This window comes from Megascapheus bottae, chromosome 17 (genome assembly GCF_031878675.1).
Source record: "Megascapheus bottae isolate mThoBot1 chromosome 17, mThoBot2.hap1, whole genome shotgun sequence".
NCBI lineage: Eukaryota > Metazoa > Chordata > Mammalia > Rodentia > Geomyidae > Megascapheus > Megascapheus bottae.
In genome coordinates, this window is record NC_143525.1 from 524,251 (window position 1) to 577,927 (window position 53,677).

General features: G+C 43.0%; 1 protein-coding gene across 1 annotated transcript; it reads right to left on the reverse strand.

Annotated features, from left to right (window-relative positions):
- Positions 1-14,197: 14,197 nt before the first annotated feature.
- On the reverse strand, positions 14,198-52,308 carry Ncbp3 (nuclear cap binding subunit 3). The gene is made up of 14 exons (XM_090349329.1): positions 52,116-52,308; positions 49,232-49,297; positions 43,882-43,987; positions 37,624-37,749; positions 32,032-32,160; positions 31,742-31,818; positions 30,177-30,285; positions 29,087-29,186; positions 27,594-27,697; positions 23,939-24,233; positions 22,569-22,723; positions 20,246-20,407; positions 18,419-18,578; positions 14,198-17,974 (listed from the first exon to the last, which is right to left on the reverse strand). The coding sequence occupies exons 1-14, from the start codon at positions 52,296-52,298 to the stop codon at positions 17,866-17,868; spliced, it is 1,881 nt and encodes a 626-aa protein (XP_090205455.1). The 5' UTR covers positions 52,299-52,308; the 3' UTR covers positions 14,198-17,865.
- Between the last annotated feature and the right edge of the window lie 1,369 nt (positions 52,309-53,677).

The following is a 53,677-nucleotide window of genomic DNA, read 5'->3' on the forward strand; positions in this document are numbered from 1 at the left end:
TTTGTGCATGCTAGGCAAGCTCTCTACCACTAGGCCAAACTCACAGCCCCATTCTTGGCCCATTTTCTGACACCCTTGCTGTGGTGGTCACGCTTTCTTAGCCCAGAGCTCTGTACCCCCCACCCCACCCTAGACCCTCAGACCTGGTGCTAGTATGTGCCTCTTCGCCCCTAGTTACTCCTACCAGATACCTATTATATCCCTGTACAGCACACACCACACATACCACACACCTCATACACAGCCACAACACGCCATAGACCAGCCACATACTTCATGCCACATCATACCATACACTCACCACACACATCTGTGTGCCCATGCATGCCACCCAGATACCATGTGCATTGCACACCCCTCATACATCGCACACCTGACATTGTACAGCACTTCTGTACCCAAACTGAACACACACACCCATTTACACCCATATGTCCCACATACCTCCATGTACCATGACACTTCCTCCACCCTATAAGTGCCTGTAGACACCCATACATTCTCACACATGATATACACACAGTCATAAACCACACCTCCCCACATCCACCTATGTGTGCCACATCTGTCCCATATGTAACCATAGACCTTATACAAGCCAGTTTCCCAGAAGTTAGAAATATGGGGTTAACTAGCCCACACCCCACCTTCCTGCTCACCCACAAACACCACCTTCTGACATTTCCCCCCAGCTTAGGCTGTCACGTGTGCCTGGGGTGAGCTTTCTGGGCCCCTTTCTAAATCTTACAGCACCCTCCATGGATGCTCTGCTGGGACCAGGGGTTGCTGTGTGAGAGCTGCCTTCTCATTACACAAGGGCCCAGGTAAGAATGGCGCCCTCTGCCGAGGTCCAGCACATTCTGGTCATTGTCCCCCTAGCTGGGTTTCTGCCTTTCCCGTTACCTTGTACAAAAATCCCCTTTGCCAATGCTTGTTGAGGAGATCCTCAATCTCTTACCCTCCCCCTTCCCCCAACATCAGAGGCCCCATTTCCAAGGACCCAGGTGCAGGTTGCTTCCCTGCTGAGCTGGGCCTGCCTTTCCCACTTCCCAGCAGGGCTATTTTGAGTTAGAGTCCTCAACAGCATAGGCTTGAACTCTGAGGTTCCTTTTTTCTTTTGAATCCTGCAGGGTTTCATAAGTTGAGAATCTAGTTCCCTTCCTCATTTAACTGAGGAGGTAGACTCGGGAAGGAGAAGTAAGTTGCTGTGGCCACAGAATGAGTCAGGGATGAAGACTGACCAGGGGTAAGTCACAGGTTTGCACGGTGTGGTGGGGCTGGGAACTGGGATGTGAGTAGCTCCAGGTCTCGTTGTGTCTGTACACTTGTGCCTACTCTTCTAAATTACCTTCAAGAGCAGTTGTTGCCATGTATGTGTGTGTGTATGTGTGTGTAAGTCAGTAATAGGGCTTGAACTCTGGGCCTGGGTGCTGTCCCTGAGTCTTTAGCTCAAGGCTAGCACTCTAACACTGGAGCCACAGCACCACCACTTTCAGTTTTCTGGTGGTTAATTGGAGATAACAGTCTCATGGACTTTTGTGCCTGGGCTGGCTTTGACTCTCAGTCTTGAGATCTCAGCCTCCTGAGTAGTTAAGACTACAGGCGTGAGCCACCAGCACCTGGCTGTTTTCTCTTTCCTTTCTTTCTTCCTTCCTTTCTTCCTTCCTTTCTTCCTTCCTTTCTTTCTTTTTTCTCTTTTTTTCTTTCTTTCTTTTCTTTCCTTCCTTCCTTCCTTCCTTTCTTTTTTCTCTTTTTTTCTTTCTTTCCTTCCTTCCTTTCTTTTCCTTCCTTTCTTTCCTTCCTTTCTTCCTTTCTTTCCTTCCTTCCTTTCTTTCTTTCTTTCTTTCTTTCTTTCTTTCTTTCTTTCTTTCTTTCTTTCTTTCTTTCTTTCTTCTTTCTATCTATCTATCTTTGAACTCTGGGACTGGGAGCTGTCCCTTAGCGCTTCAGCTCAAGGCTAGTGCTCTACCATTTGCACCACTTCCAGTTTTCTGGTGGTTAATTGGAGATAGGAGTCTCTCGGACTTTTGTGCCAGGGCTGGCTTTGAACCATGATCCTCAGATCTCAACCTCCTGAGTAGCTAGGAGGTGCCACCACTCCCAGCTGGGCACGGTAACCTACTCAGGGGGTAGGTTGATAGCCTTAAGCTGAAGAGCTCTGGGACAGCGCCCAGGCCCAGAGGTCAAGCCCCACAACCAACAAAAACAACAACAATTCTTTTGGGGCTGGGAGTTTGGCCAAGTGATAGAGTACTTGCCTAGCATGTACTCTACCACATACACAGAAAAGGCTTGAAGTGATAGTGAGGCTCAAATAGTAGAGAACTAGCCTTGAGAAAGCCCAAGGACAGTGCCCAATTCCTGAGTTCAAGCTCCAGGACTGGCACACACAAAAATTTATCTTTAGTTATAGAAAGGAGTTTCCATTGAACAGAGCACTTGATGAATGTAATGCATCTTGATCAAAGCCACCCCATTCACATTCTCATTCCTGTTTTCCCATAAGTGATGAAAAGAATCATCACTCCAGTGGGGGGTTAGGGGGTGGGGAAGATGGCCGATCAGACCGAGGCCAGGAACAGTTCTGGATTTGCAACCACTCTGGAGGCCCACGCAGGGCCTAGGATATGAGGCACTAGGCCTGTGTTCACAGTCTCAGGTACGTGTGGCAGTGCACACACATGCGCATGTACTGGTATTGGGGCCTGAACTCAGAGCTTGGGTGCTATTCCTTTAGCTTCTCTGCCCCAGGTTAGTACTCTATTACTTAGGCCACAGCTCAACTTCTGGCTTTTTGGTGGTTAATTGCAGGTAAGAGTCTCACAGACTTTCCTTGCCAGGCTGGCTTTAAAACCCCATCCTCAACCTCCTGAGAAGCTAGAACTACAGACATGAGCTGCCAGCACCTGGCCACAATCTGAGTTCTTCACACTCTCCCTTATGTATTTATAGACTCCCCTAGAACCTCAGGACACAGCACATATCACTTTTTCCAGGAAACTCTCAAAAACAGGTTCATCTCCAGGTTCAGGGCCTCACAGCGCAGAGCGGAGCTGCCAGTGTCATTTCTCTTACCCAGACAGAGCTGTGCATGCTCTTGTTCCCCCCCACACCCCAGGCTTTGACCTATATGATTTCAGGGGAAGGCTCCATTGGCCTTGAAATTTAAGTGCCCAGACCTCTGTGGGGTAGACAAATGGCACATGCTGGAAAGGATGCAGAAATGAGGGATGAATGTCTGGAGTGAAACTCCTAGGGTTAGTGTTCCAGGCCATGGAGGATTCTAAGGAAGGGAAGTGGGGCAGAGGCAAGGCTTGGGCCCATCTTCTACTGCCTTGCTCACAACTATGTCAGTTCATGTCTCTCTCTGGACCACAGTCATCTCCTCCAACATTCTGTTGTTCTTTTGTTGTTGTTGTTTTTGTTTTGTGTGGGGGTCATGGGGCTTGAACTTTGGGCCTGCGCGCTGTCCCTGAGCTCTTCAGCTCAAGGCTACCAACCTACCCCTTGAGCAATGGCCCCATTTCCTGTTTTCTAGTAGTTAGAGATAAGATTCTCATGGACTTTAGTGCCCAGGCTGGCTTTTAACCGCAATCCTCAGATCTCAGCCTCCTGAGTGGTTAGGATTACAGGCGTGAGCCACCACACCCGGCTTCTGTTGTTCTGTTGTTGTACTGGGGCTTGATCTAGGTCCTGGGCATAGCCTCCTACTTGTTCTTTCCCAAGGTTAGCACTCTAACACATGAGCCACAGCTCTATTCCTGGCATAGCTAGGATCACAGGTGTGAGCCACCACCAATGGCCAGCTCACCCGCAGACAATTTTTTTTTTTGGTTAGTCCTGGGGCTTGAATTCAGGGCCTAGCCTCTGTCCCTGAGCTTCTTTTGCTTAAGGCTAGCACTTCACCACTTGAGCCACAGCACTACTTCCGGCCTTTTCTGTTTATCTGGTTATAAGGAATCAAACTCAGGGCTTTATGTATGCTAGGCAAGCACGCTACCAGTAAGCCACATTTGCAGTCTGGCAGATATTCTTGATGGAGATACCAAAGCCATAAGCTATTAAGGGTGAGACCAGCTCCACACTCCATATGCAACAAAAATAAAGACAAGTCTTAAATTTTAAAACAAAAACAAATTCTAGGTTTGGTCTTTCTATGACAAGTATTTTGATGCTTTTCCAATATCAAATATCAAAATCTGTCCCCAAACATATGCTTTTCTGCTGCCTAGGCAGGGTGTGGCCTGCCTCTTGGCCATCTGGCCTATGATGGGTGTTTGTCTTCCATCCCATCTCCCTCCCCACCAGCGGATTTGGTTTTCTTATCCTGGTCCTCATGGCTGGTCTAGCCTATCTTTCAGAGACTCTGGCTCCTAGAAGCCTTTACACAGCTATGTCTGTTGCCCACCTCCTTTTCCTGCCAAGGCTCCAAGAGAGTCTGCCTGGATGCCGAGGTGGCTACTCTGAGCAGTCTCCAGGGACACTCATTTGACCATATTCTATCTGGTCCCTGAGGACTCAGGACTTAGCTTACCCAGGATGGTAAGCTATGATTGTCAGAGGGGGATGGCTAAACCCAGAATGAGATGGAACCCCATCTGCCCTTCCCCCCTATGCCACACACAGGAAGCAGCTTCCCCCAATGCCCATTCTCTACCTCGCCCATACTTGCCCCCACAGTCTCTTGCAACTGCCCCCATCTGCCCCAGTCTGTACCTTCATTAGCTGAGCCTCTGCTTTGTAACACAAGGATGCATTGCTAGAGTAAGGCACTATTAAGCCTCCAGATTTGCATAGGTCCAAAAGCCTACCCACGTGAGGGCAGGCTGGCCAGAAAGGAACAGAGTGGCAAAGCTCTGGAGCCTGAGCCACGGACCTTCAGTACTCTCTCTGATCTGTACCACTGAACCCCATCAGACACAAATAATGTCTGTGGATGTCCACAGATATCCAGCCAATGCAGACGGCACAGTGGCCTGAGGCAGTGGGTGAGGTTGACTTACCTGCCAGGCAGAGAAGAATGTGAGAGAGCCACATCCTAGCTGGAGAAGAGAGCAGAGTGAGGAGTCACCGATGGGCCCAGTGGGAGTTCAGCTTCCCCTCCTCAGCTGGAGAGGCCAGGGGGCGGGGACAGAGGCCCATACACAGACAATGGTCCACAGGCAGTGTGTGGCTTTCAAGTGCACAGCCAGCATGCGGCTTCCCTTGCAGATATGAGCTAGGGCCCAGAACCTTGCAGATAGCTGCAGCTCTATCAACTCCGATTTCCAGCACTCAACGAGTCCTGAGTGTCCATGGCAGATGCTAGAAATGCAGAACGATCATTTTCCAGTCCACTGTTTATATCCATGTGAATTCCAGGCCTCCTGTCTTGCTCCAGAATTTCCCACCAGACACCTCAGCTCACCAACGAGTCCAGGTCTCAATTACCTCACTCATGGCAAAGGGGGCCCCTCTCACAAGATGTGCCTCACCACCAGAAACAGGGTTCCTCTTCCTGCTCCTGGGACTGTAAAGGACCAAGTGAGCAGAGTGACCCAATGCATTGGCCTGAAATCATGGCCATGATCCAATCAAGGCTGGATCTTCCTCTAAGTCTGGTTACAAGCATTCAGTTCACTTGAGCTGTGGCTCAAGTGGCAGATCACTAGCCTTGAGAAAGCCCAAGGACAGTGCTTAGGCTCCGATTTCAAGCCCCAGGACTGGCAAAACAAACCAACTAGAGACATAAGACTTCCTGCCCTCCACTGAAGCATATCCGCCTAACAGACATACCCACATTCACAGAGCTGAGCTACAGGCCTAGCGCCAGAGGTCAACTCCCCCGTGCTTTAGCACAACCTTCCAGGCTGCATCCTTGCTAGGGGCTGTCATGTTTACAGGTCAACAGAATTCCCCATCAGTCAGTTTTGCCCATATAACTATCAAGACAGTTGCTCCTCAGGCTGCCACAAATATAAGGAGCTCTGTGGAGCTGGGCACAGTGGCACATGCCTGTAATCACAAAACTCAAGAGGCTGAGATAGACAAGTTCAAAGTCAGCTGGGCCACATAGTAAGACCAAGTCTCCAGAGCAACACAAAAACTGTGGAGATGGGCTATTCCAGATCACACTGTACAATTTGGCCACAAGTGGCTGGTGAGGTCTTAAAATGTCTCTGGCACAATGGACAATCTTATTCTCTGTGTGTGTGTACATCTATACATTTACAATGGACAATCTTAATTGTATTTCATCTTAATTAGGTTCAGAAAAGCAAGTGTTAAATCTCTCCTGGTTAGATGGATATCTGCAGCCTCGGTGCACTCTGAAATGTTAGTGTCAATGTAGTGGAGCACAGTGTTGATTTAAGAATCAATTTTTTATTTTGTGTTTCACGGGGAGTGCCTGCTTGACCAACATTTCTATGAAGATTTCCAACCCTTCAAACATGTTTGCATTATCTGCTTTGGTCTGACAGAATACCTATGAGGAGATTGCAGGCAATTATTGGTAGTAGAGATTTGCAGTTGCTCACTTCCCCTGTACACCAACCCCAGGAAAGCCACACGGCGGAACAAGGCCCGGGTCTGATGGCTTGCCTTTCACATCACCATTCACACTACCCAAAGGCTATTTTGTCTGCATCACAAGCTGCACTGGGAGCTGCGGCCATCTTCCCACCTTTGGGAGACCCAGGGTCTCTTCTCTCCCAATTTGTCCTGAGTTCTAAGGTCAATGGGGAGAGCCACAGAGACCCTCTTCCTAGCAATGACTCAGAAAGGGAATACAGTTCAGTATCCCAAAATATATCCTTAGTAGGGCAGGGTTAGGACCCAGGGTAGAAGATCAAAGGCTTGATCAAGAAGTCAGATGTAGTGTTTGAAATATGAACCTCAGGCTCCTCAGGTGATATCAAGGACCAGAGGCTGGATGGGTGGCACAGTCACTTCCTGTGTCTCTGGAGCCCTCTAGAATGCCATTGACTCCCATCCAGATGCATTCATCCAGGATCGTCAGTGCAGGAACATGCAGAGGGGCCCTTTAAGCCTTCCAGCTTTGTTGTATGATGTTCCTGCCTGACAGTGCCCAGTGCAAGGTTGAAAGTTCAAGAGATACACACTTAAAAGAAACGTGACAGGGCCGGGAGTTTGGCCTAGTGGTTAAAGTGCTTGCCTAGCATGCACAAAGACCCGGGTTCGATTCCTCGGTACCACATACATAGCAAAAAGCCAGAAATGGTGCTGAGGCTCAAGTGGTAGAGCTCTAACCTTGAGAAAATCCAAGGACAGTGCTCAGGCCCTGAGCTCAAGCCCATGACTGGCAAAAAAAAAAAAAAAGAAAAAAAAAAGAAATGTGACAGTAATTTCCTAACTGGTGTTACTTTATTTATTTTTTATTTTTTTGCCAGTCCTGGGCTTGGACTCAGGGCCTGAGCACTGTGCTTTGGTTCTTTTTTTTCTCAAGGTTAGAGCTCTACCACTTGAGCCTCAGCACCATTTCTGGCTTTTTCCTATGTGGTACCAGAGAATTGAACCTGGGTCTTCGTGCATGCTAGGCAAGCACTCTACCACTAGGCCAAATTCCCAGCCCTAGTGTTACTTTAAACAAATGTTAAGAGATCAACTTAAAGGATACCATCAACTGAACTGTGCTCTTCAATGTCAACCAGGTACCAATGCTCATGGCTGTGATCCTAGCTACTTGGAAGGGTGAGACTGAGAGGATCATGTTCTAGACAAAAGAAGTTCACAGAAGGCCTTCCCAAGCAATAGCTGGGCCTGGTGGCATGCACCTGTCACCCTTTCGGGCCAGACCAGGTAGAGAAGTCCACAAGAACTCCATCTTCATGGAAGATAGGCATACAACCAGAAGCAAAACAATAGGATCACAGCTGGGCAAGGTGGCTCACCTCTGTAATCCTAGCTACTCAGAGGCTGAGATCTGAGGATGGAGATTCAAAGCCAGCCAGGGCCTTGTTATCATTGTTAACCACTAGAAACCCAGAAGTAGTGCTGTGGCTCCAGGAGCAGGGCAGTAACGAGCTGCAGAGGGACAGTGTCCAGGCCCAGAGTTCAAACCCCTCCAGCAACCAAAAACAAAAACAAACCAACAAAAACCAGGATCACAGTCTAGGAATGCATCAGGGTAGGAAGACCCCATCTCAAAAGTAAACAATGTGGGGACAGGGAGTGTGGTCTAGTGAGAGTGCTTGCCTAGAATGCAAAGCCCTGGGTTCAATTCCTCAGTACCACATACACAGAAAAAGCCAGAAGTGGTGCTGTAGCTCAAGTGATAGAGCATTAGCCTTGAGAAGAAAGCCTAAGAACAGTGTCTAGGCCCTGAGTTCAAGCCCCGGAACTGGCCAAAAAAAAAAAAAAAAAAAAAAAAAGAGGGCTGGAGGCAGAGCTGGCTCAGCAATACAGTGCCTGTCTAGCAAGCAAAGGCTTCAAATTCAAATCCCAGCACCACCTAAGTAAATAAATGTATGACAGTGTAAACATAAAAGACAAAGGCTGCCCTCTCGCTCCAAATTAAAGGAGACCAAAGAAAGAGTTAAAGGTAGGCCAGTATTTGATGCTGGATTGAATCCTCAACCAGCAAAAATTGCTTTAACTCTTTTCTTTTGGCCAGTCCTGGAGCTTGAACTCAGGGACTGAGAACTGCTCTTGGGTTTTCTCAGGACTAGGGCTCTGAGAAAAAGCACCACCTCCTCCAGCTATTTCTCTGTATGTGGTATAGACGAATTGAACCCAGGGCTTCATGTATGCTAAGCAAGCACTTTATGACTAGGCCATACTCCCAGTCTGCCTGTTGTTATTTTCTAATTTTTCTGCTAGATATTTGGTAGTTTCTAATATAAAAAAAAAGTTAACACATTTCATGTTTTCATTTATTTTTTTATTATCGAGGTAATTTCATGCTTTCATTTATTTGAAAGGACATGTTTATTCTCAGGGAACCAGAATTGTAAGGGTATGAGGTCACCATATGTGCAGATATAATAGTCCGTGGCTCAGCTAGGCAGGGAAGAGCAGGAGTGAGGAGAGGATGCAAAGCATGACCAGTAAAATGTGGCAAAAACGTTCCTGGTTCTACCCTTGACACTGTGGTGTGATTTTTTTTAAAATTATTTCAAAATAAAAGTTTAGAAATGTTCAGGGAGAGAAGTGTGCAGAAAGTGAGTCACAGTACAGGATGTGGCCCTCCAGTGCAGTGGTGTCCTCTAGCTTGCCTCCAGCCACAACAAATAGTTCTAAGTATCCCACCTGCTTTTTAAGTCCCTGAAAGTGGTGACAAATATATTTGAAGAGCAGGGACCACAGGGGAACTGGAGCCAGCCAGAGCAGTGATCTGTACTGAGGGCTCAGTAGGGAGTACAAGACTTGAGGCCTCCATGCAAGACTTCATGTGAGGGCTCTGACCTCACAGGGGAGGATGCTGACTCCAGAAAGACCCCACACCACACGGAGAGGAAAGGGCTGAGTTGAGAACCAGACAGCTAGTAGTTCCTCCGGAATTAGTACTCCAATCCTATACAAACTCTCCTACCTTCAGACCCATAGGTCTGAGCTTTCAAAAAGCACAGCCTTCGTTCTACCAACAGAGACTGACACATTTGTATTACTGGTCAGACTGGAACCACTACTGGACCAAACTGTATTTCCCTCCAAATGATGCACTTTCATCTCTAATCTGTCTGTACGAGAAGATACAACTTTTAGAAGGTCATTCTGTTTAGTTAAGATAGTAAGTGTCCCGTTTAGCTCTAACATCCTAGTGCTGGTGGCAGTGTACGGAGAACCACAGGAATACCTGCAGGTAAGGACCTGATCAGGTTCCTACTGTGATCTGATTTTGATTTCAGAGTTTGAAAATAAATACCTGCTGTTAAGCCAAGTCTGATGTTTTAGCTGGGCTGCCTTTCCAAAAATCTTCCAAGAGGAGGAGAGCAAGACCCAGCGGAAATGCCATCACTAGATGCTTCTGCAGGTTTTGAAGATCACTCCCCACCCCACCTCCAAAAAAAATTGTGTGTGTGATGTAAGTACTGGGGATTGGCAGGAAGAAGGAAAGAGCTGGAAGTGGGAGGGCTGCAGCAGGGCACAGGACCAGGCCTTCTGCTTGTTCTACCTCCTTCCTTGAAGAATACAGTAGGAGTCCCTAAATAGACGTTAACACCAAAAGGAAATTTAGCAGTCATCCTAATTGAGCCCTTCCTTTGAAAGACAGAAAAAAAGGCCCAGAGAGAAGGAACTTGCTCAGTCTTTTTTTTTTTTTGGCCAGTCCTGGGGTTTAGATACTGTTCCTGAGCTTCTTTTGCTTTGGGCTAGCACTCTATCACTTGAGCCACAGTGCCACTTTTGGCTTAATTTTTGTGTGTGTATGTGGTACCAAGGAATCGAACCCAGGGCTTCATGCCTGCTCCAGGCAAGTACTCTACCACTAAGCCACCTCCCCAGCTCTTGCTCCGTTTTTTTTTAATTGAGTGAATAAGGTGTAGTCTCTAGGGCTCTGCTCTAGTCATCTTACTTAACTTTCTCCAACATTATCGAAGCCAAACGTTTTTCCAATTATTCATAACCCCTCTAGAGAACCCTTGCCATGAGCAGAAGTAGAATACATCACAGGGTGGAATACTACAATCACCCTACGAAGAGAAAGATAAGGTCGTGTCTTTTTCCTCTCAGTTATGTGGGCCTCTTACTCTTACTGCTCCAGGGATGGAAATGAAAAAGTCTGACGTAACACCAAACCTAACCTACTTCAGAATCTGGGCATCCAGAAAGGGGCTCTGAAATTCTCAAGCGGGTGAGACTTCTTAGGCTGGGTAATGCCCTACCAAAGGAGCTAAACCACCCAGATCCTAGTTTCACTAACAGCAAAATCCCATCTCAATGCTGCACAACTAAAACAGGCTTCAGGCAGCATTCTCTTTATTGCTCTCAGGAACATTAAAGTTATTTGAAATATGGCTTGAAACTCAGGGCCTGACCACTGTCCTTGGGCTTTCTCAAAGCTAGAGTTCTACCACTTGAGCCACAGCACCACTTCCAGCCTCTTCTATGTATATGGTACTGAGAAATTTAACCCAAGTCTTCGTGCATGCTAGACAAGCACTCTACCACTAGGCCAAACTCCCCGCTCCCCTACTCTTCTTTTATAAACATGTAAAATTAAAGTTCTAGATGTCTGTTGTTGATATACCTTGATGCAAAATGTGCTATTTTCCAGATAACCAAAAGCATTCTCTTTTAGTGCTAACCTTGAAAAGGAAAACTAGCTTTATGTTTTTCCTAACTTCTTGTTATATGAAGTTTAAAAGCAAATAGTCCTGTATCAGACTTATCTGTGTAGTGGTTAAATAATCTGGGAAACTAAAACTTGCTACTGATTCTAGCCAAAGTATTCATCAAAAGCTTGAAGATGGATAGCATGCAAAGGCCTGAAGAATGCTGCTGTACACAGAGTCCCCGCTGGGGCTGAGCTGTTTCCTGTAATCCTGTAATCTTCACTCACTGACAGTACTAGAGACAAGAACGGTCTCACAGGTCCCTCTCTGGGACCTCTTATCTACCTGCCAGCTTTCTTTCCTCTTATCTTGGGGCAAATGAATTTTTTTTGGTAGGTCACAGGGCTTGAACTTGGCCTGGGTGCTGTCCCTGAGCTCCTTCAGCTGAAGGCTACCGCCCTACCCTTGAGCCACTTCCCATTTTCTAGAGGTTAATTGGAGATAAGTCTCAAGTTCTTTTGTGCACGGGCTGACTTTGAACCTTGATCCTCAGATCTCAGCCTCCTGAGTAGCTAGGATTATAGGGGTGAGTCACCACGCCCAGATTTTTCTTTCTTTTTTTTTGGTTTTGGTTTTGGTTTTTGGAACTGGTATTCAACCAGTATCTGATGCTTTTGCTCATTGGCTGGTACTCTACCACCTGAGCCATGCCTCCAACCTTACTGAATACTGTTCTAAAATATATTCAGGCTAGGTGCTAGTGGCTCATGCCTGTAATCCTAGATATTCAAGAGACAGATATAAGAACTACTATCCAAAATCAGCCCAGGCCTAAAAATTTATGACATTCTTATGTCCAACTAACCACCAAAAAGCAGGAAGTGGAACTGTGGCTCAAGTGGTAGAGCACTTGCCTCAAGCAGAAAGAGCTCAGGTACATGACCCAGGCCATCAGTTGAAGCTCCAGTATTGGTAGCAAAATATAAAACAAAAATCCCTGCTAATACTCTGGATTATCTCCATGATCTTGCAAGCAAATTCTTTTTGTAAAGCTTCACTACAGATACATGGTCATTAAAATATGTTTTCCGAGGCCTACTTAATGAATGTCTTTTCACACAATCCATGATATGTGCCATTAAGCAATCTTCCTCTATATACCCGGTGGTCCCATCTAGAATTTGTTTGCAGACAGTGTTGCCAACGGTTGAACGTGGCATTGCTATTCATTCATTTTCTGAGCCGTTCTGAAGCACTACTTACTTCAGGCTGGCCCCATGCAATTGTAAAGAGAAAAGAACAATAAAGTAATTTAAAAAAGAGAAAGAGAAAAACAGCATAAAGATACCTGCTCGTCAAGACATGAGAAAGGGTATCAGTGTATGTGAAGTAATGCACCTTCTATCTGGTGAATATAATGTAACCCTTCTATTAATTACAATAAAAATATATGAAAAAACAAAAAAGATACCTGCTCATTAGGCACTCACAGGAAAGAAGGAAAGTCACAGAGAAAGTGAGGCATTTATCACAGAAGAATGAGGATGGGCCTGTAAGAGTGGGCACATGCTCAGAGAATGAAGCTGCTCATGAGGCTGGGGATCTGCCAATTCCACAAATACTTAAGTTACTTAGTGACCTGAGAGGGGGCCAGTATGATGCTAGGTACTGGGGAAATTGTGATGGAATTACAGTTAGCAAAACAGACAACCTAAGGACTAGGTTTTTACTAGGAAAATACATTCCAAAATATAGATGTACAAGGTTAAGGCTGTAGTGATTTAGAATTAAACATACACTATAGTTAGACATAAAAGGTATTTTAATTTGTTTTGTTTTGAAGGAGGCAGACAGGAACAATGACAAGCAATTGTAAATTGCCTGGGCTAGTCTACCTCCTCCTCCCCTCAGTGGGCCCACAGGGAGGAGAACTCAGGCCAATGTGTACCTCGAAAGCTCCCATGGCCTCCTCAAAAGTGACTTGCTCACTGAATGTAGTTCTATTGTCTAAATGTAAGTAAGTTTTGCACAACATGGTCTTAACTTTAGATCAAGCACTTCACCTGGTACTCAATCAAAGAAACAAGTTTTTTCCCCCACAGTAAGAACTCACTGCAAGAGGCTTTGTAGTCTTCAATATGGCACACATCTTGGGATTTCCAAGAGGAAGTGATAATACTCCACTTTTTCCTTACATACTCTGACTTTACTAAGAACGCAGAGCTGAGCTGGGAAGGTGAAACATTGCTGTGGCTGTACATTGTAAAGCCTGGAAAGCCAGAGAGATCATGATTGATTAGGAACTAATGGACCCATGGCAGGGGAGAATGGGCCAAATATACTGCAAAGGCTAGATTTTGACCAGCTCTGTCAGTCATCAAGGAGTATAAGTGAAGCTCTGGAAAGGTTTCAAGCAATGGAACAACAGAATTATATTCACATTTAAGAAAGTTCATCTTGAAGCACATAAAGAGATGACTACTATCACTGGTCTTTAGGGAAATAAAAATCAAAACTACAATAAGATACCACTTTATGCTGGAAAATAAAAAACGTTGTTGAAGATGTGGCACATTGGAACTCTCAAACAAAACTCATAGCTGCTTGGAGAAACAGCCCAGCAGTTCCTCCAAAGACTAGCCATAGACTTATAATTGATCCAGAAATAAACTCATGAATAATAAAAACACATGCCCATGAAAAAAAGTACATAAATATTCACAGAATTTGATTTACAAAATCCAAAAGTACAAACAACCGAAATGTCCACTAACTGAAGAACAGGTAAAGAAAATGTGGTATATCCATATAATAAAAAATGAAGTACTAATACATGCTACACATGGATGAACCTTGTAAATTTATTGTGAAAAACCCAGTCATTGATATATAGTACGACTCCATTTATGAAATGCTCATAATAGGCACAGCCATAATGACAAGACACCTACATAATGCTGTAAATATCTGAAATCCACTCTGAAATCCACTGTAGTACACATTTATTTTATTTTATTTTGCCAGTTCTGGCGCTTGACTCAGGGCCTGAGGACTGTCCCTGAACACTTTTTGCTCAAGGATAGCACTCTACCACTTGAGCCACAGCACCATTTCTGGCCTTTTCTGTTTATATGGGGACTGAGGAATCAAACCTAGGGCTTTATGCATGCAACACCAGCACACTCTACCACTAGGCCACATTCCTAGCCCGGTACACATTTTAAAAGAGAGAATGGTATACTATATAAATCACAACTCAATTAAATTACCAGCAACAACAAAAATTCACCCTGGCTGCATGGTGCAGAATGAAGGAGAGCAGAGAAGAGGCTTTTGTACAGAAGGAGCAGAACAGAAGTTAACAAGGGGAAGGAGTCATGGGAAAGAGACAAGAGCACCAGGGGTGGAAGGTTTACTTCTTGTGATGGTTCCTCAAGGTCTCCTGGGTACCTCTCCCTCCCAGGCAGGACAACAGGAAACAGAAATGAGGTATCTGCAATTATCATCAAGTAGCAAAACTATAATTAACATCTACTTGCAAAGACTAAACCTGCATATACAGAAAGCACCTGAGGTAAAACAAGCTGCCTGCAGCTGTCCTGTTATTCACTCACCCTAATCACTGAAAACAAGGCTGGGCAGACAGAACATGCTTAAGATATTGGAAGACCTGAGTGGAGGAGCAGGCTAAAGAATGTAAGAGGCTAGGAAGGCCAATAACTTTAAATTTCATGTTTCTCTTTGTGCTTAGGAGGCCTGTGAAGCTGCTAAAGGGCATTTTCCTTGGCTCACATTGGAGTGCACACCACTTTTATAAAGTCTCCCTTGATCTCTACCAGAAGACAGACAAGTGGTGAAAGGCTCTGGACAAACTGGCATGAGATGCTGGTGGAAAGGGTCATGAAGGGAAACAGAGAGAGATGCCTATGAAGGGGCATTTTCTGTAAGCCCCTTGTAGGCCCTGGCAGTTAGAACCACAAGCTGAATGAGTTAAACTCACCAAACCAGAGACTGTAACAGGATGGAGATAAGTCCCTGTCCACACCTCATGCCTATCCTTAGTTGTTTCCTTGACCATACGGTCACCTACATCAGAAAATAGAATAAGACCACTGAGAGGGGCCAAAGAAGCCAGTTTTCTACCACTCTTCATTTGCTACATGGGGAAACCAAAACCCAAACCTACAGGACAGCGCTAATGACTCTCACGTTCTTACAGTTCTTGCTCTAAGCACACCCTGAGCCCTCCTTCTATGAGCCTAACTCTAAAATTGTGTGTTTCCCAGAGCAAGAAGAGCTAAGAACCCTCAGTTTTCAACTAAAGAGGAATAGAGCCAACTCTTTCCTAGCATCCTGAAAAGCTGAAACATGCTCTGGTTACACATGCTCCTCTTCCTACAGGGACGGAGAAAAAAACTTAGTCAATAAATACTAAAGGACATTTTTTCTACAGGCTTTCTTAATACTGTAGGAAAAAATAAAGTATTAAATATTTCAAAATAAAAACCAGAAAAAAGCCGGGTGTGGTGGCTCACGCCTGTAATCCTAGCTACTCAGGAGGCTGAGATCTGAGGATAGAGGTTCAAAGCCAGACCAGGCACTAAAGTCCCTGACACTCTTATCTCCACTTAATCACCAGAAAACTGGAAGTAGTGCTGTGGCTCAAGAGGTAGGTACCTTGAGCTGAAGAGCTCAGGAACAATGCCCATGCCCAGAGTTCAAGCCGCACAACCACCAGAAAAAAAAAAAAAAAACAGGCAGAAAAACAAAATAATCTACCTCCTATTCACAGTAAATTAACCTAAAGCATGGTATAATAGTTTGTAACTCTCCAATCTCACAGGTTTTTACTTTATTAACAACACTATTCTGCAATCATTCATATCAGTATAATCAGACACTAATTTGATATCAGCTCAGCTATGTCAACAACTCTGGAAGCCAGGATCATACCAGGTCTGGAACAATTCAAGCAGGAAAAGAGCTGTGACATCACAAATAGACAAAGACTAATTATTATTTCTTTTTTTTTTTGTCAAAAAAGGGGGGAGGGAGCTGGGCACAGTGGCTCATGCCTACAAATCCTAGCTACTCAGGAGGCTGAGATCTGAGATCTCGGCTCAAAGCCAAACCAGGAACTAAAGTCCCTGAGACTCATATCTCCAATTAAGCAAGCTAAAGAGCTCAGGGACAGCGCCCAGGCCCAGAGTCCAAACACCACGACTGGGCTGGCTTTAAACTGTGATCCTCAGATCTCAGCCTCCTCAGTAGCTAGGATTGTAAACGTGAGGCACCAACGCCCGGCAAGGATTTCTAACTCTCAAGTTCTAATGAACTGAAGGGAAATGCTTTTTTAAGCCTGTAGAAAACTAAAGTATTAAATACTTCAACAAAATAATCTACCTCCCGTTCATGGTAATTAACCTAAAATTTCTTGAAACTATTGTTATGTTTTCTAGGCTTCCTCCCCCCAACCCCCTTTCTTCCCTTCTGTTGACTAGGGGATTCCCCCCCTTTCTCTCTTCTTTCTGTGTATTTGTGTGCACTCATTTGCACATGCACCAGTAATGCAGCTTGAACTTAGGAACTCATGTTCTCACTTGGCTTTTCTTTTCTTTTTTTTTTTTTTTTGCCAGTCCTGGGCTTGAGCTCAGGGCCTGAGCACTGTCCTTGGACTTTCTCAAGGCTCTACCATTTGAGCCTCAGCACTACTTCCAGCTTTTTTCTATGCATGTGGTACCAAGGAATCCAACCCGGGTCTTCATGCATGCTAGGCAAGCACTCTACCCCTAGGCCAAACTCCCGGCCCCTCACTTGGCTTTTCTACTCAAGGCTCTACCACTGAGCCATAGCTCCTACTTCTGGCTTTTTGCTGGTTAACTGGAGATAAGAGTTTCTCGAATTTGTCTGCCTGGGCTGACTTCAAAGCTCCATCCTCAGATTTCAGCTTCCTGAGTAGCTAGGATTACAGGCATGAGCCATCTACTTTTGTTGGGTATGCACTCTTCCGCTTGAGCCATTCCTCAGTTATAATTTGCCAGTTTTGAAGAAGTCTTCAGCCATAACTTGGAGACAGAATAAATTATCACTAGATCACTTTTAAAGTGCTAATTAACTACACATGATCCCATCTCAGATGGACAAATATGGCCACTACAGTGACCAAAAAACAAACAACTCTATATCCAACAGACCATACAATTAGGACCATTTAAAAATAATGAGACTCCTCTCTTTGCCTTCTTCCAAAGTATATAATATATATTTAACAGCACAAAAAAGACGCCACTTAAGCTTCCCCTGTAGTCAATAGGAAGAAATTTCACATATAAAAATTAAAAATTTCAACTTTTAAGTCATTAATATTTTTTAAACATAATAGACTTAAAAATTGTTCAACAGTAACCCATGACCCCACCCCTAGCACATAAATCAATCCCATATCCACAAGTCACAGTTTTTGTTCCTAAAAATCCCACAGTACTGAACTTGATCTTCACGTCAAGCTGGAGCCAATAAGAGGCCCTAACAGAAATCCCCAAGGGAAGAATGGAAGTGCAATCTATCAGAAGCTCAATCGCTGCTGCAACTCTTATCTACCTGGGCGTCAGGTGCACCTCTGAGGTCAGGTCCATGAGATTCGGCCCTCATACTAGGGTCCTGGAAGAGTGAGCTGGCAGCTTCCCTCATCTTCCCCCTCGAAGGCTGTCCAGTAAGCACCTGGGAATTGACTTTTCCTGGGAAAAGGGTGCTGGTAACAGCTGTCAGGGCCAAGGCAATAGTGAGAAGTTCAGTTCTCTGCTCTTTGGATGAACTGTGTAAAACATTTCTTTTAAAAGACAATGTTAAAAATATTAAGAAAAATGTCTACAAAATCTGGAGGGCTTTTTTCCCAGAGGGTAAAGCTTGGTGGGGTGGTGGGAGAACTGAGGGCCCAGAACTATAGCTCTGCAGCAAAAGGTTGAGATGCCCTTCAAAATATGTCACACTCTTAGGATGTCCTGCCGAAGCAGCAAGAGCTGAGGGTGGCTGTAAGAGGAGGAAGGGGCGCAACTCCTGCAGGGGAGGCGCCTACTGTGAGCCTCTGTGTAAGAATGTCAGGCTTAGGACAGCTGCCACAGGCCAGGGACCATCAGGACTCTGCCTCTGAACCAGAGCTGCTTTCCCGACTAACTTCAATCTGGAGAGATGGTAAGTTATCTAACCGGCTCTTCTTTTGGCGAGACTGTTCTTTCTCCTTAATGAGAGCCCCCCATGCCCTCTGAAGCTCAGAGTCATCTTCCTCGGTGCCAGGTGCCCTGTGAATCACTTTCTTCGTATTCTCTTTGGTCTTGGGTGCAGATCCTAAGCGAGTCCACAAGCTACCTGTTTGGGTGAGAAGGCATTTCAGTTTGGCAGCCAACACTGAGTAATGCAGTAGTTCTAAGGAAGCAGGGATACTGCCAGCATCTGATATGCAGAGAACATCTGTAGCCACTTCTGTAAATGGAGGGGATAGGGCCCAATGGGAGAATTTCATTTCTAGTGGGAAGTGCCCCATACCAGGCACAAAATAAATCACCTAAAGGGTGTTTCCTGACCCTCCTACTCCACCCACGAGAGACTCATGTGCCTAATTTTGTTCTGCCAGGAAACTGTCAGTTCTAACATTCTATAAACTACTTTCATATTTCTTGCCAACCACCCATTAATATTTTGTTGTTGTTGTTTTTTGTCTCTTGTGGGGTTAAACTCTGGGCCTGGGCACTGTCTCTGAGCTCTTCAGCTCCAGGCTACCATCGTACCTCTTGAGCCATAGCACCACTTCCAGTTTTCAGTTTAATTGGAGATAAGAGTCTCATGGACTTTTTAGTTCCCGGGCTGGCTTTGAACCTCAATCTTCAGATCTCAGCCTCCTGAGTAGCCCAGCTACCCATTAGTTTTTTGAAGTATATTTTATTAAAAAAAAAAAAATTTAAGCCGCACTAGTGGCTGTAGTCCTAGCTACTCAGGAGGCTACTATGGCACATTTGAAGAGGGTTCTCTCCAAACCACTGGGTAACTACTCAAAGCCTTTTCTGGAGAATATGATCTTTTCCCTAATTGCTGGCGAATATCTGAAAAAAAAAAGTACTACTGCCACCAAGTGGTACTGCGGCCCAAGTGGTGGAGTGCCTTGAAGTGGTAGAATGGTAGCCTTGAGCTGAAGAGCACAGGGACAGCTCCAGGCCTAGAGTTCAAGTCTTACAATCAACAATAACAACCTAATAAATACCAGAGTATGGGGCCGGGAGTTTGGCCTAGTGGTAGAGTGCTTGCCTAGCATGTACGAAGACCTGGGTTCGATTCCTTGGTACCACATACATAGAAAAAAGCCAGATGTGGTGCTGAGGCTCAAGTGGTAGAACTCTAGCCTTGAGAAAGTCCAAGGACAGCGCTCAGGCCCTGAGCTCAAACTCCAGGACTGGCAAAAAATAAAAAAAAAAAATACTAGAGTATGGTACATACTTATAATCCCAAGATTTAGTGGAAAAATGATTACAATAATAACACTACATAAAAAAGACAATGTACAGGGGCCGGGAGTTTGGCCTAGTGGTTAAAGTGCTTGCCTAGCATGCATGAAGACCCGGGTTCGATTCCTCGGTACCACATACATAGAAAAAAGCCGGAAGTGGTGCTGAGGCTCAAGTGGTAGAGCTCTAGCCTTGAGAAAATCCAAGGACAGTGCTCAGGCCCTGAGCTCAAGCCCAGGACTGGCAAAAAAAAAAAAAAAAGTAAAAAAAAAAAAAACAATGTACATATGGACAAAGTCTGGAATACATATACAAAACTGAAAATTATTTGTCTTAAACTGTAGGACTGTGTATTCTTTTCTACTTTCCTATTAGGATGATGATGATGATGATGATGATGATGATGATGATGATAACAATGATCATATAAAAGGAAAAGTCACTTTGATTTACCATATGCTATTTCCTGCCTTTTTTATGCTATCCTTTCTGTCCTCTGCTCTTTCCCATTCCCCAGTCCCATCAGTTTGTACCCACCTGATTTCTTTTCCCGGGTATCAGAGTAGAGGCCTTTAACATCTTGCCTGGCAACCCCTAGTCTACTATGCACATCCGAAGAGGGTTCTCTCCGAACCACTGGGTTATTACTGAAAGACTTTTCTGGAGAATATGGTCTTTTCCCTAACCGCTGACGAATATCTGGAAAAAGAAAAAAGTACTACTGTCACCAAATGTGTATGCTTCACTACCAGTCTTGTCAGTCTGAGAGCTCTCAAAGATCTTGTACCAAATCTGAGTAATGTCCTGAAACAATCAGGCCTCTAAAAATCTTTTATCTTTTTTTACTTTTCTAGTTTGTTTCTTGAGGAAATCTCTGGATTCCGGGAGGAAAACTCAGGAGGTAAGGAATATCTGGAAAAACCCTCATCCGGAGGCTTCTGAAGCAGAATCACTTTTTCTTGTATTATTTAATAAATAAATACTATTAGATTGGTAAAAAGTAAAGGCTCACCAGGCATGGTGGCTCATGCCTACAATCCTAGCTACTCTGGAAGCTAAAATCTGAGGATCAAAGTTCAACACTTTTATCTCCAATTAATCACTAGAAAACCAGAAGTGGCGCTGTAGCTGAAGCGGGAGGGTGGTAGTCTTGAGCTGAAGAGCTCAGGGACAGCACCCCAAGCCGAGAGTTCAAGTTCACCCCCACCCCCACCAAATAAATAAATAAATAAATAAATAAATAAATAAATAAATGCTCAAAACAACACGTCTCAAAACAAATGTATTTTTTTCCCTCCAATTTCTTCAACAAAGCTGCTGGTTCTAAAGTTCCCTCTAGGGAACTCATATCTTTAATCCTTGCTACCAGAGAGTTCACAATTGGAGGGCAGCTAGAGCAAAAAACCTACAAAACCTCCATCTCAACTAATAAAAAGCTATATACAATGGCATGTGCCTGCTACCCTGACTGTGCACACACATAGTATGAAGTGAAGGGTTATAGTCTATGCCAGCCCAAGCAAAAAGTGAGAAAGTGAAAAGAGCTGGGCCATGGCTCGTGTGTAGACTGCTTGTCCAGGGAGCCTGTGGCTGTGGGCTCTAACCCCAGAACTGAAGGAAAAAACAGTAGCAACAGCAGACCCATGTTTATTAGAAGAAGCCTCGTGCTGAGGTTCTTCCCATCTCACATGGCTCTTCTGGAATGGCACCACACCCCTTGATCACCAGTGCTGAGCCTCCTCTATGGTTTCTCTGCCTTTATTCCTCACTTTTCAGTTCCCAGTCTTCATTGCCAAGGTGCCCTGCATCTCATTCTCATCTTTTCTGTCACCACTGTGATTGACCTAGTTATTGAACTCTATCCCAGTCTACCCCAGCACAGAGTTCTCCTTCTTAAGCAACTATAAGATCTGGCTACTTCCCTCCTCAAAAATTAAAGCCAACTGAGATCTTGAGTCCTTTCCCAAGGACTAACTCAAGGTTTTTTTTTTTTTTGGGGGGGGGGGGTTGGTCGTGGGACTTGAACTCTGGGCCTGGGAGCTGTCCCTGAGCTCTTCAGCTCAAGGCTACTGCCCTACCCCTGGAGCCACAGCCCTACTTTCCGTTTTCTAGTGATTAATTAGAGATAAGAGTCTCATGTTCTTTAGTTCCTGGGCTGGCTTTGAACCGAGATCCTCAGATCTCAGCCTTCTGAGTAGCTAGGATTACAGGCGTGAGCCACTGTGCCTGGCTTCTCTAAGAATTCTTCTACCATTCTCTAGTAGATATGTGAAGACTTTCCACAGACTTCCACATGCTAGCTCCCAGACCAGGGTTGGAACACAGGGTACACCCACAGAGCTGGTACATGAGGGTTTGCATGCAAAAATAACCTAGTCCAAACTTTTAGCCGCTTACCAAACCACACAACTAAATTATTATTGCTGTTGTGTATAAAGTATATTCATGAAATTCAGGCTTAATTAATTGCTTTGAAAAAAACACTGAAAGTGAGTTTTGCTGAAGTCTATTTTTCATGTCTCCCCCAATTCCAATTCCTAACCTAAAATTTAGCATTTTAGGCCAGGAGTGTGGCCTAGTCATAGAGTGCCTTGCTAGCATGCAGAAGCGCTGGGTTCAATTCCTAGGTGCCACATACATAGAAAAGGCCCAAAGTGGTGAGCCATAGCTCATGTGGTACAACGTTAGCCTTGAGAAAGCTCAAGGACAGTGCCCAGGCCCTCAGTTCAAGCCCCAAGACTGGCCGGAAAAAAAGAAAAAAACAGCATTTTATTCAAGAACATACATACTCCTCTCCAGTTTGCTCTCCGGAGCTCAGAATAAAGCCCAGGAAAGCCAAATAAATAAATAAGAACAATACCTGATTTAGCACTGCTGATTGGTGGCCGTGGATGTGAGTGCTGACGTTTTTCATCTAAGAGGTGTCGAACATCTGCAAATTTCTCTGGTGGCAATTTATTCCCAATCCGATTTTTTATATTGCTTGTGGACATACTATCAGCCTTCATGGAGTTCCTTTAAAAAGGGAGTGGAGAACCATTAACCAATTTCAACTATGAAACAAGTTCTATTCAATAATTTCACACTTTAGATGAGATTTTAAGCAATGAAGAACCTGATTTAATACAGGCAAAATTCCCTTAGAAATACTACACATGAATAACCTCTTAGGGAACCATAACCAGCATGCTGTGAGACACTGGTGAAGGCAGGCTGAGTTTCCCAGAATGGGACAGTTTGCTTACAATCCCATTTTACTGAAACAAACAAATGTTGAACAATGCCTGCAAAGGGCCTGGGGCTTTCTGTTCTCCAAGGCTGGAGATCTGGCTGAAATCCTGAACTCTATGAGGTCTGTAATCAACTTCTTTTCATTTTTTACATGGTGGAAGACTGAACTCAGGATTTCAAGCCTTCTACCAATTCAGTCATAACCAAGTCCTTTCATTTTCAGATACAGTCTTACTCTCACACTAACTTAACTTGGCTGTAGCAAATCCTCTTATCTCTGTTTTAGCCACAATTCCTTTCTTTAAAGAGAAGACTTAGCTCTGGTAGCTCAAGTAAGGTTATCCTAGCTGTTCGGGAGAATGAGATCTATGGATTATCATCCAAAGTCAGCCTGGACAGAAAAGTCTATGAGACTCTTATCTCCAGTTAACCAGCAAAAAGCCAGAAGTAAAGGTATGGCTCAAGTAATACAGTGCCAGCTTCTAGTGCAAAACCAAAGCAAGAATGTGGGGCCAAATTGAAGCCCCAGTACTAGCAATAAATAAACAAGTAAAAAAGCAAGTAAGACACTTTTCAGCCAATGAGATCAGCTAGGAAGCAGTATAATTCTGCCAATCTTCTCGACTAGAAATTTCTGGAAAAACTAAAGATGAATGAACAAGGCCATACAAACAAATCAGCACAAAAAGCCTTTGGTCCTTCCCAAATCTACCACCAAGAACATCTTAAGGGAAGGCATCCTTGGAATTTAATCGTTGAAGTTTTAGATATACATGGAATCTTCTAGTAACCTAAAAAATGTATCTTAAGATAACTATTTTTTGTTCACTAAATCAGAAAAATTGAGAATATTGAAGGGTGTGGCTCACAGTGGTAGAGTGCTAGCCTTGAGCTGAAGCACTCTGGCACAGCGCCTAGGCCCAGAATTCAAGCCCCATGACCGATTCAAAAAAAATTTTTTAAAGCTAATACTGATTTAAAAAAAAAATAAAAAATCACCTAATATTTTTCAACTGAGATTCCACTTCATCAGCATACATAGTCATTTTCATGCTCTTCTTTGGTGAAGGAGTAGAAATCATTTTCAGTTCCAGATCATAGTCCATTTCATCTGAGTCTGAGCTGCTAGCACTAGACCTCCTAGATGTGTTCCGCTCACAGGTCTGCTTGAGTGCTGGGATCTCCTCATGGTACTCTACCACCACCCTGTCGTCTGCATCCATGTCCTGATCTTCCTCCTCTGCCTCCTCTTCTTCCTCTTCTTCAATGGGTTCCTCAGGAACATTCACTAATCCTGACAAAATTTAACCACAAAAAATATGATTTTCTGTTCTATATCCGTGAAAAAAATCCCATCTTAGATTTCACTGGAACTCTACCTATCCATAACAATGTCAAGCTGGATACCACACTGGTACCTACAACAGAATGGTTGTAGGATGACCCTATTCTAAGAGTATTAAAATGCCACTTAAAATAGAAGTGACTGTTCACAATTCTGCTTTTTATAAAATCAACAATCAAGATACTCTGAAGGTCATTTGTGAAAAAAGCAGAGTAACAAAAATTGTTTCTTCCCAGCTGACATCAAACAAAGTAATATTCTACCTTCTTGTCTCATCTCTCATAGTATGTAAATATCCTTTTCAATCTATTGACTGCCATGATTTTCACATTTTTGTGCTTTTTAATGATGATTTCACTGTTTAAAATGGTTCTCAAATTAAACACTGAAGTGTTGTGTAGTGTTAAGTGTAAGATTGCTGAGGTACAGTTATGCCTTAGAGAGAAAATGCATACATTAGATAAGCTTCTCTCAAGCATGACTTGTTAATTAACCAGTAGCATATATTAAATAAGGTGTCTTTAAAGCAGGAAAAATTGGTACAAAGTTATATATTAATTAGTTGATAAAAAAAGAAGTGTGACCAGAGGCTTTGGATTGCTCATTATTTGCTGATTCATCTTGTACAATGTTGAAGAAAACTAAGTTGATATCCTCATTGTAAAACAGTATGCAGGCTGGGAGTCTGGCCTAGTGGTAACAGTAACTTATCTATCATGCACAAAGACCGGGATTCAATTCCTTGGCACTCCACACATAGAAAAGCCAGAAGTGGTTCTGTGGCTCAAGTGATAGAGGTCTAGCCTTGAGAAAGCCCTAGGACAGTGCTTAGGCCCTGAGTTCAAACCCCAGGACTGACAAAAACAAAAACACAAACAACAACAACAACAACAAAAAAAACTGTGCAATTTTCTATAAAACTGTCATCTGACCCCACTATCCACTATAAGGTGTTCATTTTCCCTCTAGGCAATTCAAATGGATCTGTATAGTTCTTTGTTAATACAACGTTCTCCACAATACCAAGATATGAAAAGAAACTAAGTGTGCAATGACATGAATTAAGCAACTGTGGTACAGATATATATGGAATATTCTTACTCATCTGTAAAATATGAGATTTTCTCATCACCAAAATATGGATGGACCTGAAAAGTGTACACTCAATAAAATAAGTCAGATTTAGAAAAAAATAGGAAAAAAAACCCTGCTAATTCAGTATTTGTATATAAGCATTCAAAATACTGAAAATCAGTATTAATTTTGAAGTTATGGAAAAATACTTATAAGTAGAAAGTACAAATATAAAATATATACTTAAAGAATTATTATATTCATTATGAAATCAGACATGGGAAAAATGTAAAATAAAGTCAGTTCCTATATCTAGAATCAAGAACAGTTTGCCTTTTAATATCTTTAAGTTGAATATAAAAAGTAGATGAGGGCCGAGAGTTTGGCCTAGTGGTAGAGGGCTCTCCTAGCATGCACAAAGACCCAGGTTTGATTCCTAGGTACCACATATACAGGAAAAAAGACAGAAGTGGCGCTGTGGCTCAAGTGGCAGAGCATTAGCCTTGAGCAAAAAGTGTCCAAGTACAGTATCCAGGCCCTGAGTTCAAGCCCTGGGACTGGCAAAAAAAAAAAAATTTCTCAGCCAGGCACAGTGGCTCACACCTGTAATCCTAGCTACTCAGGAGGATGAGATCTGAGGATCAAGGTTCAAAGCCAGCCCGGGCACAAAAGGACCTTATCTGCAATTAACCTCCAGAAAACAGGAAGTGGGGCTTAGCTCCAGGGGTAGGATGGTAGCCTTGATGCAAAGCTCAAAGACAATGCCCAGGCCCAGAGGAGGGCAGTAGCTTTGAGCTGAAGAGTTCAGGGACAGTGCCTAGGCCCAGAGTTCAAGCCTCATGAACCCCCCCCCCCACCTACACACACACAAACAAAGAGTAGATCCAGGCTCACTGGTAATCCTATCAACTCAGGAAATAGAGATCTAAGCATCTAAGCCAATCTGGGCAGCAAAGTCCATGAGATTCTTATCCCCAATTAACCACTGAAAAGTGGAGCTGTGGTTCAAATAATAAAGTGCTAGCCTTGAGCAGAAAAGCTTAGAGACTGCGCCCAGGCTCTGATGGGGGTAGAAGAAAGTGTAGGTGACAGCAGTATCTTAAAGTTAAACAAAATTGGAGGAATGCTAACAGAATAACAAAAATATGCATTACAAATATATATACTTCTGTAACTGACTTTGTTACCTGGCATATTGTATATATGTTTATTTGTTTATTTGAAATAGAAAAGGGAAGGGGAGGGAAACAGGATGATTGGGAGGGAGTGGGAGGAGGATAATGGGGACAAAAACATGAGAAGGGGTATCAATGTGTGAGAAGTAATGCACCTACTACCCCTCTATAAATTACCCCAACAATAAAAAAAATTAAACACACACACATACACATTTCACACAATGTTCTATACACTTTGTTCCTGAAAATATCATCACAATGAAATATGTATGGGCATGTTATTCTGTGTTCTATGTTTTTATAGGCTGGCTTCCTAGTTCTGTAAAACAGGCAGAGATTCCACACATTAAACTCAATGTAAAAAAATTCTTTATAAAACATAATAATTCCTTCACAATAACAAAAGAAAGGAAGCCTATTTCATGATATCCCTCTTTTTATACACAAACGAATAAACCTATAGCAGATACTGTAGCAACTTATTCCCATTATCAGAATAGAAACAATTTACTCAGCCTACTTGTTAGAATAACTAAATTTTTCTTATGCAGTTGTGACATATGTAGAAAAATTAGATTTTCCTTAGTAAAGTTTTTTCCTCCCAGTCCTGGGGCTTAAACTCAGGGCAGAGCCAGGGCACTATCCTTGAGCTTTCTCAAAGCTAGTACTCTACCACTTGAGCCACAGAACCACTTCTGGCTCTTTCTGTGTATGTGGTAGCAAGAAATTGAATCCAGGGCTCCGTGCATGTTAGGCAAGCACTCGACCACTAGGCCACACTCTGAGCCCCTTAGAAAAACTTTATTTTAATTTCTTCTATGTCACATTTGGTCTTTTGTTGTTGTCTGTGAGTACAGCTTTATAAAATCATTTGATCTCTTTGTATGGGCAATTTAAAATTAACAGTGACTTGACTTACTTTCCTATATGTTGGCAGAGGGTGAGGGCAAGGAAGAGAGGATGATAAAGTTTGGAACCTTAAAGGACTGTATTAAGAATAAAAATATGATTTCGAGAGCCAAACATGTGTCTACCCAAAAGTTGAGCAGGCAACTACCGGAATGTCGGTGTTTATACGACGTCAAGCCAACGTCATCCCCAATCATGGCTCTCTTCTTGATTACATCCCTCTGAATGCGACGGGAATGATATCTTCGCTTCCTGCAACATTCCAAAACAAGCACATAGTCAGAAACCAATAGAAAGGATGCCAAAATCCATTCATTAATTTCAACTACACAATGTTAGGTGTTGAAACAGATTTTTTAAAAATGAAACAGAGGCAGCATTTTTATAATTTGCAACAGGTTAAGAATTGTGAATTCTTCCTTCTTATCTTCTTTTCAATGTACATGAGGTTCTGAAGGATTCCACTAAAGAGTGAAAGATTAGGAAAAGCTTAGGACATAGTCTGGAATCCCAGCTACTCAAGAGGCAGAGCCTGAAGGACCAAAAGCTGGAGGCCAATATGGGGAAAGTTAAGTAAAATATAATTTCAAAAACAAAATAAAAAGCCAGACGAGGGCCAGGAGTTTGGCCTAGTGGTAGAGTGCGTGCCTAGCATGCACGAAGACCCAGGTTCGATTCTTCGGTACCACATACATAGGAAAAAAAGCCGGAAATGGTGCTGAGGTTCAAGTGGTAGAGCTCTAGCCTTGAAAAAGTCCAAGGACAGTGCTCAGGCCCTGAGCTCAAGCCCAGAACTGGCAAAAAAAAAAAAAAAAAAAAAGCCAGACGAGGTACCTCACACCTATAATCCTAGAGAAGGCTGAGATCTGAGGATGGCAGTTTAAAGCCAGTCTGGGCACTAACGTCCATGAGACTCTTATCTTTAACCACTAGAAAACCAGAAGTAACACTGTGGTTCAAGGGGTAAGGAGGTATCCTTGAGCTGAAGAGCTCAGGGACAGCGCCCAGGCCCAGAGTTCAGAGTTCAAGTCCCACAACTGACAGAAAAAGAAAAAAAAAAATTAAAAAAAAAAAAAGGGGGGGCCGGGAGTTTGGCCTAGTGGTTAAAGTGCTTGCCTAGCATGCACGAAGACCCGGGTTCAATTCCTTAGTACCACATACATAGAAAAAAGCCGGAAGTGGTGCTGAGGCTCAAGTGGTAGAGCTCTAGCCTTGAGAAAGTCCAAGGACAGTGCTCAGGCCCTGAGCTCAAGCCCAGGACTGGCAAAAAAAAAAAAAAAGGAAGCTGGGCACCAGTGGCCAGGCTCTTTAGGAGGCAAAGTCTGAAGACAAATCTAAGGACTCTTCACTTAACCAAAGCTGGAACTGGAGGCATAGCTCAAGTGCTATACAGCCAGTTCCAAGTGAAAAAGACAAGGGAGAACACAAGGTCCTGAATTTAAAGCCATGGTAGTGGCATAAAAATAGAAAATTAAAATTAAAAGAAGACTGGAGATGAAGTTCAAGTATCAGAGTAGCCTAGTACATGTGAACCTCTGGGTTTAATACCAAACTGCAAAAAAAAAAAAAAGGAAGGAAAGAAAAAACCTTAAGGTACCATTTTAAAAAAATTTTGATTGTATTTTATGGTTTTAGACTTACCACGAATTGCTAAGAATCCCTTTCATGCCTCCATAATTTGGATTCCCATACTTCATATAGTACTGACTTCTTCTGGCTGCCCCAAGTTCCTTTTTGTCATCTAAAAATCAATGTAACAGTTATCTAAAAGTTTCTACAGTATGAAAACAGAATCAAGGGTGTATGCTCATGCACTTGTGCATGTGTGTGTGTATGTGAGAGAGAGAGAGAGAGAAAGAGAGAGAGAAAGAGAGAGAGAAATATTCTATAGCTGAGTAAAATCAATGTAATTGGATAACAAATAGGCAAGAGCCATTATGAACATTCCTCTTAGTGCATACTATGGCAACACAGTATGGAGAAGACAAAAAATACAGAGATAACTGAGGATGATCTATCCAAAAGCTAATGAGCTTAGCAACCGAAATATTAAAAAAAAAAAAAAAAAAAGCAAGCTACTGGGCTCTATGGCTGGGGGTAGCTCAGCAGTCTTATACTGATCTAGCATATCTGAGGCTGTGCCCTGGGTTCCTTCCCATCACCAGGAAGGATAAGTTTCTAAGAAAGATTTGAGTTTTGTTTTGTTTTAAAGAAAAGGTGAAGGACTGTCCCTGAAAGACAATATTCATTTCTGAAAGATAAACTTTACAACAATAGAAAAAAGAGCTTAAAGAATCAAACCACACATAAGTTCATATATTTGACAAACCATTTTTCTAAGTTCTTTTTTTTTTTTTCTCTGTGGGTCATAGGTGTCCGGGTCTGGGTGCTGTCCTGAGCTCTTCAGCTCAAGTCTACCATGCTACCTTGAGCCACAGCCCCACTTCCCATTTTCTAGTGGTTAACTGGACTTTAGCGCCCATGCTGGATTTGAATCTCAATCTTCAGATCTCAGCCTCCTTAGTAGCTAGGATTACAGGCATGAGCCACAGTGCTTGGCTTGGTCTGTGTTTCATTTTGTTTTTAAGGTATCAGTACAAATTTTATTTTTCTACAAAGTAAGCATCTAAGTGTTGTGTCTATACTTCATTATTGATCTAACTTTTAGACAAAAAGCTCACTCAATAATTTATCATTTTGATAGAAAATGAATTATATATACCAAATTTACCTTTTGTAGCAAATCTCATGAATAACCTGTTTCCTTTAGCAAGTTTATTAGCTGGACGAAGATCATTTCTTAACAGAGACTCTTCTTCTACCTGAGACAATGTGTCCAACTTAAGGAGAAAAAAACATTTTCAAAGTAAAATCAGTCCTTTTATGTTTACTCAACAGACAAGCTGCCATTAAGAAAGCATTCTACCTTTAATACACATCTCCACTACAACATGAGCTCTTCCATAGCATTTCAGTGTCCCAGGTCTTCTCTGACTACCTTGGCCACAAACTTTCCACATTCCTTAGCCCCTTTACTTTCCCTCCTATCATTTCCTAGCATTATACATCCATACATCCATGTATTGTCTCAAGTAGAATGTAAATTCCAAGAAATGAGGACTCTGTTTTGCTTGATGACTGTCCTCAGTACTTAAACTTCGTTAACAGTAACGACTTAATATTTAAAATATACTCAGCTTGGGAGCCTATTGGTGCAGCACTAAGTAGCTTATACAAGGCCCTGGGACTGATCTAGGCAACTAACAACTGTATATAATCTATTAGAAAATATGCGTCACTTGCCTTTTCCTTTCTTTTTTTTTTTTTTTTTTTTTTTGCCATCCCTGAGGACTGAAATCAGGGCCTGAGCACTGTCCTTGGGCTTTCCTCAAGGCTGGTGCTCTACCACTTGAGCACCACTTCCAGCTTTTTCTGTATATGTCGGTACCAAGGAATCGAACCCAGGTCTTTGTGCATGCTACACAAGCACTCTACCACCAGGCCAAATTTTCAGCCTGCTTTTTTTTGTGTGTGTGTGTGTCATGGGGCTTGAACTTGAACTTGGCCTGGGTGCTGTCCCTGAGCTCTTCAGCTCAAGGCTACCACCCTACCCTTCAGCCAAGCCCCACTTCCCATTTTCTGGAGGTTAACTGGAAATAAAAGTCTTGGGTCCTTTTGTGCCCAGGCTGGCTTTGAACCTTGATACCCAGATTTCAGCCTCCTGAGTAGCTAGGATTACCGGAGTGAGCCGCTGTGCCCAGCTCCAGCCTGCTTTTTCTTTTTGATTTTCTTGTTTATGAGCTTAAGAGATCAAGCCCAGGGTTTCATGCATGTTAAACAGGTACCCTACTACTGAGTTACATCTCCAGCCCTTCCTAATTTTACTTATTAGGTAACGCTTCAAAAGTAATTCTCAATAAAACCATTTTATGCAAAAATGTGAGGAGGATATATGTGAGTGCTATTCAAAGTAAAATCAGTCCTTTTATGTTTACTCAACAGACAAGCTGCCATTAAGAAAGCATTCTACCTTTAATACACATCTCCATTACAACATGAGCTCTTCTATAGCATTTCAGTGTCCCAGGTCTTCTCTGACTACCTTGGCCACAAACATAAACTGTTACATCTATTTGAGCATGAAGTCCGAGGGACAGGGCATCCTCAGAAGGTCTTGTGGTAAAAACCAGAGGAAGAACAAAATTTACTAAGTCTTTGAGCCTTAAGTCTAAAAACTGTGATTTTTTTTCTTCTCAAACAATAAAATCTTCCAAAAACCTTGGCTCTATTACTAACCTCTACATCACTTGGATTCTCATCTTCAACTTCTCCTTCTTCAGCCTCCTCCTCATCCGAACTATCTTCCTGCTTGTCTAAAATGGAAGGTGAGTAACAAGATGAACCTTAATGGAACTCCACCTCATGTATTTTTTTTTTAATTTAGTATTTGCTACTCTTATTTAGTGATGAGCCAAAACATCATGGTTTTTTACCTCAGATGTTTCTGAAAAACATAAAGGTCTCAAACAAGTCTGTGTACAAAACAGCACTTTCAGACCAAAGTTTCCTCCTTGGCATTTAGCTACCTTTTTTGCTTTTTTCAGATGACTTGTCTTCATTGGCATCCCTGCTTCTTATCTTATCCTGGGTTGGCAGAGAGCTCATATTAATAAGTGCTCGTGTGGCTGTTATTTCATCCAGCCAAACCACATTACCTAAAATAAAAAATAAAATAGAACATTACCCACAGAAATGAAGGGACAAAGGTGAGCAGATGTAGTACTGGACTCTATGTTGAAAATGAACTATATAGCTGGGTGCCGGTGGTTTATGCCTATAATCCTAGCTACTCAGGAGGCCGAGATTTGAGTACAACGGTTCAAAGCAAGCCCAGGCAAGAAAGTCTCACAGACCAACCAAAAGAAAAAAAGAAAGAAAGAAACATTTATTACCTTAACTGACTTATGTAACTACCACCTTTATAATAGCAATAATTTTTTAAAATAAAACATTATCCTTCATTAAAAGATAAGTTGTGTGTGTGTTTGTATGTGTGAGAGAGGGAGGGAGAGAGGGAGGAAGGGGGAGGGGGAGAGGGAGAGGGAGAAAGAGGGAGAAGAAGGGAGGGAGGGAGAGAGAGAGAGGGAGGGAGGAAGAGAGCGACAGAGAGAGAGACTCTAAGACTTGAACTAAGGGTTCAGTGCTCTTGGTAAGTTCTTTTTCTCTAGGCTGGCACTCTACCACGGGAGCCACACTTGCAACTCTGCCTTTGGCTTGGTTAGTTGGAGGTAAGTCTCAGACCTTTGGGCTGGTCTCAAACAGCAGTCTCAGCCTAGAGTGGCTAGGATTGATTATAGGCATGGGCCTATAAGAAACTGGCTAAACAATTTCTTAGTAACAGATTCTGTGTATTTTCTAGCTACAGATTTTATATTACAAACCAGCTAATGAAATGCATGGAAGTAGTAGTAAAGCCTCTTTTGTGAACTTAGCCTAGAACTGTACTCTCAAGCTCATTTCTACAAAGTAACTTAAGAATTACATGAAAAAGGATTCTGTATATTTAAACGGCCTAGAATGGGCTAGACAGGAGATACATGCCTAAAATATCAGCATTGCCAAGCAGAGGCAGGGAGATCTCAAGTTCTAGGATAACCTGGGTTAGACAGAAACTGTCTTACTGGAAATTGCACTGTGGCTCAAGGGGTAGGGCAGTAGCCTTGAGCTGAAGAGCTCAGGGACAGCCCCACGACCAACAAAAAAAGAAAAGAAAAAATGAAACTATGTCTTAAATGAACACCTGCCCAAACACAGGGACTGCTATACTAACATCTTAGCAAATTTGTTGTTTTGTTTTTGATAGGCTCTTGATAGGTTGGCTAAGCTGACCCTGAACTCCTACACTCAAAATGATCCTCCTGAGTAGGTGGGGCAACAGGCATATGCTATAGTACCAAGCTAAATGCTAGCAGTTTTTGATTATGTGTTAAGGATTATGTATTGTATTACTGCCCCCTGCAGGAGAGCCCTTGGCTAGTCTTTGTCATCTGTACATGCTAAATCATGTTCCCCTATCATAAAGTGTGGATGACAAAGGTATTCACAGGATATAATAAATAGATAAAAGCATGACAATCACTTAGCTAATTTAATTTAGACCTTTAAGTAAGAGAATTAGCAGCAAAAAAGGCTTTGAAAAGGGATGAAAAAGAAACCTTGAGGGCTAGGAAGGTAGCTTAGAGGTAGAGTACTTGCCTAACATGCATGAAGCCCTGGGTTCAATTCCTCAGTACCACATAAACAGAAAAAGTGGGCAGCGGTGCTGTGACTCAAATGGTAGAGTGCTAGCCTTGAGCAAAAGAAGCTTAGGAACAGTGCCCAGGCCCCAGCTTCAAGCCTCAGGCCTGAGAAAGAAAGGGGGGAAGGAGGGAAAGAAGAAGGAGCGAAGGAAGAAGGAGGAAAGGAAGGAGGGAGGGAAAAAGGGACCTTTTTTTAACTTTATTCCAAACTGCATTTCTACACATTATCTCAAGCTGCCAGTAATCTTAGTTTCTCAGGAGACTAAGATCCGAGCATCACTGTTCAAAGCCATCATGGGTAGATTCCTATCTCCAACTAACCAGCAAAAAGCCATGGAACAGCACCAGGCTCTGAGTTCAAGCCCAATACTGGCACAAAAAAAAGTGTGTGGCTGGGTGTGGCAGCTCACACCTGTAATCCTAGCTACTCAAGAGGCTGAGATCGGAAGATCTCGGTTTAAAGTCAGCCCAGGCACTAAAGTCTGTGAGAATCTAATCTCCAGTTAACCACTAGAAAACTGGAAGTGGCACTGTGGCTCAAGAGGTAGAGCAGTAGCATTGAGCTGAAGAACTCAGGGACAATGCCCAGGCCCAGAGCTCAAGCCCCAAGACAAAAAAAAAAAAAGTGTGCGTGTGTATGTGTAAGAAATGAAGGTCTCATGACTCACTTCTGTTACTAATAAGCCACTTGCCACAGTAAATAATTTCTTTCATTTGTTTTTCAGTTATTTGCACAATTATGAGCTAGCTGAATTCTAAAAGTTACTGCAACTTTTTTTATTAAAGAATTTAATATCATTGATTTTTACATCATATTTCAAATGACATATGTAACAAACAAGTATTCAAGAAGGGAATCTCTATATACAATCACTGGCACTTAGATTTTAGAACATAATTAAAATTAGGCTAAGGGTTTGTATGTCATAGATACATATTAATCTATGTAATAAAACATTATGTCTACAGAGTCATAAAATCTTTTTATATCTATGTAGTTGTGTTTATATTTCCAATACCATGTTCATAGCATTGGGTACGCAAATATTGAGTCCTCGCTCTTATACTATTTGGATCTAATAGCCACATATTAAGGAGACCATGTGCCTTTTTTCCTTTGGTCTTGACTTGTCTCACTCAACATGATTCGCTCTAGCATTATCCACTTCCCTGCAAATGCCATTATTTTATCTTGTCTGTTGGCTATGTAGAATTCCACTGTGTATATATACCACATTTTTTGTATTCATTCATCTGCAGTAGGGCATCTGGATTGTTTCTATCGCCTGCCTATTGTGAATAGTGCAGAGATGAACATAGCTGAGCAGGTGTCCTTATCATATCCTGGGTTATGATGTTCAGGATAGATGCCCAGAAGTGGTATGGCGGGATCGTAGGGAAGGTCTATTTTCAGTTCTTTAAGAAACCTCCACACTGCTTTCCAGAGTGGCTGAACTTGCTTACAATCCCCCCAGCAGTGCAGTAGGGTTCCTTTTTCTCCACAACCCCGCCAGCATCTGTCATTGTCTAAGTTCAAAATCTTGGCCATTCTGATTGGGGTAGGGTGGTATCTTAGGGTTGTTTTATTTGCATTTCCTTTATGACCATGGATGATGAGCATTTTCTCATATGCTTTTCTGCCATTTTAATCTCTTCTTCTGATAAGTCTCTCTTTAGTTCCCTTGCCCATTTAGTGATTGGTTTATTGGGTTTGGGGGGGATTAGTTTCTTGAGTTCCCTGCAGATACTGAATATTAAGCATTTGTCTGATGTATTATTGGTAAATATCTTTTCCCAGTTGTCTTTCTACTTTAGTAGCTATGCTTTTATCTGTGCAGAAACTTTTTATTTTTAGGTAGTCCCATTTATTGAGTCTCTCTCCAAGTTACTGCAACTTTTTTTTTTTTTTTTTGCCAGTCCTGGGGTTGGGCTCAGGGCCTGAGCACTGTCCCTGGATTTTCTCAAGGCTAGGACTCTACCACTTAAGCCACAGCACCACTTCTGGCTTTTTGCTATGTATGTGGTACCGAGGAATCGAACCCGGGTCTTCGTGCATACTAGGCAAGCACTTTACCACTAGGCCAAACTCCCGGCCATTACTGCAACTTTTAACATCCATTAGCTAAACTGCTAATGACTTAAATATTAAGGAATAGAAAACTGTAACTCACAGGCCAAATATAGCATTAGTTTGTTACTTATATTCGTACCAGCTTTACTTGGGTTATAATTAATGTACAATAACCCACCACTTGGTTCTGTAAAGAAGTTCTACTGCATAGGGTTGGAAGCTTGGCCTACTGGTAGAGTGCTTAGAAGACCCAGGTTCAATTCCTTGGTACCACATACACAGAAAAAGCTGGAAATGGTGCTGTGGCTCAAGTGGGAGAACTCTAACCTTAAGAAAGCCCAAGGACAGTGCTCAGGTCCTGAGCTTACACCCCAGGACTGGCAAAAAATAAAAGAATTTCTTCTGAAAACAGCAAGACAGATATACTGTTTATAGTTTCTTTCAAGGGCAAAGAGCATGGAAAGTGGTAGAGTGCCTGCCTTCCAAGCAGACCCTGAGTTCAAATCCAAGACTGCTGAAAAAGAAAACAGCTACTTTGATGCTGTCACAGCTAAATGAATAAATGTGACAAGAACCAACAATCTGGGCCAGAAGTGTAGCCTAGAGGTAGAGTGCTTGCCTAGCATGCATGAAGAGCCTGGTTCGATTTCTTGGTACCAAATACTTAGAGAAAGCTGGAAATGGTCTATGGCTTAAATGGTAAAGCTCTAACCCTGAGAAAGCCCAAGGATTGGCCAAAAAAAAAAAATCAATAGCCTATATATAGCTTAAAGTATTTATTATCTCTACAGAAAAAGATTTAGGGACTATTGATTTGCACAGTGCAAATTAAACAGATAAACAAGTAACGAGAAAAACCTTTCATTTAGTCATGTTTCTTCTTTCAGTGAACACTTAAAATATCATCTGCTGTAAAAAAAAAAAAAAAAGTGGGGGGGGGGCTCCGAGAGTTTGGCCTAGAGGTAGAGTGCTTGCTTAGCATGCACCAAGACCCGGGATCAATTCCCTGGTACCACATACATAGAAAAAAGCTGGAAGTGGTGCTGTGGCTCAAGTGGTAGAGCTCTAAGCCAGAGAAAGCTCAAGGACAGTGCTAAGCCCCTGATTCAAGGTCCAGGACTGGCAAAAATAAACAAATAAACAAACAAATAAATTAATTAACTTAAAAAAAAGCTGTAAGTGGTTCTGTGGCTCAAGTGGCAGGGCACTAGCCTTGAGCAAAAAGTGTCAAAGGACAGTGGCCAGGCCCTGAGTTCAAGCTCCATGACCAACTGACCAAAAAAAAAAAAAAAAAAAGCCATCTGCTATCTTGTATAATACGTCATTGGTCAGTCATCTGGTGGCAAATAAAGCTGAATGAGAAATGAGTCAAAATAACAGAAATTGGTTGGTTACCTGACATGAGGCCAGACCTAGGGTGCAGGTCAGAGTAATTTTGGTGGCAAATCCTCTAAGCTTCATGACAAAGCTTAAAGCTCTAAAAACCAAGTCCACATAGTTGAATATACTTTTTACGGGAAACTGTGGGTGCTAAAATTTAATTTATATGCACTAGACTCAGTTGACAGCAACTAATTACCCAGAGCTTGGGTTTGTACCTCTGAGCTAACATGGAATCCCACAGAATATTATCTGGCAGACTAGCTAAGACATGGTCATTCTCATCAACAGGCAGTTTCTTTTTCTTATATTAAGAGCAAAGGTTAGGCATAAAGATGTAATCTGGGTCATAATCACTACCAGAAGACAGTAAAAACTCAAAAAATCATACACAAAAGCATACTAAACAGAAAATGGGGTGTACTTACACGATGTATCATCTAGCCATTCGATGTGAGCAGGAGGGTACTCTTTAAAATAGGAAAAGATATCTTGGGTGCTCATCTCATCAACTCCGCAAATGTAGATTGTCTCCAATCGCACTTTGGGGATTGCTAGAAAAAAAGGACACTAAATTTCCCACCTGTTACTGTATTATCTCACTACTTCTCTTTTGTAAGTTTAGATAACAAGCATCAAGAACAGATATATGCTAAAAGAATTATTCATTTCAAAGATGAGATAGCCAGGCACCAGTGGCTCATCCCTATAATCCTAGCTACTCAAGAGGATCAAGGTTCAAAGTCAACCCAGGCAGGAAATTTTTATGAGACTCGTATCTCCAATTAAGCACCAGAAAAGCAGGAAATGTAGCTATAGTTCAAGTGTTAAGAGTGCTAGTCTTGAGCAGAAAAGTTTAGACACAGTGCTCATATCCTGAGTTCAAACCCCAGACTGGTACAAAAACAAACACATTAAATATAATGATAAGGTAAACTTTACCTGCAGTAATCAAAGCAATACTGATCAGGACTGTTCACTAAATTTGACAAATTTTAAAAAACATGTCAAAAAGCAATGTGTGATATCGGCTACAACCCTGAAAGACAAAATCCTCAAAACACAAAACTTGAACCACGAACGGTGGCTCATGTCTATAATCCTAGCTACTCAGGAGGCTGAGATCTGAGGATTGCAGTTCAAAGCCAGCCTGGGGAACTAAAATCTGTGAGACTTTTATCTCCAATTAACCACCAGAAACGGAAGTGGGGCCAGGAGCCTAGCCTAGTGGTATAGTGCTCACCTAGCACGCACAAAGCCCTAGGTTTGATTCCTAGGTAACACATACTCAGAAGAGGTGCTGTGACTCCAGTGGCAGGGTGCTAGCCTTCAGCAGAAAGTGTCCAAGAACAGTGCCCAGGCCTTGAGTTCAAGTCCCATGACAAACAAACAAACAAAAAAATGAAGAAACCATATAGCATAAAACAAAGCATCCCACAAATCAATAAGATGATGGTCCAAAATAAAATAAAAACAGCCTAAGGGTATGGGCAAGCAATTTATACAGAAGGAAATTCAAATAGCCAATAAAGGTAAGATAAGTTAAACCCGCCTGTCCCTATTAGTCATAAAAATTCACATTAAAATAATGGGCTGGAAGCCAGGGGCGGTAGCTCACGCCTGTAATCCCAGCTACTGAAGAGGCTGAAATTGTGGTTCAAACCCAACCCAGGCACTAAAGACCTTGAGATTCTTATCTCCAATTAATAACTAGAAAAGGGGAAGTGGGAAGTGGGCTGTGGCTCCAGGGGTAGGGTGGAAGCCTTGAAGAGCTCAGGGACAGAGCCCAGGCCCAGAGTTCAAGCCCCATGACCCGCCCCCCCCCACTACACACACACACACACACACACACACACACACACACACACACACACACACACACACACATATATACACACACATGTATTTTATTTAGTGGCTCATGTATAAGTGGCTCATACAATGGTGTAGCACTATTTCTGTTGTTTTTTGCCAGTCCTGGGGCTTGAACTGAGGGCCCAGGCACTGTCCTTGAGCTTTCTCATGGCTATCCCTCTGTCACTTGAGCCATAATTTCTGGGATTTTCTGTGTATGTGGTACCAAGAAATCGAACCCAGGGCTGTGTGCATGCTGGGCAAGCACTCTACCACTAGGCCACACTCCTGGTGATATGGCACTATTTCTAATAATCCAGTGGCTATGAATAATGGTTTATCTATGAGCACAAAAGCTTAAGAACAGCACCATGGCCCAGACTTTTCATTACAAAAAACCCATAAAACAATACTACACACTAAGAGTATTTGTATACACAAGTAGGTAGAAAAACAAAATCCTGGCCCAAATCACACTACCTTGACAACAGTTGTTACCTCTACAGGACAAAGTTTGGCAACCATAGTCAAAAGGAATCTTAGTTTACCAGGTTTGTGTAAAGTTTTCATGAAATACTTTATGTATATCATTTAACCTTTTTAACTGTAAAACATACAAAATATCAATAAGAGTTTTTAAGTATCTGTTTATCAACTACTTTGTTTTATGTTTAATTCCTTAAAAACCTCAGGCAGGGACTAACAAGGAAGAAGTGATGAGGATGGGATGGGGTAGGAAAGAGGGAAAGGCAAGGGAGAGCATTTGGGAGGTAGATTCAAACAAAACACTATGTATGGAAATGACAAATCACACAAATGAATTTTTTAAAATCAAATAAATAAAACATTCTGTAATCTGCCTACATTCCACATTCTCCTTACTGAAGTAATTCTGCCAACAGTTCAATGTACTCTCAAAAATACTTCTCTTTTAACTGACACAGATACTGTATAATCAATCACAATGTGACTCAATATAGGCATACATTTGATATAAGTTTAAATCAACATTTATCTCCTCAAAAATCTACCTTTTTTTCTTTTTTTTGGTCAGTCTTGGGCTTGAACTCAGTGCCTTGGTGCTGTCCCTGAGCTCTTCAGCTTTGTGCTATTGCCCTTCCCCTTTGAGCTGCAGTACCACTTCTGGTTTTCTTGTGGTTAATTGGAGTTAAGAGTCTCATAGACTTTAGTACCTGGGCTGGCTCTGAACCGCGATCCTCAGATCTCAGCCTCCTAAATAGCTAGGATTACATGTGTGAGCCAATACGCCCAGCTAAAAAAAACTACCATTTCTTTATGGCAAAACCATTAATTTCTTTTAGTCTTTTGAAATATAGAGCACAAAACTGTTATCTACAGCCACTATGTTGTGCCATACCACAATGAGAGCTTCTTATTCCTAACTGTAACTTAGTCCCCACTGATCAACCTTCTCCCATCTCTCTCTATCCAGCCTCTGGTAAACAGCATTTGATTCTTTACCCTCTAACTTCACCTTTTCTAGAATCCACAAGTAAAATCATGCAGTGTCTACCTTTTTAAGTTCGTTTCACTGAATGTTGTGATCTCTACTTTATCCATGTTGTCACAAGTGACAGGTATTTATTCTTTTTTGGGTTTTTTTTTTGTGTGGTCTTGGGGCTTGAATTCGGCCTAGGTGCTGTCCCTGAGCTCTTCTGCTCTAGGCTACTATCCTACCCTTGAGTCAAGCCCTACTTCCCATTTTCTGGAGGCTAATGAAGATAAGAGTCTCAGGTCCTTTTGTGCCCAGGCTGGCTTTGAACCTTGATCCTCAGATCCCAGCTCCTGAGTAGCTAGGATTACAGGCATGAGCCACCAAACCTGGCTTTTTTTTTTAATTAAAGAATTTATTAACATTGATTTTTACATCATATTTCAAATGACATATGTAACAAGTATTCAAGAAGGGAATCTCTATATACAATCACTGGCACTTAGATTTTAGAACATAATTAAAATTAGGCTAAGGGTTTGTATGTCATAGATACATATTAATCTATAATAAAACATGTCTACAAAGTCATAAAATCTTTTTATGTCTATTTCCAATACCATGTTCATAGCATTGGGTACACAAATATTGAGTCTTCGCTCTTATACTGTTTGGGTCTAACAGCCACATATTAAAGATACCATGTGCCTTTTTTTCCTTAGGTCTTGACTTGTCTCACTCAACATGATTCGCTCTAGCATTATCCACTTCCCTGCAAATGCCATTATTTTATCTTGTCTGTTGGCTATGTAGAATTCCACTGTGTATATATACCACATTTTCTGTATCCATTCATCTGCAGTAGGGCATCTGGATTGTTTCCGTCACCTGGCTATTGTGAATAGTGCAGAGATGAACATAGCTGAGCAGGTATCCTTATCATATCCTGGGTTATGATGTTCAGGATAGATGCCCAGAAGTGGTATGGCGGGATCGTAGGGAAGGTCTATTTTCAGTTCTTTAAGAAACCTCCACACTGCTTTCCAGAGTGGCTGAACTTGCGTATAATCCCACCAGCAGTGCCGTAGGGTTCCTTTTTCTCTACCACCCCCAAGCCTGGCTTTTTAAACCTTTTTTTTTTCTTTGCCAGTCATGGGGCTTGAACTCAGGGCCTGAGCACTGGCCTTGGGCTTTCTCAAGGCTAGTGCTCTACTTCTTGAGACACAGTACCAACATTTCTGGCTTTTTCTGTACATGTGGTACTGGGGAATCGAACCCAGGGCTTCATGCATGCCAGGCAAGCACTCTACCATTAGGCTGTGCTTCCAACCCTGGTTTTATTCTTTTGTAGTGTATACATTTATCATGTTGTCTTTACCTGTTCATCAAATAGGTAACTGTTAACAGCCACTTTGCTTAATTATGTATCTTGGCAACTTTCAATAGCCATGCAGATGTTTCCTAAGTATACTGGTATTATTCCTTTGGATATACATGTAGCAATGAGATTGCTGGATCATACTTGGAAGAGATTGGGAAGACTGAATTTGGAGGCCAGCCTGGGCAAAAAGCTAGTAAAACTCAACACACCAGGTAGGACTTTTGGTCCCATCTAAAGGAAGAGTTAAGTAGGAGGCTGGCCCTATTCAAAAGTCATAAAAGGGAGCAAGATGTGGTGGCTCACACCTGTAAATCTGACTACTCAGGAGGCTGAGATCTGAGGATCAAGATTCAAAGCCAGCCCAGGCACTAAAGTCCGTGAGACTCTCCACTAGAAAACCGAAAGTGTGCTGTTGTTCAAGGGACAGGGTGGTAGCCTTGAGCTGAAGACCTCAGGGACAGCACCCAGGCCAGAGTTCAAGCCCCACAACGAAAGAAAGAAAGAAAGAAAAAACAAAGAAAGAAAGAAAGAAAGAAAGAAAGAAAGAAAGAAAGAAAGAAAGAAAGAAAGACAGACAGAAAGAAAGAGAGAGAGAGAGAGAAAGGAAAGGAAGGAAAAAAGAGAGAGAGAGAAAGAAGGAAGGGAGGGAGGGAGGGAAAGAAATCTTAAGAAACCAACACTTAGATCTCAGGAGGCTGAGATCTGAAGATTATGATTCAAAGACAGCTGCGCAAAAAATTCCATGAAACTCTTATCACCAAAAGCCAGGGGGAAAAAAAAAAGCCATGAGTCAAGTGATAGATTTCCAGCCTTGAGGGACAGTACCCAAGCCCAAGTACTGGCACAAAAAAAAAAAAAAAAAAAAATTAAGGAAGCCAAGTCTTTCTCATAGGAAATAACACGAGTTCAAAAAGAAGAAAGCCATGCTAACCTCATTTCCTTTTTTAGACAGGATTATTAGGTCAAGAAATTCAAAGAGTACGACAGACAGTGTTGTTCCATTTTGAGTTCATTAAGACATAAAAACCAATTACTAATGACAATAGAAAGAAATACAGGAGCCAGGAGTTTGGCCTAGTGTTAGAGTGCTTCCCTAGCATGCACTAAGACGGGAGTTCAATTCCTCTGTACCACATACATAGAAAAAAGCTGGACGTGATGCTGTGGCTCAAGTGGTAGGGTGGTAGTCTTGAGTTGAAGAGCTCAGGGACAATGCCCAGGCCCTAAGTTCAAGCCCTGGAACTAGCACAAAACATACCCCCACATACAGAGAAGATCTTTTTTTTTTTTTAATATTTTTTTGTTGTATTTAATAAAAGGGTTACATGATATTTGCCAGATAGAAGGTGCATTAATTCACATACATTGATACAGAGAAGATCTTATCTGTAACATACCTCCATTCATATTCATCCTCTCTCTCCCCACCCCTTTCCTTTATTACCAGTCTTAGGGCTTGAACTCAGGGCCTTGACACTGTCCTTGAGCCTCTTCCCCAAGGCTAGTACTCTACCACTTGAACCACAGCACCACTTGTGGCTTTTTCTGTTTATATGGTACTGCAGAATGGAATCCAGGGCTTTGTGCATACTAGGCAAGTAATTTACCACTAAGCCACATTCCTGAGCCCCCCTTTACTATATTTAAAGGCAAAGAAAAGTTAACCTCTAAATTAGCCCTTATGATAAAATCCAAAAAAGAGTGAAGAACTCATAGAAGCATATACTCTCATTTCTAACACTAAGTGATGATTTCTTCAGCCTCCTCAGAAAAAATAATTCCTCCCCCCCCATTCTAACATCTAAGATATACCTAACAGTATCTCAACTTTAATCCAGTGATAACAGAATGGGACCTTTACAAGTCCCTTTCTTTCAAAGGAACTGGATGAAGACAGGACATGCAAGGCCAAAAGAAAAGCTAAGAAGCATGAGGTAATAACAGACAAAAATCACTCTTTGAAAAATCTGAAACAAATTCCCACAAAACACCCTGTACCTTTCTTCATCATGTCTCGGTCCAAGGCTACAATTCTCTGAGCAAGATATACTTCTGATCGAAAATGGAAGCGCTTGGCTCGTTGTTCTTTCTTTTCAATTGCTTCCTAGAAAATACAGAAAAAATCAAGGAGATAAAACACAGAGAAAGAAAGTGAAATCTTAAACACAATACAATGCATTGATGACAACCCTAAAATAAATGAGAAGAACTAAGCAACACTGCACCTCGCATGAGGTTTGAGAAGAACTGGATATTCATGACATACACTAACACTGCTAACAGGTGTCATCCTATTACAGCCTATCACTATGCCTAGGACATAGTAGGAATTCAATGAGTGTTTATAAAGTTTCTTGACATTTCATTTATTCTTAGCATTCATGACAACAAATTAAAACTGAAGGGTCTCAACATCTGAATTTTCAAAGAGCAAAAACTGAGGTATAAAATTAAGATTTTTCCCAGCAGTGACTCAAGCTTGTAATCTTAGCTACTTGGGAAGCAGAAATCAAGGGATAGCAGTTCAAGGCCAGCCTAGTCATACGAGTTCACAAGAAGCTGGGAAGCCTGTAATCCTAGCTACCCAGGAGGCTAAGATCTGAGGACCAAGGCTCAAAGCCAGCCAGATCAGGAAAGTTTGTGAGACTCTTATCTCTAATTTACTCCCCCCAAAAGCCAGATGTGGATATGTGCTTCAAGAAGTAGAATGCTAGCTTTAAACACAATAGTTGAGTATTAGTGCCCAGGCCCTGAGTTCAAGCCCCAGATCCAGCATACATACACACACAAAAAAAGGAAGTGGTGCTGTGGCTCAAAGTAGTAGAGCACTAGCCTTGAGCTGAAGAACTCAGGGACTGTACCCAGGGCTAGGGTTTAAGCCCAACAACCTACATACAAACAAAAAAGTTCACAAGACTCTCTCTCAACCAATGGCTGAGTATAATCTACTGTCCTAGCAATTTCCTCTAGGAAACACAATAACTGGGTGCAGTGGCACGTACCTGTCATCTCTAGCAAAGAAAAGAAACAGAAGAAGAATCACAGGCCAGGCCAGCCAGGACATAAAGTGAGACCCTATCTCAAATAATTATAATCCGGCAGGGCGCTGGTGGCTCATACCTCTGTAATCCTAGCTACTCAGGAAGCTGAGATCTGAGGATCACAGTTCAAAGCCAGTCAGGGCATAAAAGTCTGAGATTCTTATCTCCAAATAACCACCAGAAAATTATAGGTGGCACTGTGGCTCCATGTGGTTGATTGAGAGTAGTAGCCTTGAGCTGAAGAGCAGGCCCAGTGTTCAATCTCCACAACAGACGAAAGAAAGAAGGAAAGAAAGAGGGGGGAGGGAGGGAGGGAAAGAGAGAGAGAAAGAGAGAGAGAGAAAGAGAGAGAGAGAGAGAGAGAGAGAGAGAGAGAGAGAGAGAGAGAGAGAGAGAGAGAAATTCAAAAAGGGGATAGGAGTATTGCTCAAGTGGTAGATCACCTACCTAGCAAGCTCAAGGACCTGAGTTCAATCTTCTATACTAACACCAAAGAGTAAGATTTGAGAGAGATATTTCAGCTAACTTAAGGGGGAAGATCTTCTAATTTCAATGCTATTTCTAGGAGTCTTACCACCAATACCAAGACTTTACATTGTCTGGGGCATGCTAATCACAGTCTTCTATAATTATGTTTGCTTGAATGGTCCACTCCCTAAAGCTACTTCTCCCTTTGAAAATAACACTAAAGCAAAGAAACTCTCTTTTGTATTCCAGCCCTGTATACGTGGAACTAAGTCTTTCTGCTTTTATTTTTTATTTTTATAGTGCTAGAAATTGAATCCAGAGTCTTCTACATGTAAGCCTGTCCTACTACTGATTACTTGAGCTCTTCACTTTTTTTTTTTTGTCAGTCCTGGGGCTTGAACTCAGGGCTTGAATACTGCCCACCATTTGTCTTTCTTTATGTACATGGTACCAAGGTCCTTCACTTTATTTAAAGATGAGTCTTGCTGGGTCTAGGAGTTTGGCCTAGTGGTAGAGTGCTTGCCTAGCATGCACAAAGACCCAGGTTTGATTCCTCAGTACCACATACATAGAAAATGACAAGACAGAAGTGGTGCTGAGGCTCAAGTGGTAGAGCTCTAGCCTTGAGAAAGTCCAAGGACAGTGCTCACACTCTGAGTTCATGCCCCAGAACTGGCAAAAAAAAAAAAAAAAAAAGGAAGAAGTCTTGCTACTGCCTTTACCAAGGCTGGCCTCAAACTCATGATCCTCTTGTTTCTGTCTGCCTAATAAGACCTATAATACCATAATCTATCTGCTAGTTTTTATTTTATTTATTTATTTTTTTGCCAGTCCTGGGCTTGAGCTCAGGGCCTGAGCACTGTCCTTGGACTTTCTCAAGGCTAGAGCTCTACCACTTGAGCCTCAGCACCACTTCCGGCTTTTTTCTATGTATGTGGTACCGAGGAATCGAACCCGGGTCTTCATGCATGCTAGGCAAGCACTTTAACCTCTAGGCCAAACTCCCGGCCCCTGCTAGTTTTTATTTATAAGTGATAAACAGTATTAACTTCATAGGAAAAAAAAAACAATCAGCTTTATATATTTCTCCCCAAAGCTAAAACAAATCCAAATCCAAATATGGCTTTCTGATGACTCTTAGAAACTCTTCATTGATTTTGCCACACTGAAAGTCTTACTATAGAAACCTTGGGGTGGTTACGGAAGCAGTATTACCCAATAGTTATGCTAATTTCCTTCTCTGACGTATTCCTAGTACAAATAACAATCTGCTTTCCTTTAGAAACAACTTAAATACCAACTCTGGAACTACCATTCCTTTTTCCCACTCACTTGTGTTAAGACTAAGAACATTCTATAATCTTAGCAACTCTGGTAATAGAAATCAACAGGATGAGGTTAGAGGCCAGCTGTGAAAAAGAGTAACAATACCCCACTTTAACAAACAAGCTGGGAATGGTGGTATATCCTTGAAATGCCAGCTCAGGTAACAGAGGTAGAGCTCAAGTGGTAGAGCAAGAGCTTTGAGCAGAAAAAGCCAAGCAAAAGCTTAAGGCCCTGAGTTCAAACCCCAGTAATCAGAAGGGAGGGAGAAGGGATACAGAAAGGCCTCAAGATTTTAGCTGGAAAATAGCCTAAAGCAAAAAGGCTCAGGGTGTGGCACAAGTGGTTGAGTGCTAGCCTAGCAAGCATGAGGCCCTGAGTTCAAACCCCAGTAATCAGTAGGGAGGGGGAAGGGATACAGAGAGGCCTCAAGATTTTATCTGGAAAACAGCCTAAAGCAAAAAGGCTCAGGGTGTGGCACAAGTGGTGGAGTGCTAGCCTAGCAAGTATGAGGCCCTGAGTTCAAACCACTGCCACTAAAAATAAAACAAAAATCCTCTACTTCTTTCTCAATGACAGTAAGAAAATATTTCCACTTTGTTCTCTTTTCTTATTTAGGGTAGAGAATCTTTTTCTGCCATGAGCCATTTGGACACCGATAACATCAATCTTGGGCAATTCCAAATTATTGATACTGGCAGATGGTCTGCAAGCGGGCTTTTCACTTTAAAATAATCTGAGATAGGCTGAAACAAACTGAGAGTTACTGAGATAAACTATAATAAGGCTAGGTATGACATACTTATTTCTATTTTTGCCTTTAGGCATTTAATATAGCAATTTCAGAAATGTAACTCAAAGTTCTGTTCCCAAACAGAATTGACACACTTAAGTCAGGAAATTAATTAAAAATATGTAAAAACTGGACTAAAGCAACAAATTTGTGTTGACTGATTGTAACAAGGAAAATAACAGGTATTACTCTGATGTGTTACAACTGTGGTACTATGGTAACAGCAAGTACTAGACAAAAGGTAGCATTTTCAGATGCTGAGAATAATTCAGTTTAACTTGTTCTTCCAAGCTCAGACATACAATCAGAAAACCCTGCTTTCAGCCAGATGTGGTATTATATGACTGTAATCTCAACAACTGGAAAGCTGAGGGAAGATAATCACAAGTTAGAGGCAAATTTGGGCTACATAGTAATCGGCCAGTTTGGGATACAGAATCTATTCCCCCAAAAAGTAAACAATTTTTCTTTCTAAGGTCTCAAAGAGTAAGGAATAAAGATATATACTAACAGCTTACAATGTGCTAAGAGCTTTTCATGTTTTATGACAATGGAAACATCCAGCTACTCAGTGGGGAAAAAGGATTGTAGTTCAAGGTCAACGCTGGTAAGTCAGTGAGATGTCTCAAAATCAAGCCTGGCATGGTGTAAACCTAGCTACTAGGGAGGCAGAAGTAGGAAATGTAAGCCCAAGGTTAGCCTGTAGAAAAAGCTCAAGACTTTATCTAAAATATAATCTAAGGGTTAGGAGTTTGGTCTAGTGGTAGAGTGCTTGCCTAGCATGCACAAAGACCTGGATTCAATTCCTCAGTACCACATACATAGAAAAGCCGGAAGTGGTACTGTGGTCCAAGTAGTAGAGTGCTAGCCTTGAGGAAAGCCCAAGTACAGTGCTCAGGCCCTGAGTTCAGGCCCCAGGACTGGCAATAATAATAATCATCATCATCATCATCATCATCATCATCTAAAAGGTAAAAGGACTGGAAGCATGGCTCAAGTGATAAATTTCTTGCCTAGAAAATGTAAGACTTGCTGGGCGTAGTGGCTCACACCTATAATCCTAGCTTCTCATGAAGCTGAGATTTGAGGATCAAGGTTCAAAGCCAGCCCCAGCACAAAAGGACCTGAGAGACTTATCTCCAATTAACCTCTAGAAAATGGGAAGTGGGGTTTGGCTCAAGGGTAGGGCAGTAGCCTTGAGCTGAAGAGCTCAAGGATCAGCACCCAGGCAAAGTTCAAGCCCCATGACCCACCAAAAAAAAAAGAAAGAAAATGTGAGGGTTTGGTATTATCCTCAGTTAATAGAATCACTTGACAATGCAACGTGTCCTCAGATATTTAAAATGATTTTCTGGTATTATAAAATAATTACTGAAAGTAGAAATAAAGCACATTTTTTAAACAACAGAAGTTGTGGTGTGGCTCAAGTGGTAGAATGTTAGCCTTAAGTGGAAAAAGACCCTGGGCCCAAGCCCCAAGATCAGCCTGTTTACACAGGCATCGAGATATAGTGATTTGATCTTTTCATGAACACAGGAACACTTAGAAATAGTATAAGATGTTTTCAGGATACATGGAAGTACCAATGTGACAAGAAATTGATAAGAAAAATAATTTTAAGTCTAGCAATAAAGGAAATAAAGTAAAAGAATGGTTTTGCGAGTCATAGGGACCAAATTCATTAAGTTCACAAGCTTATGAGAAAGGATAAATAAATGCTTACTTTAGAGGTCACATCGATTCCAGTGATAAAGCTGCCAGCCTTGTTTTCATATCTTCTGCTTGTGTCCTAACATATAGAGAAAGGGTGAGAAATTCTAACAGAAAAAAAAAAAAAATCCATGCTAAAAGGCAACTTGCGAGCTGTTTTGTTTTGAGCAGTCATTCTTTTTAGCAGCCCCTTTCTACAGGACGAACAACCCCTTAAGCTCATCACAGGGCTGGGAATGTGGCTTGCTTAGGGGGCTGGGAATGTGGCAGAGTGCTCGCCTAGCATGCATGAAGCCCTGGGTTTAATTCCTCAGTACCACATACACAGAAACAGCCGGAAGTAGTACTGTGACTCAAATGGTAGTGTTAGCCTTGAGGAAAAAGCCCAAGGACAGTGCTCAGGTCTTGAGTTTAAGCCCCAGGACTGGCAAAAAAAAAAAGAAAGAAAGAAATTGTTTCTAGATCAGACTGTCCAAAATCTTCTGTAATTTCATTAACTGAAAGTACCCACACAAATGAAAGTCTGAAGGCTTTTATGAAAAATGTCAAAGATGAGGCACAGTCACTTATCTCCTCAAATCAGACTGGCCAAATTCCCAGTGCTAGGCCACATGGTGGAGTAGAAGCCTCTGCAATGTGAAAAAGTCCAGACTCAGCCAGAGCTCTGAAACACACAAAATGCAATAGAGGATGGGATTTGGAAACCTCATGAGGACTAAGTCTCAGCTCTGATATTCATCAATTATATTACACTGAACAAATGTCTGAAACACTCTGGGCCTTGGTTTCTTTCACGTTACCTGCCGGCCTTCTTGGCCTCTTTTTCTATTCTCCTTTTTGTGCTTCATAGAACTTAATATTTCTCCAACTAAACAATATATTTTGGGCTCGAAATGTGGCTTAGTGGTAGAATGCTTGCCTAGCATGCATGAAAACCTGGGTTCGATTCCTCAGTACCACATACACAGAAAAAGCTGAAAGTGGCACTGAGGCTCAGGTGGTAGAGTGCTAGCCTTGAGAAGCCCAAGGACAGTGCCCAGTCCATGAGTTCAAGCCCCAGGCTTGACAAAAAAAAGAAAACTGTTTTGTTTTTTCTTTTTTGGTTGTGGGTCTTGAAAGAAACAGCCTTGTTTTCTATCTCAGTGTCTTCTGTGTTTGTTGCTGGATCTGCTGGCAACACTCCTTGCCAATCTGCACACAGTTGGGTTCTTTTTTGTTCCTTATGGCTCAGCTCAGCTGAGGGTATGGATCAAATAAGTATGATGTCCTAAATATTGCTAAAGCAGAGAGGGGGAGATCGTTAGCTTATATATCGGCATCTCAAAGAACTTCCTCGGTCATCCATGTCACACTCTGCTCTATGTTTTCTACATCTTCCCAGTTCCTGTACTTTCTATCCCACTAACAGTGGTTATGGGCTGGAGGCATGGCTCAAGTGGTAGGCTCTGACTTTATTTCTGTTTTTTTGTTGTTGTTGTTGTTATTGTTTTGCCAGTCCTGGGGCTTGAACTCAGGGCTTGGGCACTATCCTTGAGCTTTCTCAAGGCCTTGACTTTAATCCCCAGAACTATGGGGATGGAGAAAGGACATAATTTTTTATTTTCTACATAGCACTTAGCAAAAATAGATGCTATTGTTCAAAGCCAATCCGGGCACTACAAAGCAGTGAGACTCTGATCTCCAATTAATCTCTAGAAAATGGGAAGTGGGGCTGTGGCTCAAGGGTAGGGTGGTAGCCTTGAGATGGAGAGCTCAGGGGCAGCGCCTGGGCCCAGGGTTCAAGCCCCATGATCCCCCCCCCTCGCCAAAAAAGAAAAAAATAGACGCTATTTTACCTACCTGCATGTCCCACTGGAACATACACTCCAGAAGCGTTTAAACCTGATCTAGTACCTATGGATTACGCTTGACACGATACGATATACAAGTAGAAGGGAGTGAAGCGGTTACCTACATCACAACTGCAGTGACATTCAAATGACAGCAAAAATGCCATTACATGGTTACCAGTGGTTTTATCATCTGCCGTCACTAGTTAGTTACCCTACTTTTCCCCATAACTGCAGTTTAAAGGAAGATTTGCTGATATGTAGAAGAGTTCACGTTATGGGTGAAATCGGGCCATCAAGGACCTTTTAAAAGCAGCTCTAAAACCTGGACACAGGATTCTGCAAAGCACAAGCAAAACACCCCTGGCCGTCCCCGCGGTGATCAGGCGACGCTTCGGTCTCACTGCAGGTCACACGCTGGAGCCACGGAGTAGGGAGGGGAGGTGCTCGGGGGCAGGATGACCCCCCTGTCACCGCAGCCACCCAGGCTCCCCGGAGAAGGGCGAGTGCCAAGCATAGGACGCAGCGACTCCACCGGAGCAGAGCCGGCTCGGAGCGCCGGATGCGGGCGCCGCCCGGCCGCCCCCGCCCGGGTCTCCCCTCGACCCCTCCGCGCCCCTCCGCGCCCCTCCCGGAGTCTGGCTCCGCGGGGCAGAGAAGCAAGTCCGCCGTCCGCTCCCGCTCCCGCCGCCCGCGGCCTCTCGAAAGCCATTTCCGGGCGCTCTCGCGTCCTCTCCCGCGTTCGCGCCCTTCTCCCCTGCCCGGGCTCCCCGGGCTCCGCCGCCGGCCGTCTCCCCTGTCGGCCCCGAGCGAGGGGCTCCCCGCTCTCCCGGGCTCCGGGCCCTCCTCCGCGCCCCGGGCCTCGGCTCCGCGCCCGCGTCTCCCGGGCTCCGCGTCCCCGCTCGGCGCCCTCCTCCGCGCCCTCCTCCGCGCCCTGGGCCTCGGCTCCGCGCCCGCGTCTCCCGGGCTCCGCGTCCCCGCTCCGCGCGCTCCTCCTCGTCTCCCTGGGCCTCGGCTCCTCCTCCCCTTCCCGGGTCCCGGCTCCGCGTCCCCCGCCCCCAGCCCTACCGGGATCAATTCCTTCAGCGAACGTCGCACCGGCACCATCTCCAGCTCACCCTCCTCCACCTCCATGGGCTCCGGCTCGCCTCGCTCCAAGCCGGACTCCACCTCGGGGGACGGGAGGCTCAAGGCCGACTCCGCCGGGGCCTCTGCCTTGACCGATACTCGCAGGCCGCGGACGGCCGCCATAGCTGCCGTCGGCCGCACCACCGAGAGCGCCTCCGCACACCAGCTGGCTAGAGCGCCGCCACCGGCCACGGAGGAACGCGGCCGCCGCCGCCCAGAGCGTCCCCGACAATTGTCTGGAGCCGCCCCGGCGGGTGCCGCCCCCTGGTGGCGGAAGGGACCGACAGCGGACGAGGGGCGGGGCGTGATGAGAGGGCGGCGAGGGCGGCGAGGGCGGGCCCTAGAACCCTCTGGAGACCTAGAGCTTCACCTGAGGACAAAGCCGCAGCCAAAAGCTCGCTCTGGAGCCCTCAGAACCAGCCACTTCCAAGCCATAAGCCTGAATCTTTACAAAACTACAGCTCTATGAATTAAGTCTCTTTATTACCTTCTTTTTATATATGAAGAAACTGAGGCATATGGGGAAATTGAGGCATGGAAGGTTATGCAAGGTTCCAGCTACTGAAGGATCAAAATTAGAATCTAAGGGGCTGGGAGTTTGGCCTAGCAGGCATGAAGACCCGGGTTCGATTCCTCGGTACCACATGCATAGTAAAAACCTGAAAGTGCTGCTGAGGCTCTCTAGCCTTGAGAAAGTCCAAGGACAGTGCTCAGGCCCTGAGCTCAAGCCCAGGACTGGCAAAAAATAAAAAATAAAAAATTAGGGTGTAAACCTAGGGTGATATGTCTTCAGAACCAAGAGTAACAAGTGATCTACAGGCAGAAAAGACTGTGAGACTGTTATCTCCATTGAACCACTAGAAAATCTGAAGTGGCACCGTAGCTCAAATAGTAGACCAAAGGAGGTGGGGAGGGAGAGAGAGGAGATCACCTCTTGGCAATGTATATGGGTTTGCAAGAATATTTACCTTGTAAACCTTTTTCTCTTTCACATCAAGTAATTTGTCCATTTTGTATATTCTAAAGTTGAGATTCCAAGAGGACAGAACTCCAGCCCCAATTTCCTCACTTCTACAAACTCCATTTACAGTGTACCTGACAACATGATTCCCCGCAGATATTGCTAACCTAATTGAGTATAGCTAATGTAGACTTCCAGAGAGCACTCCTGGTCTGTTTTTTGTTATGTTTTGTTTTTGCCAGTCCTGGGGCTTGAACTCAGGGCCTGAGCACTGTCCTTGGGCTTTTTCCTCAAGGACAGGGCTCTGCCATTTGAACCATGGTACCACTTCTGGCTTTTCTATGTATGTGGTACCAAGGAATCAAACCCAGGTCTTCGTGAATGCTAGGTAAGCACTCTACCACTAGGCCAAACTCTCGTGTGCTCTCCCCTGATCTGTTCTGAGTCCTGATTTAACATCTTCTCCCACTGTAACCTTGGGCTTGTTCTGACCCCTTGCTGGGTGTGACTTCCTATCTGATAAAGGACCTCTAGGGTGTTC

What these genes read in the sequence shown, in the direction of transcription:
- Ncbp3 (XM_090349329.1), bottom strand. Translation starts at nt 52,298, where the DNA reads ATGGCGGCCGTCCGCGGCCTGCGAGTATCGGTCAAGGCAGAGGCCCCG. An exon ending in GAATCGATGTGACCTCTAAA is followed by an intron (nt 43,988 to 49,231) that starts GTAAGCATTTAT and finishes TGTATTTTCTAG; the next exon opens with GAAGCAATTGAAAAGAAAGA. An exon ending in GTATAAACACCGACATTCCG is followed by an intron (nt 24,234 to 27,593) that starts GTAGTTGCCTGC and finishes AAATTTTGTCAG; the next exon opens with GATTAGTGAATGTTCCTGAG.